The following is a 61571-nucleotide window of genomic DNA, read 5'->3' on the forward strand; positions in this document are numbered from 1 at the left end:
GCTCCCTAATCCACGGACTCTTACGCAGACCGCGTGTTTTGCGAGGAATCCGGATCCCACTTCTACACGAAAGTGCTGTATAACTACGTCCATTCTGATTTCATCGTCGCAGGCGTAAACCTTTCCAACCTGGCCTCCCACTTCGGGGTGGAGTGCACCGCTTGCCGAAATTACGCGATCTAAGCGAGCGCAGCTTCGCGCTCCTCAGAGCGAGGCACCCTCTTAGGCAGCGTCCGGGGTGCGCGTTGAGCGCAGCGCCTCCCTGGCTCCCGACTGGTCCACCGCGGGGCGGGGAAGGAACGCGGGCCCGGCCGAGCTTGTTCCGGACGTGGGACCTCCCCGTAGCGGCTCCCGCTGGCCAAATAGGGAAGCGGAGCTGCCAGCAATCGCCGAGCTTCGCTCCTCGGAGGGCCCACCCTGGATCTCTCAGCCATATTTTGGGGGGGGGTCGGAGGATGGCTGCTGCGACGGAACGTGGGGGCTTTTGAGTGCTTTGGTCCGATTCCCCCCTACAAGGAAGCGAACGACTTCTGCCAAGCAGGATGAATCCCAGCGAAGGTGTGGCGCCGCTGGAGAAATACAAGCTCGTGGTGGTCGGGGGAGGCGGCGTGGGCAAGAGCGCCCTAACTATTCAGTTCATCCAGGTAACTCGGAAAAGGCGCGGCAGGGCAGGGCTCGGCTGGGTTAGGCGGATGGGTCAGGGCTGAACAAACTTTGTCGGTATGTTTTCGTGCTGGGTGGATATCCCTGGACTTTGTCCATTAGTGTAAGTGTGTGTATAAGTTCTGCTGAAACGACTGGAACGTTTCCAACTTAAATGTGCATAGATTTATAGCCTCATTTGAGCAACTTTGGCTGCCAACACAGCCTACTTAGGAATAATGCCCCAGGGAAACATGACATGAGTGCAAACATTTTTTAAGCTAACTGCCTTCAGCCTGGTGCTCTTCAGATGCCTGGAGCAACCATTCCCATCATTCTGAGGCACTGTGAGAGTGATGCAATTTCTCAGCCAGCAGATATGGAGGACAGCAGGTTGGGAATGTGGCAGCAGGTCACCACTGTTCTGCTGTTTCTTCTTATCCTCAAAAGACAACTGCATTTGGAGAAAGAAAGAGATTATTAGTGAAAAGCAAGGGTCATAAAAGGAGTCTTCTTGAATCAGCTCGGTGGTGTTTGTATTCTGACATTCAGCATGGCAGAGAAGCAAATTAGGTGTATTTGGAGGTACATAAGATGGGTGAAGGCAGTATACCCCTTCCACTATTGCTTTCTGGCATTTAAGTACCCTAATAAACACTTGGCTGAATTTGGATGGCTCATTGGGGTCAGATCTGGTTAGAATTTGGGTGAGAGACCACTAGGAAACCCCAGGACTATAGGCTGGACTGAGAAATGGAAAAAATATCCTAGACGGTGATAATGGCAAACTGCTTGCATATTGCTGCCAAGAAAAGAGAACTGCCCTTTGAATTCAATTCAAAGAGGACTTTACTTTCTTCTGCCACCTGGTAGCTATTGATAACCCTCTGTTATCATTATCATTATTATATTTTTATCTTGCCTTTATATTTGGTTAACTCAAGGCAGCGAACATACCTAATACTCCTGCCTCCTATTTTCCCCACAGCAACCCTGTGAGGTGGGTTGGGCTGAGAGAGAGGGACTGGCCCAAAATCACCCAGCCGGCTTTCATGCCTGAGGCAGGACTAGAACTCTCAGTCTCCTGGTTTCTAGGCCAGCACCTTAACCACTAGACCAGACTGGCTTTCCGTCTAAAGCAGTGGCTTTCAAACATGGCCACTTTAAGATGTGTGGACTTCAATTTCCAGAATTCTTGGAGTTGAAGTCTACACATCTTAAAGTTGACAAGGTTGAAAGACAGTAGCGCAGGAGCATGCATGAAGCTGGTGGCAGAAGTTTGAGTGAATGCTTGTGCCAGAGACTTTAATTTTTCATGAGCAAAATTGGAAAATGAATTTCCAGTTATTTCTGTCATCCTTAAAATCCTTTCCTCTCATCCTTCTCTTCCTCCGCTTTGTTTCAGTCTTACTTTGTTTCTGACTATGATCCCACAATTGAGGACTCCTACACAAAAATCTGCACTATTGATGGTACTTCAACCCGGCTGGACAGTGAGTATCAGTGGGCTCCCATTTCACTGAGATACTGTGGATGCTGTGTGCAAAGGAATGTGTGTGTGGGCAGGGGTGAGGTAGAAATTTGGCTCAGAGGGGTCTTTACATGCTGTGGTGTGTTTCATCCTTAGGTACCACTTGAGGGCTCCTTCGTGACTACAGCTCTCAATTTTTAATCTTTCCTTATTAGCACTGCTCAATGCCATGAAGGAAAATAAGGCAGGAATGAGGAAAGGGAGGCTGGCAGTGTGGGCTCCTGGAATAACTGGGAGAGAAAGATTCATTGCATCCATCAGCCTTTTCCAATCTGTACCTTCTAGATCTGCTGGACTACAATTTCCATTATTCCCAGCCAGCAATGGTTTGTTGGCCATGTTGGTTGGTTATTTGTCCAACACGTTTGAAGGGTACCAGTTTGGAGAAGACTGAGGTAAACAAATGGATCTGGAACTAGGTGCTGTGAAACCAAGCCTGTTATTAAAATCAGGCCTGTTTGCAGACTTCCTACTGCTACAAACTTACAACAAACTCTCCATTCTTGAATTTGCCATCCAACTGAAAGTAAGCTTAATCTATGTTAACACATCGATGGGGGGACTTCTTGGTTGTAGGAGACCATAAACTGAATGTGAAAGCCATATGTTATCAAGGGGCATGGAAGGTCTATATTTGAGTTCGTGAGGATGGTTGCTGTTTGGAGGACACAGTGGATATAGCCTGGTCATATTTTCTTGTTTAAAACCAACAATAAAAACTGCCTGTTGGAAGTGGGAGGAATGCAGCCCCTTTTAGCTACTGGAGGCTGAGCTGGATCTGTTGCTGAAACCAACTGACTTGAGGCACTTCCCACCCCAACAAAATATTTTCCTTACAGGTGACAGGCACCTGTCTGTCAGGGAGTTGCTATTTTAATGTGCTGAGATCCACTGTATGTACCACCATTCCAAAAGCATCAAAGGAAATTTAAATGGCAGTTCTTGACACCTCAGGGCTTCTGCCACCTTGCCAGATTTTGCCACCCTGAGGAGTAGAGGGCCATGAAATGCCACCAAAGGAAGTGATTCAGCATTTTGCTGAAGTATCCCATCGCATCTGGAACTGGCTGTGTCATTGCTACTAAGATGGAAACAGGCAACTTGGTGTTCTGTGTCCATATAAGAGCTAGTTTGGTCTAGTAGTTAAGGTGCTGGGCTAGAAACCAGGAGACAGAGTTCTAGTCCTGCCTTAGGCATGAAAGCTGGCTGGGTGACCTTGGGCCAGTTCCTCTCTCTCAGCCCAACTCACCTCACAGGGTTGTTGCTGTGGGGGAAAGAGGAGGAGGAAGGAGTATTAGGTATGTTCCCTGCCTTGAGTTATTTATAAAAATAATAAAGGCGGGACAGAAAATAAATAAATAAATAAATAACTCTCATGGCTGTGTTGTCTTGTGTCTTGGGGAGTTGTAGCTCAGAACAGCTGGAGGGCATGTGGTAGCTTACCAGTGCATTAAACTCTCCCCTCTCCTTTCCTACATGCTTCATCCTCAGATTGATTGGGATCTAATGCATTTTCTTTCCCTCCGCATTTTCACTTGTCAGTTCTGGACACTGCTGGTCAGGAAGAGTTTGGAGCCATGCGGGAACAATACATGCGAACAGGGGAAGGTTTCCTCCTTGTTTATGCTGTCAATGACCGGGGCAGGTGAGACCAAAGCTGAGGCATTCCTGCGGAATGGGAGCCTTTTCTTCATTAGGGTGAAGGTGTGCGTGCCACTGGCCGGTGGGGCTTTAATAGAAGATATTTGGGGTCATAATTTTCTCATTTTCTCTCCCTTTCCTCCTCACTCAGTGTTTTTACCAAAGGTGCAAAGAGATTGTTCACCTGTGGCCTATGGGCTGCAGATTGCTCAGCCTAATGGGCCAAGGAAATGCAGGCTGAGATGTGAAGGCTTCAGAAGTGTTTCCTGGCTTTGCCTGGGGTTTTTCTGGGAAAAAAAAAATCCTTGGCTGGTGGTTTAACTTGCAATTAGTCATGTTTATACTCCCTCAAGATGCTATTAAAGCTATTATTAAAACTTAGTGCTAAACACAATAAGCATTAAACTGACTGCCCAGTGCATGTGCTAAGCCATAATGAGGCCTCTTTGGCTTAGGATGATATTGTGTGAGTTCCATATATTCATGGCTTATACATAGTTAAAACAAACAATGGTTTAGAAAGCCATTGTTGTTAAATAACTACACAAATGATATGATATGAATTTTAAAACGGCCAGGATGCTCAAACAGACCTTTTATGAGGAAAGCACTTTGTATTTGTTATAATTTTCCCCAGATAAGTCTCCTGAAGTGTAGGAAAAACTTATAGTAGTCTTGGTATTGGCATAGTGATTTTTCCCTTCTTTTAGAAGCAACAGGAGGGAATTCTTCATCAATTTTCTTTTTAAAAAGGGCTGGGTGGGGGGAAAAACCACCTTCTTTAGTTGTTGCCAGTGCAAGTCTGTTAGAACTTGGGAAATTTTTCTACTCCAAATGCTGCTGGTTCTGACTGGAGCCTTTCTCAGCTGGGACCACATTTGTGTATTCATGTGATGACTGCCTTACTCAGCTTGCCATTAAATTTGATTCATACGTGGTTAAGTAGAAACCTCTTTAATGGAGTGTAGTATGCAGTACGGTGAAAAAGTTGCAAACAGAAGTTCCCGTGCTTTCTCTCAGTTGAACAGCCCAATGAACTCAACCCCCTCCCCCTTCTTCGGTATGCAGCCCCCCTTCCTCGTGCCAGTCCGTTCAGTTCTGGGCAGATGTCTCCCAACAGCTCGGCAGCTTGACCTTGGATGCCAGAGGTAGCCCAAACAAGATGCTTTCACATTCCTGGCATGTCCCCCTCCTGCTTCGACCAACTCGCAAGTCTCCACATGTGTTGACTTCATTGATGCGTGCGAGTCTGATCAGATGTTCTGGGAACGTTTGACCTGGGAGCATGACAATTCATTTCTTTTATTTGATTTATAAGGCTGCCTAATTGCAAGCAACCCAAGGATGCAATCAATAGGTTTAAAAACATCGTAAAAATAGAACAGTACAGTAACCAGTAAAATAACAGCAGATCTGGGAAAAGCACATTGAGGGAAAATTCTTCTTTATCTTATTCCCATTTCTTTGTCATTATAGTTTCAATGAAATCCACAAATTCCACACTCAGATACTTCGAGTGAAAGACCGTGACGAGTTCCCCATGATCCTTGTTGGCAATAAGACTGATCTGGACCTTTATCGGCAGGTGAGCCCAAAGGGTTCACGGGGTATTGTGATTTTAATCTCCACATAGTGGGGTTTTGTGGTGAGTTATACAGCTTAATGTTTTCAGTCTATCTAGCAAGCCCATCTTCAGCAAAACACCACTGTCCCTTAGATTAAGTATGATTCATGAAGTTTGGGGGTATAGCCCTGTAGCCTTCCAAGTGTTGCTGAACTACAATTCCCAACAATTCTGGATAACGAGAGAATTAAAGAAGAGATGCTTATTAAAGAAGAGATGCTTGGAGATGTAGATAAACACACTGGAGAGCTGCAGGTTCCCCTACCTTAGCTAAATATTTACTGTTTTCTTACAGCAGCACCAGGGCATCCCTCCCTCCCACCCACTGGTACACTCTAGATGCAAGGCCAGAAAAAGTTTGACATCAATTCCAGTGGAAGGAAATATTTTCTTTCTCATTTCTTGGTCCAAAGAAGGTCAAGCTAACTCAACTTTCTCTAGAGCAGAGAGCGCTCAAGTAGAGTATAAACAAAATATTTTGTTTTTTGTTGAAATCAATATAAGTTACAATTAAACTATTGATATTAAAATATAGAAAGGGCACAAACAAACTTGCCAAGGCTGCTGGTGGAATCTAGTCAGGACAGTGCCCAGTTCTCAGCTGGTAGTGTGATGGCCACTGTTGCTCTTAGGAGGCAACTGTGAATGAAGAGCTGGAATGTAGACTCCAAATCAGTTCTAATATTGGGTTCATTCAAAGGGGGAAAACTATTCCAAAGTCCTGAGCAAAATCAAGGACAAAAAGAAAGCCCTGCCTCAAGAAAAGTATGAAGGCAAGGGCAGCAGAACATTAGGTTACACCTCTCATTCCTTTCATCCCCATCACGCAAAGCAGATTCTGGGATCATAAGGGACACAAGTCATCCTGAGCGGGACAAAACCCCCAAAACAAATCACACTAGCCTCAGCTTTAGTCTAGAAGAAATGCTATTCCATATCAATGTAAGAGAGACAACACATTACAATGACTGTCTCAGCTGCCAGGTAGATGGGAGGCTAATGGAATTCCTCCACCTGTGGATCCATGTAACATCAGATGCATGGGTCCTTAAGATAATATCGCACAATCACATAATTTATTTCACAAGACCCCCTGAGGTTGTTTTACCCCATCCCTTAGGGCATGCAGAAGACAAAACTTCAGTTAGTCCTGAAGGCTTTCAATCACCTTATAGGGAATAAGTTGATCCCACCTGGCCACTGATTCTCAGGCTCATAAGGCATATTAGTCATCATTCCCAAGAATAAGGAATGGTGCACCATCCCTCACCTCATGGAAGTGAACCACCACATTAGATAATTTCAGGTTTCAGTATCCAGTTGGCCTTGAACTTACAGTAGGTTTACCTACATATTCCAATCCATCCTCCCCACAAAGAAGTTCCTGAGATGTGAATACCATGGCACTCAGTATCAATTTAAGGCCATTGAGCTTGTCATTAATTTCCAAAGTATTGTGACTATCATAGCCCATCTCAGATTGCAGCAAATACACATGTACTTCTATCTGATCCTCTTTAATTAAGCAGGGATTGATGGCCGGACCTTGATGCAGACCTTGGAGAACCTGGGCTTACTAATCAATGAAAATAAGAGCACCCTTCAACTAGTGCACTGTCAAAGCACACTGGCATCATTCTAGAACTGAAAGAGGCCTTATTTTCCTGCCAAAGGAGAGATAAGAGACCATCCAGGCACTAGTTGCCTCAGTTGTTCAGACCAGGCACCCAGGCCTCGTGAGTCTCACCCATCTCCAGGCCAGATGATTGCCAGGGTAATATTAATACGATGGGCATGGATTCACTGCGGAGTCCTCCAATAGAAGCGTCTCCTCACTTTCAAGAACATAATAGCTCCATCTCCAGAACACCTGGCACTCCTAGCAAAGGTGAGGAGCTCCCTCAAGTGGAGGCTCCTGGAAGCTCTATCCAAAGGCAGAGAGGGATATATGGCCCTCTCGCCAGGTCCAACTTATCACATACGCCAGCCTCAAGGAATGAGGGACATACTGCTAAGGCTGAGTAGCCTACAGGGAAGAAATTCAAGGCAGCGTATATCTCTTGGACCTATGAGCAACATGACTAGCTCCACTTCCAGACTATTCTAAAAGGCCAGCACATCCTCCTCCTAATCGAGCAGAACCACCAAAGCCTGCTGTGCATCAGGAGAGAGAGAGGAGCTGGATCAAGATAGCTGACGAAGAAGGCAAACAAAGTCCTACGTAGGACCAAGGAAAGGACAATGTACCATCTCTGTGGCATTCAGAACATGGCAACATATTGGCTCAGCCGTGAAGATCTGAACCCTGGTGAATGCAGTTTCGGACCCAGGGTATTCAAGCACCCTCCATGATCTTCAGGAGGGCAGCAGTGGAGCTCCTCACAATCTCTGAGGTTGACTTGGGTCATTGCATGACAAAAATTCATACTAAATATTTCTCATTTTCCTTCCTCATGCTGCTATATCCTCATGTATTTCTGTATTAAGACCTTTCCTTACTTAGCTATGTGTTGGCAGGTGCCTGAAGAGGAGGCCCTTCACTTTGCTCGGGAGAACCGAATCCCCTACATGGAAGCCTCTGCAAAGATCCGATTCAATGTGGACGAGTCTTTCCATGAGCTGGTCCGAGCCATCAGGTAAGAGGGAGGCGCTTGTGGCTGAACCAGGTGCTGTGAAAGAACTGAAACTCCCCCAAGCTGAAGAAAATCCTTTTCTATGACAACATCCCTCAGCATGAAAGGCTTTTTCCGATTAGATATTGGCTGGTTTCTTTCTTGCTTTAGGAAGTTTATATTCTGTCGTTCCATTCATACTATTCTCAAGGTAGTTTACAGCAATTAAAAATAAAAACATTAAAACAGAAGTATAAAAACAATGCAATTAAAATCAAGCCAAAATTGAAATTGGTAGTGTTAAAACAAAATCAGTTTATCAGTTAAAATAGGTGGATTTTCAATATTTCCCTAAATACTGGGCGAGCAAGGGCCAAGTGCACTCCTTGGGAAATGCATTCCATAGCCTGGGGGCTATGAAGAAGAAGGCCTTTCTTTCTCCCTTTATCTAACAATTCTCTTCTCTGACTCTTCCTGTGCCTCTCACTCTCCATTTAGCAGCCAGAGAGAGATTGATTGGATCAGAAACCTGGCTGGCTTGCTTGTTTGCTTATAAGGGCTTTTGAAATTTCAGGTTGAGGACCACATGAAATTAATCTCAAGGCCATTAAGTAGCCTGAGGGATGTAGATTGCCCACCCAATATTAGTTATCCCATATGTTTTTATAGAAAAGGGTGGTGGTGATTGTGATGATGATGCCATCAACTTTCTTGTGTGATGCAGCTTCCTCTCTGAAAATTTGTATTTTAGACTGTGGCTACATTTCAGCTGCAGCTAACCAGCTGTGTCGAATATCCCACTTTGGGCCTAGGAAGCTGTTTTGGCTACTCAGTAAAGATTCCAGAGCTAGGAGAAAGGGTGGAGCTGGAAGGCCAAAGCACTGACTTTAGTGGACCACTCATTTTGCAGACCTCACCATGTGTTTCTCAACCTTGGCAACTTTAAGACGGGTGGACTTCAACTCCCAGAATTCCCCAGCCAGCCATGCTGGGAGTCCACCCGTCTTAAAGTTGCCAAGGTTGAGAAACACTGCCATAGAGATTTCTGCTATGAAAGGTGAAAGCATGTTGTTTCCTGCTTTCTTTTTAGAGTTGCGTTCAGTGTGTGTTGTTGAGGAGTCTTGCCCACCACCTCTGGAGATGAACTCTAGCTCACAAGCTGAAGATGTGGACTTTTTCACTAGTCTGTAATAAAGGGCCATCCAGCATAGTGGGTGGGATGAGAGTAGTCTTGGTTGCCCTCCGGCCAGCACTTTCCTGGAACCTCACAGGCTGCAGCACCAAGGAATGGTCATCATCTGCTGGATGCCCAAAGCATTATTAGTACACTCCTTCCAACGATACAGCCTCCTGGGCAGTAGCAATTGGCCCCTTCCAGGGATATAAGTAATGGTTTTGCAAGTGGTGCTCATCTCATGCAAGAACGTTTCCCAAAAGTAATGTGATACGGCATGCACTCTTTAATGTCTTGTTTCCTTTGCTCACTCCAGTTTTCTTTTTCTTTTTTTGGCAGGAGGTTTCATGAGCTGGAATCTCCCCCTGCCCCAGCCGTTCACCCCCAAAAAAAAGAGCGCAAAAGCTGTCCTTGTTCCATTCTGTAAATGGCCATCCCACATGAAGCGTTGCAGCCTGGAAGAGGAAGAAGGGCTGCTCAGATTCCCCCCAACAAAGAGGACAGAGCAGGATTTCTCCTAGTTCCATCTCTCCTACTACAACTAGGGCTGGCACTGTGTATTTTCTAGTTATACCAAAATGCTACAGTTTTTATGTTGTTGCAGAGGAGTCTGCAAACTGGGAATGAGAAAGGACCTAGACAAGTCCTACTTCTCCAGCATGTCCTGAACCTACGAGACATGCGTGCAATTTTGTTGGCCGTACTCTGCCGCTTTGCCCTCCTCTATTCTTCCAAGGAAATTGCATAAAAGGTGCCCCTTTTTTGCAAGGCGGCAAAAAGCTTATTCATTTTAAGTAAAAGAGGTACAGGGTTGTAAATTTCACTGGCAGTCCAGTGATATATTGAGTTAAAGAATAGAAATCAACAGCCGAGCAACATATATCTCACTGCAGCTAAGGGCAAGCTTTTGCACATACATGGATATACCTACATGTTCAAAGACATATAGGACAAATGCATTTTAAAAGGTACTCTAATTTTTCTATTCCTTTTTGAAAAAATAATAGCTCATACACTTAAGCCATACATGGGCCAAGCAGCAAGGAAAGCAGCAGCGGCAACAGACACAATTATACTTTCATTCTTCCAAATTGCTGGTACTTTTTTTTTTTCCTAGAGCAGGGTATAAAGAAGCACACTTTACAGCAGTGTTTTTCAAACTTGGCAGCTTTAAGATGTGTAGACTTCAATTAGTGGCTGGGGAATTTTTGCTGGGGAATTCCGGGAGTTGAAATCCACACATTCTGGGAGTTGAAGTCTATACATCTTAAAGTTGCCAAGTTTGAAAAACACTGCTTTACAGTGAGGGAGTTTGCAAAATTGGGGGGCTAGCAAGATCGTGATATTTTAACAGAAGGTTGTGATGGCTCTCACAATATGGTTGCCATACTGTATTGTGAGAGTCACCTATACACAAAACAATTACTATAAGTGTGGCCAGTTACAAAATACAGTGTGTCTCCTCATTTAGCAACCACAATTCATTCCAGCGAAGTGGTTACTGAGCAAAACGATCGCTAAGTGAACCACATGACACAGAGAGACGCAGCGAAGATCACTGGTTGCTACCATCTCATTCAGATAAAGTTCTCTCGTACAGCACCACCAGTGTTACTCTCATTCTGGCATGCATTGTCGTCAGGTGCAGAAATATGGCCATAAGTGCACACATTGGTTGGAAAATTATTTTTTTAATACTGTCATATTCATGAGTGGTCACTGAGGTAGTCACTAAACAAGGACTGGCTGTATCCTTAAGGCAAATAAGTGGTGATGCTTCCTGCAGAACCACTTAGCAGCTCCTCGATGTTCTACCATCCCAGCTTACTGTTTTAAGATGGTGAATGTTTGAAACAGTGAATGCTTAATTACTAGAATCAAATTTCAGTTCCAAACTTTTTTAAAAAATTGTTTTGTTCAGGAACAGAATTACTGTATACTTTGAAGACATGACCAGCTTTTGTTAAATTCATCCTTTGTTCCCCACTTTTGTAATGTGCTCATAAGGGTAAACAAAGTGACGACAAGGAACCTTGTTTTTTTAATTAGCCACTCTTTGCGTTAGTAAATTTTCCTCTTAGCAGGGTTTCCCAACATTTTTAGAGGTACTATCATGTTGAAGTATCAGTATTGCAGTTGCATGCATTTTTACTTGGATTATTTTTATCAGTAGATCCTTACACTGATTTTCCAGAGCTTGCGTGCCATTCAACAGTTCCATCATCTAAGATAACCTTCCCTAGACTTCAGATGTGTTAAGATTACAATTCTCAGATTATATTAGCGTGGAGTAGTGATTAACATGTTCAATCTGGATCTCTTTGATCATGGTTATAGAAGCTTGCTGGGCCAGTCACTATCTCCCAGTCCAACTTACCCTACCTGGTTGATATGGGAAAAATGAAAGGGAAGAACATACAAGATATAGATAAAATTCTCAGGCATGCAGCCATGTGCATAATTGGGGAAGGCTATCCTGCTGGAACTATCATAAATGCCCCCAGTACTTATGTTCTAAAGATGGGCAGTCGATAAAGCAAATGGATGTATTGCACGTGCAAGCTTGAACTGTCACAGATAATGTGTGCGATTGGGGTCCCTTGCTTATTATCCTTCTACCATGCTGCAAAGGCTTGCATTCCAGCTGTAAATGCCAAACAGTCTCTAATGCAAAGTTTATAAAGCCTTGGGGTTTCCCCTTAAATGCAAACTGATCGTGGCATAAGCCTTCATAGACTAGAACCTCTTTATTAATTGTACAAGGCCATGGTTACTAAACTGCAATGCAGCACCAAAGCAAACTCACAAGGGCACCATGGATATTTTAAATTTCCAAAGGAAGCAGCAATACTCAAAATCTGTCAGACACTGCATGAACCAGTAGCCTAGTACCGTATGACTTTGTTTCCCTCAGAAAGTTAAAATATCCTGTGATATCCCTGTGAGTTCAGTTTCTGAAGCCCACGGTTCTGAAATGGCACCATGAACCAAGAAACCTCTGGTGCAAGGTGTTATTCTAAGGCTAAAAGGAGCATGCATATGTGTATATGCACACAGAGGCACAAAGACACAACATTGAACAAAACCTATTAAATGTTAAAGTGGTCATAGGCTGTGAATGTGACCTAATCGTGATTTTAATAAAAGGGAAACATTCCCATTACCAGTGTGTAACTTTACTGTTACTGTGTAACAAGCAGATATAAAGGCTGGCTTTGCTCAGTACATTAGGCCCTTGTTTCTCAACCTTAGCAACATTAAGGTGTGTGGACCAACTCCCAGAATTCCCCAGCCAGCATACTGGCTAGGGAATTCTGGGAGTAGAAATCCACACATCTTAAAGTTGCTAAGGTTGAGAAATACTGCATTGGGCTAAGGAAGTTGACATACTAAGCCACAATATGATTTATTTGCTTGGCCATAGCATATTCTGTGAAAAAAAGGGTGTGAACTCAGCCACTCTTGTAGTATTAACCCCCAAAAGTCAGCAAACTTTTCTAACGAGTTTCCTAAAAAAAGGGGGGGGAGGGGGCTGCCAAATTTGTGCTATGACCCTGTCCCTTTTGCATCACTGTTCCTTGGTACAACTCCCCAGTGAGGTTTATGGCCAATGAAAGGCTGCCATTCCTGATACAGATCAGCTTTTATGTGATACTTTGACAAATTCTCTTTAATAGAACAAATTTCCCCATCTATTCATAAAAATGGGGTGGCGTGCCTTTTTCTTTTTAATGCATACTTCTGTATCACATGCTACATATATGTGTGTGTGTTTGAGCATGTGGAGAATGCTATAATTTTTATAACTGAATTGCCTGCTAATGAGAAATTTAATGTGTCCATGCATGAACTGAAAAATAGTATACATTTTTGTATACAGTAAGCTGGGGTGGAAAATTACCAGTACAGTGTATTAAAAAATATAGTGGATAAGCATATGTAATAACTCAGTTTGAATTGACATAGAGAATTAAATGTGTCCTTTACTAATCAGTCTAGGAGTTCAGTAGTAAGTCTTAGTTTTCAGTGATTTATGATAGCCTTGGAGAAATAATCATAAAAACAGTGCAATTTCTCCCAGATATAAAATGCTTCCTCCAACCTGAAACAAGTTTCTAAATTCTGCATCCTCTTTACAAATCTATAGGAATAGCAGTATTTGTTTTTCTCAGTACGAGCTATATGCAATCAGCATCTTACTACTAAAGTTGTGCAAAAATTACATATACCAAACAGCAACGAAGCCACCACTGGAAATAGAATTTTGTAATAGGTGACGGGTAAAGAGGGGTGCCTTTGAAGGTGACCAATAGAAAATACACAGAACAGAACAGAACAGAAAATACATAGAAGTTGACCAACAGAAAATACTTTATGATGTCTAGTTGACATTACTTGATTGTCTCCACTCCACATACGGGCTTTCCTAGTTTGCAACTAAAACGGTGCTGCTATTCTGCCTGGGAAGAGCATGTACTAATGCGGTGATGTAGATAATTTTCCAGCTGATAGGAAAGCATAATAAAAAGTGGGACCAGGATTAGCGTTTCTAGTGCCCAATGGCCTTCAAGAATTGCACAGAAGGAAAATGTTGAGCAAGGGATTATGTAAACTTCAGAATATGGATCAGACCACCAAGATGTTGAGACCAAGAGGCAGAGCATCATGCTTCAATGGGAGAAATGGATCTAGGCAGGTTTGGTGGGGTTCCCCTCCCCCTCCCATTACCATTACCCAGCCCACTTCTGCCCCGGCCACCCCAGTCTCAACAAAATGAACAAAGCTGTGCTTCAGGCATTTGATTTTTGCAAAGAAAAGTGTTTTTTGTCATTTTGTTGTGTACACAGTATACAATGTGAGTTTTACATATTGAGAGAAAAAAACGTCTCAGACACTAATAATAAACAATAAAAATATATAGGAACATCCAATAATACAGAACACAAATCCCATATCTCAGAACAATACCCTTGAGGCGCGAACAAGATACACAGAAATACACGTCGTAAAAAACGGGGCCTTTCAAGATCCAAATATAAGGGTGGGTGGCAGAGGAGGAAAGTCTTTTTTTGTCACCAGAAATTGGGCTGTACACATGTGTGTGTGTGTTGCACTTGTCCTTGATCAACTCAGAGCTGGGCCTGTCCAATTCTGGGTGCTCAAGTTTGGCTGCTCTGCCCCTCCAACCAGGAGCAATGGTTTAGCAAGGTTCAGCATGGTACAGATGGTGCAAGTCTATTGTCTCAAGAAGTGCCAAGGCTCTCTAGGTCCCTCTAAAATTAACCCTGTACTATGAAAGATTTCCCCCAACTCCATTCTCTCATTTTCCCAAACCCATGTTCAGCTAACCCCACTTCCACACACAGCTATCTGTCACAATCCATCACTTCTAAGGCCGAACAGCTATCAGTAACCTGGTTTATCAGGGAAAGCTGTTTTTAAAAAATCTAAATTGCAAGCTTTAAAATACTCGAAGCCAGGCCACTCTCTTTCCCTTTAAAACCATTCTCTTTGATTAGGGCTCATTCACCAAATTCCATCTCCCCCTCCACCATGCACACTCACATACACACTTGCCAACCTCTATTCATCCACAATAAATAAGGAGGGGAGAGGGGGAGAAAATGAGATCCAGCAGAATCTGTGTGCATATATTAGGGACACTGACCTAAGTAACCAAATGGGTCTTAACACATTTCTGTGCCCTTCAGAGATCTGTTTGAAGTAGTTCTTTATGATGAGACCACCGATTCTAAGGTGGGATTTATTTCCCCAACGTCCCTGAAGTACCTTTTCACACCTCCCTCCCCACTACCCAAAATCTGAAATGTATATTGGGGCAACTCCCATAAGTCCTGTTTATTTGGGCAGCTGGAAAGAAGTCAGGAGTTTTGGAAAGACCAAAGTTCTTCTAAGAGCAGAAGGAAAATTAAAATGGAGGAATGCTTAGTGAGGAAGGAGGAACAAGGCTCTAGAGGAGAAGGGCCAGGAATAAAGGATGACTTGATGGAACAAAATCAGATGGATGTGGAGGAGGGAGAAATAGCAATGGAGGAAGAATGAGGTAGACTTTGGCAAGGAGATGGGAATCTGACATAGGAAGATCTACATTCAAGTAAGGGATTGATTTGGGGGGTCAGTAGAAGATCTGGGGTGCGGGTGGTGAAAGCTAACCGTTGGCCAAGGTGTGTGTTTGATGTAATTAGGAAGATCGGGGGGGGGGGACACAAGATAATGGATGGCTGGGTGAGGAGTGGGAAGCCCACCTGTGAATTGAAGAAAGGGTAACTAAGACAAGGTCTTCATCTTCTAGCTCATCAGTTTATTTTATCATTTCAGTTTAGGGTTGGAGAGGGAGCTTTGCTTAGGAGGCAGGATGGGGTAGGGGACACAAAATCTCCCTTCCCCCTCAATAACAACAACAATGATAAAAAAAATTAACAACCTCCTAATGAAAGTTTCAGTCGAAACCAAAGAACGTCACAGCTACAGGTGAGAGGAGAGAGAGAGAGAGAGAGAAACTCCTGCGCATCGTTAAGTTCAAGTTAGTCAAATACAATATGATACATAGACTTTTTATCCTATACAGTATATACAGCTGCAGGGAGGGGGGAGCAGAATCCTGCCTTGTCAGACACCATAATTTGGGAAGAATGGGGAAAAATAAAGAATGATCCCTCCCTCATAGAAGTGCAGATCTACCACCGGGGAAGGGACATATCTAAAGCCCTCTATACATTCCTCCCATGATCCAAGGGGGGCCAACTGTGAAATCTGGGGGAGGGGACAGAAACTTCAGGAAGTCTTGCTACAGTCTTGGCAGGTTGCTATAGATGTCACCAGGCTCTCCCCTGCCCATTTACTGCTATCTATTCAGAAAGGAGACTGGGAAGAACAGGGAAATGTTCCACATGTCCAAATGAGCTAGAATCCCCAGGTCAATGGCAAAAAAGTGGATCCTCCAGCAGCAATTGCCTCATGAAAACACAAGGGGGAGGGGAAAGGGGGTTTCTCCAGAAAGAGAGAAAATCTGTGCTGCCAGTTATGATTGGGAACAAGGAGCTTGGCAATAAATATTCCTGTTGGAAGCAAAAATAGAAGTGATCGCCATTAGTGTATGGATGGATGGCTTCCCTTCACTCCAAACAACAGTTATTTGGCAGAGATGGGATTAGAGTTGTTGGAGAACAGGGGTCATATTTCCTGATCAGACTATGGATAAAAGGAGCTAGACACTGTATAAAGGGTGGCCAATGCACCATCCCCCCATGCTCAATTCTCAACTCTCCCTAAGGAGAAGTAAAGGTTCTTGATGGAAGAGATGCAGGCTAGAACCCAGGAAATCCTGGTCCTTCTATTTCACCAGTCTCACTAATGTCAACTCACTCCACTGAGAGAAACTGAGAAGCCTTTCGGCTCTAAATCACACACCGCCATTCCTCTGACCTTCCAATGGGTTCCCCTATTCTCAACCCCCACCTGAGCAGGGGGCAAGGCTGTTTAATTAGATATTTATACATTTATATATATAAATAATATTTCTCTGTACAGCCAGGGCAAAAGGGAAAGGGGTGTTCCAACCATCCAATTATTTGATGAGAACCCTCCTCAACATGTCCTGTCTGCCATTGCAAACCTCCACCCTCCACCACCGTAACAGGAGGCTTGTCCCATGTCCTGTTTAAGGAAAAAGAGAAACCCCCACGGAGAAGGGGTGGTGGTGGTGGTGATGGTGGTGAGCTGAGTCTGAACTCGTTGCCTGTAATGGTACCCCTCGACTTTCCTCTCCCCACTTCCTGCTCTGGCTCTGCAGAGGGGCAGGCGTTAGGCGGCCCCTCCCGGGGCGTGGCTCTGATGGTGGTGTCACGCGCATTTGCTTTGCGCCTGAGTCAGCAACTCGCTGAAGGAGTCAAACAGTTTCTCCAGCCATGGCTGGTTGCGCATGCACTGCTGCACCACCTCCTCCTGGCCCAAGTCTTCGTCTTGACCCTCAATTGCCGTCGTCTGGAAAAGAGAAATAAAAAGGTTAAAATACTAGCTGTGAAGCCCATCACACAAGCGGCTATTTCAAGAAAGCCACAGGTAGCTAGAACTGATTGGTCTGTACTTGGGGCCAAGGCTCAAAAAAACAACACTGAGTCCTGAGACTTTTTAAATATAACACCATATTCTATATTGTAATGACCTTCACAAACTGCAGCTTATACTTATATGTTGTTTATTCATTCAGTCGCTTCCGACTCTTCATGACTTCATGTACCAGCCCACGCCAGAGCTTCCTGTTGGCCATCAACACCCCCAGCTCCCCCAGGGACGAGTCCGTCACCTCTAGAATATCATCCATCCACCTTGTCCTTGGTCGGCCCCTCTTCCTTTTGCCCTCCACTCTCCCTAGCATCAGCATCTTCTCCAGGGTGTCCTGTCTTCTCATTATGTGGCCAAAGTATTTCAGTTTTGCCTTTAATATCATTCCCTCAAGTGAGCAGTCTGGCTTTATTTCCTGGAGGATGGTTTGATCTTCTGGCAGTCCAAGGCACTCTCAGAATTTTCCTCCAACACCACAGTTCCAAAATCTCAGCCTTATATACTTCTACTTATATACTCATATATTTCTACATGTTAGTGATGGAGGTATAGAGGAAAATTTCTTCATTTAAGAGAACCCATATTGTGGTTATTTTACAGTTATTTTTGTACTTGTTTTAGTCTCTCTTTTTTTTGTACTGTATTTTATTGCTGTGAGCCACGCAGGGTCAATTGGAGTCAGTGGCATCCAAACATCATCATCATCATCATAATGGCAGAATTGATGCCCCATCTCTTTGTATCAGCAAATTTTAATTCAGCTCATTCTCTAATAACAAAGAATATTTGTTAGAAAGTATCACTGCTATTGATACCAGAACACAATTTCCTTGAGGAGAATCAACCGACATGTTCTGCTAATGCTCACAATTGGACTAGATGCTACACTGGAATGATGCTTCAGTAGGCCGGTAAATAAGCTACCTGATATCGATCCACTAAAACTATTTGCTCTCGAAAAGAACTTCCGGTTATATTCATTCCACATAAAATGCAAATTGTCAACTTTGTTGCAGGAGGCAAGCAATCACCTAACTTCTGGGACAAACGTATAAGGGGCAGGACTATGATGCCAAGCAATTTGATTAGGTTTGGTTTAACCCTACATTTTGGTCTCCTCCTTCTCCAGCAAAACAATACACCAGCATTTCTAAGAAGCGAAGCATTTACTAATTCTTTTGGGGGGGGCAGTGGGAGGAGGTAATCTCATCATCTCAGTGAACTGTAGCCTGCTAAGACTGCAGTCTCTCAGAAAATGGAGTGCCTTTCTTCACAGCCATGTGACTTCCATTTGCGCACTGAAGCCAAGTTCCATAACACTGAACACATGAAGTTGACAATGACGACTCTATTTTCCATGCAGATAAACTACTTTATGCACCCTGGACTCCACCTGCAACGTGTCCACTCAACTGGTGTAGTTAACAGCGTGTGAGTGACTATTCATGTGTTTGTGTGAAAGAGAGGGACAAAGAGAAGCAGGGAAAGGTATCAGAGCATATATGAATTTGGGACAGGCTGGGTGGTTTATACAATGCGTCAGGCTATAACATGGTTTGTTTGCTTTTGTCTTAGTGTGATATGTGAACCAGGCCACTCTGCTTTTTCAGCAACTCTATGAGTTACATGGAGTGAACCCAGCCTATGACTAATGTGACTGCAGTGATACAAAAAAGAAATGAAGCAGTTAAGATGTTGGACTAGGACTGGGGAGATTTAGGTTCAAGTCCACCCTCTGCCATGGATGACTTTTGATCATTTACTCTCCCTCAGCAAAACCTACCTCCCAGAGTGGTGGAAAAAAATGGGACGAAGCATCCTATGCATGCAGTCTTGAGCTCCTGAATGAAAGACAGGATATAAATCTAACATACAACCCACAAACCCAAATGGGATTTACTCAGGGCCTTTACTTACCTCATCCTTACAACGCAGAAAGGTGTGGTATTTGTAGTGGTGAAGGGAATGGTAGAGAGTGTAGAAAAAGGACTTCTCCACTTCCACATTGAATTCCTGCCAGCAATAAGGAAAAAGAGATGAAGGGAAATCACTGCATGTTACATTTCTCTGCAACTTTACAACAGCCATGAACTTCTAAAGTCTCATATTCAATATTCCCTCTAAATGATTAATTTTAAAAAATCTAGGAAGTTTTCACCTGCCCTCATCTCCTTTCAACCTTTGTTAAACTGCTCTTCCGTTCCTGTTACCATGGACCCATCTCCACCTCAATACTTGGAACTTCGATAAGGCAACCAGTAGACCTGATCTACCCATACAGGAGAATGAGGGGGAGGAATGAAGCCCCAGAATCAGGTGTTTGATGGACAATGCTGTTTCAGAATGCCAGAAATAGAGGTGGGGATGAAAGATGCCATTGTAAAGCCAATTTTATAATTCACAAAAGAGAGAGCTTTTCTCCAAGCGAAAAGAGATAACATAAATGAGTGTGCATGCAGTGGAATGGAGTATTCAGAAATATGATATGAAAAGGTAGGTCTTCCTACCCCCTCACTTTCATGTCCATCACTAAGCTTCCACTCCTAACTCACCTTCCTTTACTCCCCTTTCTTGCCAAAATCTACCACACAGCTTTCCAAAACTGATTCCCTCCAGAAGGGATAGGCTTGAACTTCTATAACTGCTAGATCTATTACTATCATTCATCCTTCCATCCAAGATAATTTACTTCACAAGTCCTGCATTACTTAAGCCTTTCATGTCCACAGCTGTTGATGGCAACAGAGACATTTCTCTCTTTTCCTCTCTTCTGCCTATTTTTCTTAAGGCAATGTGCATTTCAAGCCAGGGTCTTGAAAAGCAGGGGAAAAAAAATTCCAGAAATTTTGCTGATGGATAGAAGTTTGTAAACCCCAATGGTTTCTTAAAGTAGAGTAACAAGATCTGAGTATTTTCTTCTCTTAAAGACATACAGGAAGTCCTTGCTTAGCAACCACTGGTTCAGCAACCATTTGAAGTTACAACAGTGCTGAACGAATGGTAGTAATGGCTGGTCCTCAAAGTTATGGTCATTGCAGCGCCCCCGCAGTCATGTGATAAAAATTAGGTGCTTGGCAGCCTGCCCACATTTACGACCACAGCATGTGCTTCAACTCCCCCCACCTGCCTATCTCCCCTCTGGCCGCCCTGCACTCTGCCACACCTAGCCCCTGCTGCCCTCACCACCCCAGCTGCCCTTCACCATCTTCTTCCTCCCGCTGCTGACAAGACATACCCAGAGGCCTCATGGTGTCACAGAGGCCTTGCGAAGGGCCAGCAGCAGCCTCAGCGGGGCGCACCTCATCAGCAGTGGGCAGAAGAAGACAGTGAAGCTCAGCTGGGGCCAGCGGGGGGAAGCGGGGGTAGGCCGCGGTGGCAGAGTGTAGGGCAGCCAAAAGGGCAGAGATGGGGGGGAAATATGTAGGCGGGGGGAGCTGAAGCAGTGGCAAGTGCAGCAAGGCAGGAGAAGTGTGAGGTCCTCACCTAATGATGCAGTGGTCCTCACTTAACGACCACAACTGAGACTACCAGAACTGCCATCACTAAGTGGTGTGGTCACATGATGTTTCACCTAATGACCACTTTGCTTAGTGATGGAAATTCCAGTCCCAATTAAGGTCATTAAGCGAGGACTACCTCTATTAAATTTTCAAAATTGAAAATATAAAATACTTGCTGAAGTTATAGTTCTAATGCTGGAGGTTTTAAATTTCCAGTATCATATATTTGTACAGTATATTTTATATACTCAGAATTCCTAAGGAAAAATATTAAAAATGGCATATTTAAGGTATTCCCATTTGTAATATCTCAAATAGTTTAAAGCAGTGTTTTTCAAACTTGGCAACTTTACAATGCTGGCTAGGGAATTCTGGGAGTTGAAGTCCACATATCTCAAAGTTGCCATGTTTGAAAAACACTAATGAATTTTTTAAAATTCCAATTACCCTAGATATTTGGGCATGCATGCACCCACACACGCGCGCGCACACACACACACACCCTTCTCATCCACATCCCCAAAAGTGCCCTCTGTACAGATTAAAAACCTCTTTATAAGTATTTCTAGAGCTACTAAAAAGTTGCTTAACAATTTTTAAACCTTAACTGTTAAGGAGACTTAACATAGTGTACAAACTATCGTACAATATCCTTAATTTCATATGCTAGCAAAATAATGCTTAGGATCATCCAACACAGATTAGAGCCCTACATGAAAAAAGAGATGCCAGATGTTCAAGCTGCCTTTAGAAAAGGCTGAGGAACACAAGACATTATTGGTGATACATGCTGGATATTGGGAAAGCCAAAGAACACCAAAAAGAAGTCAGTATGTGCTTCACTGATTATAGAAAAGCCTTTGTGTCAATCATGTCAAGTTGTGGAAAGTGCTCAGAAAAATGGGAATTCCAGAATACCTAATTGTCCTCCTAAGAAACCTATATACAGGTCAGGAAGCCATAGTACAGACAGAACTTGGCAAAACAGACTAGTTCCAGGTCAGCAAAGGAGTGTGTCAAGGATGCATACTCTCCCCTTATTTATTCAACCTACATGCTGAATATATATTAAGGGAAGCTGGATTGAAAGAAGATGAGTGTGTTTTTAAAACTGGAGGAAAAAACATCATGTGCTATGCTAATGACACTATCCTGAAAGCTGAAAATGCAAAGGATCTGCAAGCCCTAGTACTAAAAGTCAAAGAGCACAGTGAAAAAATGGGACTGAAATTAAATATAAATAAGACCAAACTAATGACACCAGGTAGAACAACCAACCTTAGAATTGACAATGAAGATATCAAAATGGTGCGTAGCTTCTGCCTTTTAGGATCAACCATCAACAATAAAGGAACAAGCAGTCAAGAAATATGCCGCAGACTAACAATCAGAACAGCCATGAAGGCCTTGGAAAAGATATTCAAATGCCATGATGTGTCTATACCTACAAAGCTCAGAATCATGCAAGCCGTGGTATTCCCTGTGACATCTATGGAAGTGGAAGTTGGACTTTGAAGAAGCAAGATAGGAAGAGTATTGATGCCTTTGAACTTTGCTGTTGGAGAAGACTCCTGAGAATACCATGGACAGCCAAGAAAACAATCCGATGGATCACTGAACAAATCAACCCAGAGTTCTCATTCAAGGCACAAATGACCAGGCTCAAATTACCCTACTCCAGACACATTATGCAAAGACCCAGCTCTCTGGAAAAGGCTCTAATGCTGGGAAAGGTGGAAGGAAAGAGAAGAGGACGACCAGCAGCAAGGTGGATGGACTCAGTTACAGTGGTGATGAGTGCACTGTTGGGAGACATGAAAGAACAGGTTAGAGATAGGTCGTCATGAAGATGATCTATCTATGTGGCTGCTAGGAGTTGAAAATGACTTGATGGCACATAATCAATCAATCAATCAATCAATCAATCAATCAAAAAGTTGCTAAAATATGTCCAACAGTTAGTAAAATGACTCTCTTCTCTCATTTCACTAGTCTCTAGTTTCAATCAGGTTTTCAGTTAGGATACAGAAGTGAGATCCTTGTGGTCATCTAGGGGGATGATTTACCCTAGGAACTAGGAAGTGGGGGCAGTTAATTTCTATTTACTCTCTTGATGGCTTTTCATATCATGGATCATCGGATAAGGATGGGCCTTGAGCAGATTGTTTTACAATAGTTCCAGACTTTCATCATAGGTCAAGTCCAGAAAAGAGTGCTAGGATTAGTGATCAGCACTTAGACCACTGTGATGTGATAGAGTTTCATTTTTTCCACAAACTGCTAGGAGAGGTAACCTATTTTTAGAATGAAGCACTTTCAGCATACTTTCTTGTTTCTTGCTATTCAAGCACCAGAAAAATAGTTGATTGCCTAAATTCAGCCATAGGCTGAGGGCAGGTAAATAAGCTGATGTCAAATCCAGATAATGCAGCGTTAATGTTGGTTATTAGAAAGCGAAAGGTTAAGCCTGCTCTGGATGATGTTGCACTCCTGAAAAGTGCAGGAAATCCAGGACATGAATACAACACACTCTGGCAAGCCAAATGGCCAAACAAATTAAGATAGTTTATAGAAAATGGACAGCCCGGGGGGTGGGATCTAATTTTGTTTTTTTTTTTTTAAAAAAATCTGCCCACATCTTTTACTTCTTAAGTAGTTAGACAGTTAAATAGCCACATTATTACAAATAAGAACTTTTTTTGAAATGCACCTTGGGGGTGGACAAATGCACACCAACTCCAGCAGTAAGGGCATACTTGGGTATACCCAATAGTATTCTACTATTGGCTGAAGACTTTATTTATGGACCCAGGTAGATTACCCAAGCTGTGTTTCGAAGAGCAGACACTTAATATGCCTCCTTGCACTTTGGCTGCCCAACTTTCAAATGCCATTTCACAATATGGATTCTCCGTCCAATTCCCAGGGCAATCAGATCTGAAGGCCAAGAAAAGCTTCAAACAAAGGGTCTTGGACGTGGCTGCCTAAGATGATCTTGCATCCCTTGAAATGGTTGGCTCAATATAAATCAGGCTTCCAGATAGAAAAGTATTTAACAACTTATATGCCTCAACATCTTAGAAAAGCTTTCTGTAGAGCATGTTTTGAACAACTAGATTCTATGGTAAGATATGAGAAGTTCCATGGAGTTCCATTTGAAGAAAGACTATCTGTGGTGCACCAGCTGTTGAAGACACTGCACATATTCTGTTTGACTGCAAACTATATTCTGCAGGAAGTTTACTTAGATCCTTATTTAAAAACTAAAAAATATTGGGACACCCAGGAGAAATTCTCTTTCTTCTTGCAGGGAACCAACCTGCGTATCACTAGCAAGGCTGCTATTTTTATATCAAAGGCTATTTCAAAGAGGACAGACCACCTGGAGCAGATTGGGGTTAACTGTAGGGGTGATGATTTGTTATGAATATGTCCTATTGTTTTCTCTTTATCGGTTTTATAGTTTTTTGAAATGGTCAGACGACTAATCAAGTTTCTTGTTGTCATTGTACAAATAAGAAAAGCTGATATACTTGGTTCATTTGAGTCGCACAGTAGGTTTGCTAGGTGAGATTTAACTCAAGAATCCCTGTTTGTTCCCTTTGGACGATCATTCTACATGAGATCTATCACCTGCTGGCAATACACGAGATGGGCCAGTCCACGTCCTGGTGCGCCCAGGTTATTGTCTTAGCTAAGCATGTCCATGTCCATTTCAATGACCACAAACTAATTTCAAGGAGAGGGGAACCCACAGCTAAGCACCTGTGGCTCAAAACTGCATCAGCAGGTATCACGGATACGGATAGTTTCATGATTTTTGTTTTCCACTACTCAGTCAACTCACTTGTCTCAAGAAACACCTCCTCTGAGTGCTGTGCTTCATAACAGCTCTATAACTTGTAAAGCTGGTGTGGCAGACTGAGCACTATTCAGCTAGGGAACTTCTTGAAGAGATCCCTTATCTCTTTTTTGACCAAATGAGAAAGGAACACTAACATTAAATTATTGTTTTATTCAGTGATGGAAGCATAGGTTATACTATTATGCTCAAATGGAGATTTCCTTCACCCTCAATTCCAATTAAAGCCTCGTGGGATTGCCCTTTTGAACTGACTTTCTGATTCTTTCCATGTTGCATAACCCATTGCTATTTTTTTAAAGTTTTGTGACCTTGTTAATACAGGAAGACAGCATAAACGCTGCCAAATTTTCCTTACAGCACTGGAAATGTACTCTTTGTAAGTATACTCAAATTCCCTACTAAAGCTTCTTCTCTGTATCTTATCAAACATCTATTTTAATCTAATTATCTTATCTCTTATCTATCTATCTATCTATCTATCTATTTATAAATAAATACATAAATCTTATCTATCTTACCTAATATCCCCAGGATTCAACAGGAGAGGCCAAATAGCGCCACTATTCTCATTTTTTAAAAAGAATAGATTGGATTGGAAATTTAAAATTACATTTCAAGTGGAGCCCCCATGAAAAACTGCATGACACTTTACAAAAGAAAAAATGTTTCAGAGTGAATGTAATCTGTATGAAAAAAGAGTGCTCCTAACCTGCATAAATTTATAGTCAGGGCTGACTGCTGCAGAAGAGTAGGCAGATCTGCTAGAAATGGGAATCTAGAGTAATGTGTTATATTAGGGGTGAAGGGGAGGATGAATTAATATTAATCATCTATGTGCAATTAAGTATGTAATTAGTGGCTGCCATAACAATATGCATGCTTTTTTACAGGCAGAGGCTGCACTTTCCAATCTACGTCTGTCTTTGTTTGGTCTCTGAGGATGCACTGGTGATATGGTGAGAGTCCAGAGGGTTTTTTTTTTCTCCACATTTTTTGAGAGCTTAGAATCTTTGAAGGTACAAATTAGGTGCACTGAGAACTGCAGTTTAGATAAAACATGGAAAATCACAATGTATTGCATGTGGCCCACAGGCTATAGATGGTCAATTCCTGATTACCAACAAGCTGTGGGGAGCCACCATAATACAAACCCAGAGCAGCCTTCCCCAAGTCAATGCTCTCCAAATATGCTGGACTTCCAGAATTCCCAGAAGCAGCCAAAACATCTGGAGGTACCAGGTAGGGAAAAGCTGGGGTTAGTGTGTCAAAGTAGGAAAAGGTAACTGTAATGGTATGTGGGAATGACCTTGGGAGACAGGAGGAAAAGCTGCAGACTAGGCAACGGTCAGACAAGCGGCAGCTGAGTCCACAGAAGGAATGGGGGTATGGCAAATGTCTCAGAAGGGACCCTCCCTAGTTTCTTGGACTGTAAAAGCGAGGAGGGAAAGATTACTTTCAGTCTTGCAAGATTCTGTTAATGTAATCTTACAATAAAGTTAGAGCTAGGACTTCTGGGTGTGCTTCTTGTCTGGACTACCTCATAAGACTGACAATAGCTCAAATCACTTCTTGGTCATGAAACTCTCATTAATGGCCTATGGATCTATTGTTCACTCTTGCAATTTGTGAATATAAAACAGAAGATGAGTAGAAGCACAACTATACTTACCTTGAGCTCTCTGGTGGAAAAGAGAGATAAGAGTAATCAGTGTAAATGAGTAAGTTTACCACAGATCCTGGGCACCACCTTCATCCACAACACTTACCTGCGGTTTGGATACATTCTTCTTGAGTTTGTTGAGTGTCTTGCGGTTGTAAGGTTCACCACCTGGGCGCAACTTAACTGTGGTATCACATGTCTCGGCATGGAGTTGGGGGAACATGTGAAGTGCCTCCTGGATGGGAAGAAAGTAAATGTGTGAGAAGAAGCAGCTTCTTTACAACCTCTGGCTGTCAGGTCAATTGATTCTACTTTCTGTTGTTACAAAGAGCCTAAGATCTTGGGGACCGGACAAATCAGATATTTAAATATATATATAGAAATGGGGGCATCCTCAAATAGTAGAGTTGGGTACAGCCACTGAAAAGACTCCAGAGACAACAGATTAGAGGTAGGTGGTGGTCCAGGGAAAGGGAGATCTCTCTATATAAGTAGGACCAGGAGACGTCTTTCCTTGAAACAGGCAAGAGCATCACTACTAAACAGGATGCTCGTTGACTAGAAAAATTGAACTACAGCCTATTCAAGCAGATACCAATAGCACAAGGTCCTGAAAATCAGGTGATCCTAAAGAACCAATTCCATGCCCTTGGTACAACATGCACTGCACATCCAGAGCCTGGGCAACATGACACCAAAGAAACCTCAGTTTTTCCCCTGTATTTGAAGATTTTATTTTTTCTTGTTTCACAAACTGCATTTAAGCAGGATGGGGAGAAATGGCTTTCCTTAGCCTGCTCAGGGCAGGATGCCTGCTGTTAAAATACAAAAAAAATGGGTGTTTAGTCTGACTTGTCTAATCATTCCAACAAGGCATACAGGTAGTCCTTGTTTAGCGACCACAATTGGGACCAGCAACTTGGCCGTTAAGTGAAGTGATTGCTAAGTGAAACCTTGACTGTGCTTATGATATTACTTCAGCTGTCCCTTGCTTTACAGACTTGTGAAGGTCATAAAGTCACTTTTTCATCACCATCATAACTGTGAACAGTAGCTAAATGTAGCTGTTGCTAAACAAGGACTACTTGTATGAATCCCCCTTCCAATAAGACACATGCAAAGTTAAAGCCGACTTTCACAGAAGATTGCCAACGCAGGGGAAAAAAACGGAATAATCAAGCTCTCCTGTTTATGCAGTAGGAGCCCTTCACTCTGTGGTGAAGATTTTGCAAAATTCTCTGGGGTTAAGAGTACAGTATAAGGAGAAAATATTAAAGAAGAAGCCAGCAAAGTAGTACTTGAGATACTTCTAAACACCACCCATAGGTTGTCAAAATAAAATTTAAAAAAACCTAAACATGGCTAAAATTCATGAGATAGATTACAGCATTCTTGACTTTTGTGATGCCTCAGGGATAGGGTCAACCTTGTGCAATGCAGGGATCAAGTGAGATTTCACACACACACACTTTTTTAAAATGCTGATTTAAATTCTTGGCATTCCTGCAACCATATATAATCAAGTAATATCAACCCCACCTGAAAAAGCTGCCAACTCATGAATTGAAGGGTGACACTGCGGAGCTGTTTGCTAGCAAGATACATGGATAGAGGAACTGAAACATACAAGGCAGCGTGGAGTCTCATCTTAAGTGTGCTTTTCGTATTTATATATAGGACAGGATTTAAAGGTCCATCTGGGCTGCTAGTAAAAGGCTTGGATTCTTCACCTACCTAAACTATGGTTGTGTTACAAACCTTTTGGTCTTCTGGCCATCTCCCTGATCCCCCATTGTTGTTGTGAAGGTGAATGAGAAGGAAACACTTGAGCCAAATCTGGCAACAAAGCAAAGTCTACACCCAGAATAAATACCCTTTTCCAAAAATCAGTCCCTGGGGGAATAGCAGATTCTACTTGCCCGCTTTCCGTACCTGTAGCGACGGATTCAGGGACACTCTCTTCAGCACCTTTTTCTTATGATCGTTCAAAATCCCATCAATTTTCCTCATGGGCGGGAGATACAGTTCATCTGGGATAGGATTGTCAAAACAGATGGCAAAGGTCACCAAAAAAAAGCATCCAGGATGGGCAGGGACAGGAAACCTGCAATGCAGGACATGGGCAGCTGCTGTCCTGCACTAAGGAAACCCGGCTGCAGTGGACAAGCAAGTGAAAGGAACATAACAAGGTTTCAAATGCCACATTTCTTTTCTGAAGAGGCTGGAATTCTTAGGCAGGGCCAGATTTTTCAAAATGCTACATGTTATGAACACATACTTGCTAAGGACCACTCTACCCCAGGGGTTCTCAAACCGTGGGTTCCCTATGGAAACAATTTAGAGGAGGACACTTTTTTGCGGTGGCGGGGTAGTTCATCAGGCTTGGGCAGGTAAAGCTGAAGCCCTGTCAAAGCTCAAGTCTGCTTTGCCCGGGGACGCCTGCAGCAGGTTTGCATATGTAAAGGAACGAAACCCAGAGAGCATTTTGAACAATGGTTAAACCCATGGGTCTTGACATCTGTCAAAAACATCTGCTGATTACAATTACAGTTTTATTTATCATTTAGTTTTTATTTGGTTTTATGCACAATTTCATTTATCATTTTAAAGGGCCATGGGACTGCAAAGTTTGAGAACCCCTCCTCTGTCCAGCCCTTCATATTTTTGTCTAATACAGTGTTTCTCAACCTAGGCGGCTTTAAGATGTGTGGACTTCAACTTCCAGAATTCCCCAGCCAGCAATGCTCGCTGGGGAATTCTGGGAGTTGAAGTCCACACTTCTTAAAGCCACCTAGGTTGAGAAACACTGGTCTAATACAAATCAGTGCTACAAAGGAGTATATTGAAACATTCAGTGATGTTCTCTAGTCACAAGAGGTCAAAGCTGTGGGATTTGTACTGCATTTTGCAAAATCAGGCATCTTATAAAGAATGCAGAGATGTTTATACTTCTTCTTTTTTTAAACAGCATATTTATAGTTCTTACTATGGCAACATAGAACAAGACAATATATATTCAGTCCATTCTGGCCCCAGGAATTTCCTAAGCAAGGGAGCAAAAGGCTTTTGCATCTCCAGAGGCCAACCACAATCAAGCCAAGATGAGTGATTGGTGCAAAGCAGAAAGCAAAAAGGATGAGGGCTACATGGTTCTCCAGAAACAGCCTATGGAAACAAAAGCCTGTGGCTTTTCAAACTGGCCCATGAGCCCAGCTAAGAACCTCTACCCAAGAATGCGCACCGTTTGTATCCTCAAGAGCTTGGATCATGTCTGGGTCAAGGGCAGTGCTGACCAGCATTTCCACATAACTGCGGTACATCTCCTTCATGGCTCGTGTATTGAGAATGCGGCCTGTGGGCACACGCTCTAAATGGGAAATGAAGCATTCTTTTATTAAGGAAGACAGCTGTAGCCCTATTTTTCAAAAAGGTTAACAAACGAACAAATGCAAAACACAGTAAGATTATACCAGTGTTTCTCAAACATGGCAACTTTAAGATGTGTGGACTTCAACTCCCAGAATTCCCCAGCCAGCAGCTGGCTGGGGAATTCTGGGAATTGAAGTCCACACATCTTAAAGCTGTCAAGGCTGAGAAACTCTGGATTCCATACATAGAACCAAAAATTAGAGGGAGGGGGAGAGAGGGAGAGACTAGTCTCGCTCTCCCCTTGACTCATGTGGAGGTTCTTCTAATCCTACACTTAAGCAACCCTTAACCAACTCCTTTCTATTCCTTATTGTCAGTCTTCCATAATTTCTCTATCTAACCCTTATGGTTAATGATAAGATCTGTTCAGAGAACCCGCGGCCTTTCCAAAGTGGCTGGATCACAACTCCCAGGATTCTTTTCTTTTCTTCTTGTGGGCTGGAACTGCTGGGAGTTCTAATTCAGATCACGTGGAGGGCTCCAGATTCCCAACCTGTGTAAATTCAGTTTCTCCTTGATCTAGTTGACACATATGGCAGTTGGTCACAGTATGCTTAACCATGATCTGTTAAATAAACCCCAATGGCTAGGTTCATACAACACACCAAACTACCAGCAAGCAAACAACAGTGTAACACAGGATTTCTCAACCTTGGCAACTTTAAGATGTGTGGACTTCAACTCCCAGAATTGCCCAGCCAGCAGCGGCTAGGGAATTCTGGGAGTTGAAGTCCACACATCTTAAAGTTGTCAAGGCTGAAAAGCTCTGGTGTAATGTGTGATGCCTGCCCTTGGATCAGTAGCTCTGCCACATTTCTTCCCAAGACTACAGAGGTTCTTGGCGACATTTCTAAACTGTTTATCTGATGCCCACCAACCGGGATGGAGCTTCTTCCTGCCTCTACTCACCCTCCTCACTCTGCTGGTCAGGGCTGGAATCTGAGTCTGAAGAAGACGCTGCTTCCTTGAGCCATTTTTTCCTCTTCTTGGGGGGCGGCTCAGCTTTCACCTTGGCTGGCTTCGGCTTGGGTTTAGAAGCTCCACTGCCTGGGGCAGCTTTTGGGAGCACGGGCGCAGGGGGGTCCACTTTTTCCACCCTAGGGGGCTTCTCTGCCTTGGCCAGTTTCTCTGCCTTGGGGGGCTTTTCAGACTTCTCCACCTTGGGGGCCTTTTCTGGCTTAGGTCCTTTCTCAGCTTTGGGAGGCTTCTCGGTTTTGTCCGTTTTTTCAGCCTTGGGGAGCTTCTCAGCCTTAATAGGCTTGTCAGGTTTCTCAGCCCTCTCTGGGACTTCCAGCTTCTCAGGTTTCTCAACTTTGGGCATCACTGGAACCTTGGGAGTAGAAGCCTTGGGCTGGCTTTGCCTCCTGTAGCAGAAAAACAGAGCACTGAGAGCCAGGGCCACGGGCCTTGGGCCATGAAAGGAGGTAGCCAACTTGAGAGGGCAGATTTACCACGGCAGGAGAGTTTGAGCGCAAAGAAAGCCGTAATGGAAAAATCAAGGGAAAAGGGAGGCCCTGGGAATCCTTGTATCCTGACTGCCAGCAAGCACAACAAAAGTTCAGGCAGCCTGCAATCTAATTCACAGTTCAAGATGAATCAGAGGCGGTGATGGGCAGCCCAAGGGAAAGGATGCCCAGAAAAGCACAAGCTGGTGAGGGAAGCCAAGATGCCCAGCCCACCCCCTTCACCTCAGAAGCTGCTAACCATTAAGCAGAACACAAATAAGAGGCTGAGCCCTGCACCCCTTCAGCTGGAAGAGGGGAAAGGCAGTGACAGGAGCCATCACCCCCATGCATGAGGTAACGTAACCAAGAATGGAAAAACAGAAGGCAAAGAGCAGCCACTAAGGGGAACTTTAAAAAATGACAAAAACGTTCTTGTATGGAAGTCACCTGGCCAATTTTAATTCAGCCTGAATTGGAGGGATAGGGGGATGAAAGAAATATCTGTGTGCCCCAAGGCAGCTCTGAAGAAAACGGCAATTTAAAAACAGCTACCCTGGAATGAAATCTGCATAAGTCAGCAATTGCCCAGAGGTATTACTGTTTCTCAACCAGAACTGGCCTCTCTCACATGTGCCCAATTTCCTACTCCTTTACCTGACAGCTTGCAGAGGCCGATGCCAAGGTTTCTTGGAACAGACACGGACATAATCTTTCTTGTTGATATTCTCCAAGAATTTAACATAGAGTCGTTGGTACCGGTTCTTGGCATCACCAAAATAGCCTAGATACTGAGGGGTGAAGCAGGAAAAGAAAGAATTAAATACAGAAAAAAAGGGGAGGGGGAGACCATCCCGCTCATAACTTTTCTTCTTCCAGAAGTAACGAGGGAACGCGTGGAACTGAAATTGCAATCCTTTGCCCAACACAATAACGGATCAAGCTAATTGCTCAACTGGATTATTCCAAGCACAAAAGTGTATGTGTGTGTGTGGGGGGGGGGGGAGAGGAACAGTCATTCTTTTATCAACAGGCCAACAACAACAAAAAAAGAAGTATTTCAGTACTTGGCCTGACCCTGTGCTATCATCATGGCAGAAGCATACTGAGAGAGGGGGAAAAAAGCAAAAGGAGGAATGGGAACAGCGCTTAATACTTGAATTTAATTTACTGATTTCACATCTATCACGTTGGCGAGATCCCTCATCTCTGAAGCTCCGGCCTCCCTGGGAGCATGATGCTACTTAAGCAGGTGGTGTGGACACTCACATTGCTGGTTGCACAGAACTGACGCTGCCCATCCTTGATTTCTGGTGTAAACTTCTGAAGCAAAGCTTTCTGCACTCGCCAGATTGGAGGTGGCTCCCGCCCAGTCTGAAGGGCAAGCTAGAGAAGGACAAAGGGTTAGTTACAGGGATGCCAAGTGTTAGGCAGCAGCTAATAAGCAAAACGACTATCCTCCAACCACGATTGTAGCAGAAGACAATTGCATGGTATGACAACAAAGATCTCCCAGATATACTGCAGTTCTCCACAATTGGTCCTTCTGTATGAGGCTATTAGTGATGAGCCAGCCTGATTCTTCAAATGCCCATAAGTATTTGTAAAGAAGACATAATAGATTGTCAATAACCAACTAATACAATTTTAAAAGGGAAGGGAAGGGATTATACTTCACTGGTGGTTATTTTTTTTATCCTGATCTCAATGGGATCTAAGTGCAATTAAATTCAATTTGGACCCTAAAGCCTATCATTTACAACTGCACCATTTTAATTACCCAATCCCTCCTCCCTCAAATATTTTCTGCAGTTTTCTTTAAAGTTTAGAATGTCAATGTTTAACTGCTGAGAAATCCTGAAATCAATTTTTTGAGTTGTAACACTAAACTTAGTGTCTGAGAACATAAAGAGTTTCCTCTTTGAAAAAAGCTCAAGTAGTGTGCACCAGGGATTCCAAATTACAATTCCCACAATCCTTTTCACTGGCTGCAGCTAGCAACAGAGGAAGTAAAAAACACGCAGAGGGCATCAAGTCACCTAGTTCTGCTCTAAGAGCATTTGAACAATACCTTTCCATTTTAATATTTAAAGTGTGTCTTTAATGTGCACACCCATGTCAATGCTCAAGACTCATCAAATACCTTGAGCGCCTGAACATCCTCAACACGTATGACAAACTCATCCCGCTCTCGGAAGATCCCCTCCCCACCGCTTTCCACCTCCTCTTCATCTGTCTCTCCACAAATGGCCGCCGTCTCCTGTTTCTTAGCAAGATGAAGAGGCCGTGTGTCCTCAGGGTCTTCAGGCTCAGGAGATGCTTGTGGTGGTGGCTCTTCGAGCACTAGGGGAGGCTCCTTGAGTGAAGGAGCTGGGGAGATGGGTGGGGGCGGTTGGTCTTGCTGGGCATCTGTCTCCACCGAAGGAGCGGGGCTGGGGGCCTTCACCTCCACCGGTGGCACATCTGCAGGAGGGAAAAAAGTAGAGAATGGGAAGGAGGGATTATCCAACAGGAATTCATTCTTTGGATCTGGAACCTTTTTGGATTTAAGGATATTTCCTTCTGATTATCAGTACTCCCTATTTACCAATACATACTGCAGAGGGCAACCATATGCTGCTTGCAACGCAGGAACCAATTTCTTACTCATATCACATATTTATATTAGCATACCGTCAACTTTTCAAACATTCACACCTGCATTTAATTTGTTTAATTTTTAGTCTGTTCAGTTATTTAGTTAGATTTTAACTTACCTTTGATAGAGTTAAGGTTCGGATTGCAGCCTTGCATGATATATTTAATTCTGATTTTTCAAAAGTTGCAAGAAAATCAACAGCAACCCCAGAACACACAAAAGACATAGATGCAGAGTGTACTGTGAGGTGCAATTAAATACAAGGGGCTCTCACACATAACAGTAAGCTAGGAGTCCTCACCTAATAAATCATAAACGTAAATAAACTGCAAATTAGAGCACTCAGTTTATTTGCTCCAGTTCTGTTCCTCACTTTGAGCTAGTGGATAAACAAATTATAAGATGACAGTTTTATGTGACATGTACCTTGGATAAATTCAAATAAGCCATAATTTAGAAACCAACAGCAAACTCTACTACAAAATGGGCTTATGAATCCCAGCTTATTTGGGAGCATTTAAACATAACCTCGAGCTGACCTTCATGCAAATGAGTCCTGCTCATATTTACTTGTTTGTTTGTGTAATGAGAGGGCTAAACAGGAGCGAACAAGCTGAATGCATTAGCAGGACATCCAGTTCGGATTCGTTAAATTAGAAATCCAGGTTTATCATTATCTACTATATGCGCGCATGCAAGTGTATGTGTATTTGGCATGGATAATCACTGGAAAACCAGATCATTATACCATGAGAGTTATTAAAACATAGTAGTTCTCATGGTATAATGACCTGGTTTTTAATGAATCATACTATATTCAGTATGCTATTGATTTAATGAGAAAAACAATGCTTTTAAAAATATTTTCCACAAGTAAAAATATAATGAAAAGATTTCCAAAAAGTGTTAACTAGTTGTGAGTAAGCAAGCATATTTCTCTGAATGGAGAAAAGAGGACAGCTTTTGGTAACTTTATTATCAGGACTACAAAGCCTTTAAATATGTCAGGGACTGCATTCAGCCCTTGAGTGATATGGAGGGATCACACTACAAAAAGTGAGAATGCCAAAGACAACTAAAATTGGCAATCAAAATCAGTAAAATAGGATAATTATTTCCATTACAGGTAGTCAATTGCTTAATGACCATTCGTTTAGTGATGGTTTGGACTTTCGATGGTACTGGAAAAACCCGACTTATGACCAGTCCTCACACTTACGACTGTTGCAGCGTCTCCATGGTCACAAGATCACGATTTGGGTGCTTGGCAACTGGTTCACATTTATGACTGTCGCAGCACACTAGTTTTGACCTTCCCAGCCGGCTTCTGGCAAGCAAAATCAATGGTGGAACCACATGATTCGCTTAATGACCATGTGCTTTGCTTAACTTCCATGGTGATTTACTTAATGACTGCCACAAAAAGGTTGTAAAATTGGGTCGGATTCACTTAATGACTGCTTTGTTTAGCAACTGAAATTCCAGTCCCAACTGTGGTCATTAAGCAAGGACTACCTGTACTTTCATCATTTTCTTCTGTGAAATTAATAGTTGCAATCTGTCAGCAACTTTGCAGGGACTCTGAGGACATCACTCAAGTCTTGGGGAGCTGGACACAGTGTTGTAAATGATCTAAAATCTAAAATGAATGCTGGGTGGAAAAGGGTAAGAAAGTTGACAGGAAACAGTGTACACCCAGATCTAACTAGGTAAACTATAGTCTTAAGGCAATCTATTTGGAAAACAGGGGAGCTCTTAAGCGCTACAGAAAGACATTCACTATTTTATATTAAGAATGCAAAAAGTATTACAAGTAGGAAAACAGCAGTAGCAGAACTGTGAACTCCAAATTAAATCCAAAACAATTTTTTTTGAAAGGCTGAACACTCCTAAGACTGCCATTCACCGGAGGGGCGGGGAGGTACCTTTATTTTTAACTATGTTTTATGGATTGTTGTGACCCGCCTAGAGTCACTGTATGAGATAGGCAGCCGTGTAAGCCCTGTAAATAAATAAAATAAAAATGATGTCATGGTGATTGTACCATGTTGGCCAAACGCTAGAAACGCTGCTGACCTATTGTTCGAAGGAAACATTACACCATAAACACTGTCATGTTTATGATAGTCACAAAAATCAAGGGACACCGTGATCAGGACAGGTGGCACTGGCACTCACCACTGGGCTCTCCATCCTTACGGTCAGTGGGGTCATAGAGCGCCGAGATGGCTGAGGAGATGCTCTTCTGCAAGTCCTGGTTCTTGCTGACAGAGTCTTCCTCGTCGGACGAGAATGAGGGCAACGTCTCCAAGTTACGCTTCAGCTCCTCATCAAGCCGTTTGCAGGGGCTGGTGCAGCTCATGACGAGCCCAGCCGGATCTCCTTCTGGCCCATCCAAACCACCAGGTAGCATTGGGGGGGCCACGCTAAAGTGGGGCGGGGGCTGGGAGGAGGAGGAGGATGCGGCCGAGGGGGGGCGAGGAGTCTTGGATGGGCTGCCTGCAGAAGACACCACGGGAGCGGCTGTGCTGGAGGCCCCAACCGTGGCTGCCGAGGAGGTGGAGGAGGAAGGCAGTGTCTGACGCTTGCCTGACTTCAGGAAGTCTAGGAAGGAGGCCATGAACCCTGACTTCATCTCAGGCTGCTTCTCTTCCACCTCCTTGATCTTCTGTTTGATCTTCTCTCTGGTCTGGTTGCTATCCAAGCTGCTCTCTTGGGTGGGCTGGTGAGATGGGGTGGGAGGCTCCAGCTGAGATCCCTCCAAACCTTTGGGGACTGGCAGTTTGATCTGGGAAAAAAGAAGGGACAGGAATTGGGGGAAGGGAGGAGATGGAGAGCAATTTCCCGGCCTGCTGCTCCCCTGTGCGGTCTGATGATCTTGGCTTAAGGGCCCTCCTTTCTTTAAGATTTTTTTTCCGCTATCCACCAGCTTTCCTGTGGACCTTCAATCAAATTCAGGTATATGCAAATGAAGTGCATTGTACACGTATCTTTGTTACTTATTCTGCTTTCAAAATTATAAGCCTTTTGAAGAATCTGGGTATTTATTTTTCCCATCCCCAAGCAACTGGGTGGCAGGTGAAAAGAGCGTAATAGCAGGATAACCTTGCTTGTGTATTAAGGGAATAAACCACAACAATAGAGCCCTGTGGGGCATTACCAAGAACCCGTATTTAACTAGGAATCCTGCTTGGTTCAACTTCACTTTTGCCCTTCCTCTAGGCACAGACTCATTTTCTCCACTACCTTGAGGACTAGAAACATTTCTAATAAAAAAAAAATCAAAATGCTGAAGATACTGAATTGTGCACCAGTGATACAATTTTGTGAAACCTGCGATATACACCGCAAAGGTCTAGTGACTGGTAAACCCAACCCATTCATTTACTGTCCTCAAGTAGTCACATTCTTAAAGTTACTCACATACACAAGGATCACACAGTGCATTACTCCATCATCTCCCGATTCTGCCAGGCCTGATACCAAAAAAACCAAACTCTGTGCTAAGGGGAAAAAAAAAAACAGCTAATGCTAAAAATATGCAAACACTAAACTTTGCACATCTTACTTTTGCTCTCTGCTTAAGATTTCTTTTTGAACTGCCTGATTAAACACTGTTTTAGAACAGCGGTTTTCAAAGTGTGGTCTTGGGACCCCATTCAGGGCATTTGCAAAGGCAAATAAATAAATGTTTTTAAATTTCTCAGTTTTAATTTCTAATACAGTAAATATTGATAGATATAACCCACATAAACCAAAGCTCTTTGGGGTCCTCTATCATTTTTAAGAAAGTAAAAGGATCCTAGGACCAAAATGTTTGAGAATCACTGGTTTAAAACTTGTTTGAAAGAGGATACACGGAAAGGGCTTGAATCTTGTCTCCAACACAATGTAATCTTGATGTGAAAATCACGGGATGTGGCTGCATTCAAGAGCTATCAGGAACCCAGTGACACCATTTGATTTTCTCACCCTCCCACTGGAGAGACAAAAATGAGAAAGAAAATTGGGCCTGAACTAATTTCTGTTGTCTTGTGCGGGAGTGGAAAGGGGTAGGCAAACAGAAGCATAATCCAGGAAAGACAGAAGCACTGTCGATTAGCACTTTTGCGCTCTAGAATGAGATCTATCACACACCCCTTAAAATGAAATACGAAGCTTGGGAGGAACAAATGCTGCTCCTGAATTTCCATATGTCCATGTGGTGTACAATGAAAGAAGTGCTTTCAGCAGCTTCTGCAGTTGCATCAGCTGGATCCTTTCTTGAAGAATCATACTTAAAAATGGTCAAACAAGCCTTAATTGCATAACAAGCAACCTTATAGTAAGTCAGACCACCTGACCTTTCTGGTCAATACTAATCAATATACTGATTGCTGATAAGGTTGATTAGCAGCAGCTCTCCGGGTGTTACATAGGAATGTCTCTATCCCTTTCTGTTGATGACAAGAACTAAACCTGGGACTTTGTGCCTTAACAAATGTGCTCTACCACCAAGTTACAGCCCTTCTTTATGCCCTGTATGGATTATTGTAGAGCCCAGTAAAGTTTCAACAGCCAAACTGCTGCCTCATGTAAGCTATTTCGGTGTTATTGTATCAGTCAACCAGTCTCTTTCAGAGACCATTTCAAAGTAGAGATTTTAATCTTTAAGGCCCTCAAACAAACTTGGGGCCCTGAGAGCCCCTCCAAAATTTTCAACTTAATGGGACAAAAAGGGAAAAACAGTTCAATGCATATGGAGTAAACACATTAACAATATTTGATTTTTTTAAACTGAATTTGATCTTAATTTAATATAAATGAACATCAGGGACAATGGTAAAGGTGCAACCCAGAGAGCTACCCTTGTGAACAGAGCCAAAATTTGCATTTTTTTGTGTGTGGCGTATTTGGGTGCCAAAGCACATGCCTTAAGCCTTGCAGACTTACAATACACACTTCACCTCTGAAACCTCTCTGCAAAAATCCTGACCAAACTAGTCTAGTTCTTCAACTTGCTATGCAAGGTCTACTTGGCTGACCAAACATGTATACTTTTCATGTAAATTAAATTAAAATGAATTTAGCTTTTGTTCTGGTCCTATCCGTTCTATAAAGTAGGTTCCCAGCATACCATTCAAAGGCCAAAAACAGCCTTTAGCCTAAAAAGTTTGCACATCCATGTCCTAAACCAGTGTTTTTTAAACTTGGCAACTTTAAGATGTGTGGACTTCAACTCCCAGAACTCCCCAGCCAGCATGCTGCCTGGGGTATTCTGGGAGTTGAAGTCCACTCATCTTAAAGTTGCCAAGTTTGAAAAATACTGTCCTAAACCCTCTGAGACCAGGCTACCCTTAGCACTGCTTCATTCTGTATGTACTACTCATACACTTGGTTCAACAGCCAACCACTGTCTCCCTACTGTTTCTGAACCATGGCAGATGGATACATGATAAAGGGCCTTTTCAGCCACAGCATTCAGAGTGTGGGATGTCCTTTTCAATACTCTTTTCAGTAAGTGGCCCCAAACCTGATTACTCGCCTCTCCTGTCAGTTGTTTATTAGGTACTGAGGTTGGTTTTGCTTTTGATTATTTCCAGTCTTGCAACCTGCTTTATGGTTTGTTCATGGAAAAGCAGGGGATAAATGTTTTAATAAATAAAACATGAACCCCATTACAATCATGATTTTACAGAGAAGCCACAGGCAGCTCAGATACAGTTCTTTTTTGCATTAAAGCACAGATAGGGAACTCAGACATTCAACAGTCCAAATAAGCCACTAATTTGTTTGCCATATATATCTCCAAATCTGCATACTGTTGGCAAATTTTCATCTCATCTCTCACAGAGCAACAGCAATGTGATGGCAGGAAGAAAAGGTACCAATCAGGAAACTGTGGCAAGATCCAAACAGCCCAGTTGGGTGAGAACACACAAAATCCTAGCCCACCTACTGGAAGCCGAGTGCCCTCACACAATGTACTGCTGGCATCTATCTTGCCTCCCACTACCCCAGTGAATCACAGCAAGCCTCTAGCAGGTGTTCTAGGATTTCCATTATAATATAACCTCAATATAGTGTTACTCCATGGCACTGATTAAACATCAGTCTATCACAAGGGTCTGCCTGGTGCTCACTGAAGCATTGTTGCTCCCAATATTAGGCAAAACTGTTGGGTGGGGTGGAGCGAAACCTGTGTCAGATCAGAGCAGAAGTTGGCAAAAGTTATGCTTAGCTCTCATTAAAAATCCCCCAATTCTTGTGAGACTGGGGCAGTCTTCCTCATGATGCTAATATCCTTAACTCACGCCAACCTATCTTTACAACAATAAAGAGCAGGATGGAAATAAATGAACTCAGATAATATTGAACAAACAAATGAATTTTTAGCAGTGCAAGCCTGTATCAGCAAAAGGACTATAAACCCTGGATATATTCTCAGCTTAAGCACAGAACCTGAATTCTGACAACATGACTGTTGCCCCCCTTACCCAAAAACCAGCTTTTGCAGCGATGGTATTAGAAATACAAGCATCAGTACAATATCCCTATGAAAGCTATCTGTACAAATCCGGTTCCTGGGGAAACAAAGTCCTGAGCCATTATTATACCACCACGGTCGTGTGTGAACCTCCCTCCAACTTCACTGGTACATCACCGGTGCAATAACCTCAGGAGCCTAAAACATCCACCCTTTTTGACAGGTGTAGTTCAGCAGCAGAGCGCAAGCTTTGCAAACCAAGGGTTAGATTATATCCCTATTATCTCCAGTGACAAAGGCTCAGGTACAAGTAATGGGAGAGACTCGTACTCGAGACCCATCAATACAGCGTTGGTCAGAGAGTGCAGCAGGGGCTTAGAGGGATACATGTGATCTGCTCCAAGAGAGCTTCCTTTGTCCCCCCCCCTTGCACTCTCCATTTAAATCACTTTGCTAAGCCAGTCTTCTATTTCTGTTCATTCTATCCTATGCTCTTCCCAAAACTTCCTTTCTTACACCTAGGCGTTGCTACTTCACAAGCACATCTCACCTCCTTGCGTCCCCAGCTTACCTTGAGTGGTTTGAGGGATTCCAAGCCTGCGCCTGGCTCGACCCCCTCCTCCCCGGCTTTCTTGCCCCTCCCTCTTCCCCGGCCGCGGGGCTTCTTGGTGCCATCATGAGCCACACCGTGGGGCGGTTCAGTCAGGGGCCGGATGCGGGGCCTCCCACGGGGGCGGGGTGGGCCCTCCCGTTTAGGCTTGGTGGGCTTGCGGCCTCGCCGCTTGGGCCCCTCCATGAGGCCACTGTTTGGTGGGCAGAAGTCTATGTCGCCCATGGGGCTAAGGCTGGTCCGGTTTGTCCGGCAGCTGGAAATGAGGTCAGGCAGCAGGTCAGGCAGGCGGCGGCTATTGAGGCGGATGTCAGCTGGGACATCCTCCTTGTCCTCGTCGTCTTCGAATTCATACTCCTGGGCATAGTTCTTTTTGGGAGGCTGGAAAGGTGGTTCCCTTTTTTTCAGCAAATGGAAGGAGGAAGTCTTCAGCAGCTTCTTGGGCTTGGAAGAGCAGAAGATTGGTGAAGTCAGGCCTGACTTGGATTCTGAAACTGGAGCTGTCCCGTGTTGGCCAGACTGAATCAGTCCCAGTTGTTCTGTGTTGACTGTAGAAGGCAACTCATGTTTCACTGACACTGTGTCTAACCCCAAGTGCTGCCCGTCCCCACTTTCTGACTGACAGTAGCTCTGGTAGCCTTGTCCACCAGGCATCATATCGTAGCCTCCCCCTTTCATTCCTTCACCCCTCTCCATGCCCTGCGTGCCATCGTCTGGCTTAGGGAACTCATCCCCGGCACAGGGAGGGGGGCCAAACATGTCCTCCATGCCAGGGAAGAAGCTACGGTCTTCATCTTGTAGCAAAGAGTCTGGGAAGCAGATGGAGGTAAGGGGAACAAACCGCTGCTTGGCTCCTTGAGGGCTGGGGCTCTCAAACTGGTCCTTGCCCTCAAGCTGGCCTTGAGGAACTTGCTGAGAGGAGTCAGGGTCCAAACTGGAATCAGGAAGGAGATGCTGTTGACTCTGCACTGCCCCACTCTGTCCCAGGTGGGATTCCAAGCTCAGCTCGGGCTCTAAGAAGTCCTGGATCTCTTGGGACTGGGAAAGGCTGCCTTGAGGCATCACCTCCATGCCCTCAGACTGCATCCTTTCTGGCTGCAGCTGGCCTTGGAGCTGAGGGGACTGCTGTGGTTCAAGAAGTTGAGCTTCCATGCTCTGGGAACGAACATGGGCCTGGTGGAGGTGGGCTTCCAATGCCTGCATCTGAAGCTGCGGCGAGGGCGCTTCAGCCTGATGCATGCGCTGAGGCTCCATAAGATGGACATCCAGTGGGGTGCGAACCTTCCCACGAGAGTGCATCTGGCTTTGGGTGTGAGTGAGCACTGACTGGAGCAGCTGGGACTGCTGCTGTTGCTGCTGCTGCTGCTGGGAAAGGGAAAGAGGGGGCAAATCAGGAGGGGAGTCCAACATCAGGGTAGCACCCTGCTGACCAGCCATCAATCCATGGGACTCCATGGGATGAGGCTGGGAGGCATGCTCAGGAGTCTTCTGCAAATAAGAATGGGCCTGAGATATTTCCTTGCCACCTGCGTCCATGTGGCTGCTCTGGAGGTGCTGCTCCACTGACTTCTTTATGTCTTGCCCATAAGAATCTATAGAGCCAGCTTGATGGCTGTAATGGACCACAGAGGTGGCCAAAGACTCTGGAGTTGAGCGTGTGTGTGGGTACTCTTTGGACCTCTCTCCTTTCTTCTTATCCTTTAAGCTCTGCAAGGACATCTCCAGGCCTTGGTTGTCCAGATTAGAGTTGGTCCGAATCACACTCTGCAAATGGTAACGTTCTTCAGTCTTGCTCAACTCATAGCCCATCCCTTTCCCTGCCCTCTCCTCACACTCTACCATGCCTTCTGTGGGCACCCTTGGTGGGCTCTGCGACTGCAGCAAGTGCTGGATCAAGAACTCTTCATCTTCAGTCCGCTCAGATGACAGCAGGTCCGAGTCAGCCTTGGCTTTACTGTAAGATGATGCTCTCTCTAACCCACCCTGGGAACCCTGGTAGCTTTGTGTGTGAGCCGTCTGCATGAATGAAGGAGACAGTACAGAAGTGAGATACTTCTGGGACTGGCCAGGTGATGCCACACTCTGGGGCCGATTAGTGGTAGGTGACTGGAGGGGCCGGATGATCTGGGAAGGACTCGAATCTGGAAGGTTCTGCCCATGGGAGTAGCCGATGGACTGGCTGTGCCCCGGCATGGCTGGAGAGTGGCCAGTGCTGTAACTCAACGATGGGCTAGCCGTGGGCATCCCTTGAGAATGAGCCGGTACGTAGCTTGGTGTCTGGCTGACGGAGACATGGGGCTCAGCCTGAACACTGTACCCAACAGATGACAAGCCTTGCAGCTGCTCGGGAGAGTAAGTCTGATTTTGACAAGTCTGCAGTCCTTGTCCTCCCTGCCCAGCTTGGCCCTGCTGAGTCTGCCCACTGGTCGAATAACTCTGAGCTTTGCTGACACTTGTGAGGTCCTGGGCCTGGTTGCTGCTGAAGCCTTGGGAGGCCTGGCTAACTGAAGAGAGGTTTTGTGGCTGGCTGACGGAGTAACTCTGTGTTTGGCTCATGGAAAGGAGACTCTGAGGCTGGCCGGGTGAATAGGCCTGGGACTGGCTTGCGATGACCGAGCTGGGCTTGGGCGTGGATGAACTGTAGTTGCTTTGGCACTTGGGCGTGGCTGTAGAACGGGGTGGTTGGCGGGAGGCCGAGTAACTCTTGGATTTTGAAGAGGAGGTAGTACCGGAATAGCCAGGAGACTGAATAATGGGACGGTAGCTTTGAGAGGGCTCCTGCCGAGTGGCCTGGGGGGTCTTCTGCTGCTGAGAGCCTTCGCTGCTGGCGGGGGACTGCTCTCCCAAGGGACTGCATGAAAGGCTGGAGCGGTGGGTCATCTGCTGGTAGCTGCCCCCACAGCTCAGATAATGCTGGAGAGAATGTGGCTGGGCACTGGAAGGTCTCTGGTAATGTTTGATCACGCTGTCTTGCCGGGGGATGGCCCGCTCAATGGAGGAGGCAGGGGAACTGGAGAAGACCGAGGTGTTGTAGAGCTGGGACGTCTGGTCAGATGGCCCCAGCGAGGATGACAAAAGGTTGAACTGGGAGGGGAGATGACGGGAAGCTGATTCTTGAGCGCTACGATAAGCTGAGCTCTGAGAGGGCAAGCCCGTACCCAGTACCGCACTGCCCAGCCGGTCAAAGCTGAGGGATGAGGGAACGCTGGGCTGAGAGGATTTGATGTGAAGCAGAGGATCATGGGGGGACAGCAGGCCATTGGACGTTGGGCTGAAAGTGGCATCCTGGAGGGTCAAGGATGAAGTGACCGGGAAGCTGCGCCCGCTGAAAGAGGCTGGATGCTGGTAAGCAGAGAGCGCCGATGAGGAAGGGAAGGTGCCGGAGCCTGGGAGGGCCCCCGAGATGAAAAGCTCAGCAGGCGCTGGAGTGTGCATGGCTGCAAAGAAAAACAGAACACCTGTTTAGGGGCTCCAGTACAAAGCACCAAATTAAAAGCTCATCCACAAAGGTGATCTCTAACTTCTTAAATTACTTAGGCTGGACAGCAATGAGGAAGCACAACACACTTAACCTAACCACAGGTTAACAAAATAAACTGCTGTTTCGTACTACATGTCACAATCAAACAAATAAATCTTATTATGGATTAATGTAATGATCAGGTTTATACAACATAGGAAGACAGTGGCTGAATTCCCACAACATGCTGAATCACAAGTTACCTAATCCCATTTTAGCCTTGCCTAGCATTTTGCAGAGTCCATCCACTGTGTGCCAAAAAGTCGATAAAGCATATTTCCTAATGTCATGTCACTATAAAACAGGTTCCCCCATCCCCAAGCCTAATGTCTAGCCAGGACAACTATGATCAGGGTTCAGAGTTGTGATCCTCATCCTGGTGACAAAGCATACATGCAGAAAATTCTAGATTTAATTCTGAGCAATGTCCATTAAATAAGTAGCAAAGGAGGCTTGCCTGAGACCTTGGAAAGCTGCAGCCAGTTAAAGTACACTAAATAGGGCTACTTTAGGAACAGGAATCAGGCACCTTCCAGTTGCTTTGGACTGTAAGTCCCATAAAGCTTGTCATTGGCTATACTGCCCAGGAATGAGAACACCCAAAACATAAAGAGGGCAACAGATTGCCTTTCCAAGTTAGGTGGATCAAGGGTCTGACTTAATGCCTGCATTTGCACAACACATTTAAGTAAGTGAATTAAAGACCTAGCAGTTGAATTTGCACGCATGCTAATGTTGGTTAGCTTTAATCTTAGAATTTTAGCATGTTATGTGACCCAGTCAATTTGATTAGTTTATGATTCAATGCATTATACAAATGGTTTAATTCAATAATGCATTTAATTCATTTATTTATTATGAACTTTGCTTCAATCACAGCAGACAGTAAGCGATGCATAAAGTAACTTCACAGAAGTATCAAGAAAGTGCCATTTCCCAGGAGAACAGGCTACTCCCACCCAAACACATTACATATATATATATATATAGGATCTCTGCTGTAATGATTTAGAATATCCTTCCTATAAGGTTGCCCAACCCTACCACCGAGTGAAAGAGTTCCACCTTTCCTACCTGTTTGCCAGGATGGGGTGCGGAACTGGGAGAGCAGGGAGGAAGCAGAAGGGCCTGGTTGTGGCGCCCGCGACTCCAGGGCCGAGATGAGGTTCATGACGGAGGCGTCGGGGGTGGCACTGCTGGCATGATGGAGCCCAGTCTCGAATAAGCCAGAAAGACCTAAAGAAGGAAATGAAAAAGAAGAAATAAAGGATGTGAAGTGCTGAGAATCAGTGAGAAGGAGATGATAGATATATCAAAAGAAAACAGGAAGAGGCTCATCACAGGGAACAGGCAAGGGAGCCTACAGGCAGACAAGCATTATGCCTGTCAGAGGAACCACAGAGAGACAAGACAAACGTTGGACATCAAAAGACACACCAACCATAGAATACTTGTTCTGGTGCAGAAGGGAAGGTTACAATCAGTCAAAGGCCAGGCACGTGCAGATAGAGGGGAAGAAACAAGATGTCTGGTAAAGGAGTGGGAAGAGTCAGACAAGCCAGAAACGAAGAACATATGAAGAACCGGGACAAGCCTGGGGCTGTGTCACAGAAAAACCCAGTCTGGCTCTTCAGAGGCTGAACAACGGAGGACCAAAGGATCCTCTATCTCAGCAGTACGTCTCTTTTCACATCTCAAACATCAGGTACAGTTTTGGTTAACCAATACCAGCTGCCAGAGCAGTCTGAGTCTGGGCATTTCATTCAGAGACCTGCCAGTTAAAAAGAGAACAACATGGCAGAAAATAGAAATGCCAAGAGTAAACAGTGGCTCTAGGTGGGGAACAGACAAATTAAAGCATAAAAGAAGGGGTTAACCTTCCTCAATTTCCCCCATGCCACTGTTCTGGTCGACTTTGTTCTAGTTAAGAAAGGGTATGTTAAGCATATTTTAAAAAAATTAACGTATCTTGGTAACACAGAGATTAGTCTTGGAATAAAAGAGGGACAGAGAAGGCAAAGTAAGTAAAATAAAGCTGAAACTAAAGCAAAATAACATCAGCATATCCGGATCTGCACAGAGGGAACCTATGAAAAAGTGAGCAGGAGAGGGAAGGAAGAGAAGGCATGGTTAGAAACATTTCTCTATGCAGGCTTCAAGGAGAATGGCAAGACAGCCACCGTACCTGCTGGGTGGTGGTTTGTGGCATAGCCCTGCAGAGGATGAGGAGTGGCATACGCTTGGCGGTGTAAAATATCTGTGTCTGGATGCGAGCTCCGGGATCCGCCATACACCAAGCTGAAGGAGAGAGAAACAAGGCTTCAGACGTGGCAAGAGAGCTGAGACCTTATAACGTGTGCCACATTCACTATCTCTGTGGAATACACCAAAAGAGTTCCTTCAAAGACCATCAAGAGCAGGCTTGATCTGTAAACTGAACCAAGAGCAGGGGAATAAGGAGAGGCAATTATTTGGGAAGTATTGATTTTGAGTGCAAAGGAGCATCTAGTACTGGTATACTTCTAAAGTTCAGATCCTCTGTCCATCTACGTCCTCTCTAGACCTTGGGCAATTGTAAGCATCACTCCATAACTGTAACATGGGCTTATCAATACCTTTTGTTTTCAAGATGAACAAAATCATGATTTTGACTGAGACAGACTGCAGGCTGAAGAGTATTATGGGAATGAAATCAGAAGCACACAGGAGCAACTTTCTTTCCCTGTTTTTGATGTTCAGAGAAATAACTTCCCTTGGACAGACTTCTCTGCTTTGCCCCAAGAGGAATCCACATACTCAGGAAAGAAGAGTGGAATGTGCAATCACCAATGACACAGGATGGGAAATGTGGTTCCCAGGCCTTGGTTTCCCAAAGCCTCGGTATCTGACTTGTATCACTCCTCCCCCTTCTCCCCTGGAACAGGAAGACCCGGCTGCCTAGCCCAGCAGCCGAACGCAGCTCACGGAAGAACGTCCTCAGAGCTTCATCTGCTTCCTGAGCCACAGGCACCACTGAAATCTTCCTGTCTTTAACTGCAATTCAATCAGCTCAGACCTGCTCTGACTTCTGTACACGACCTGCCATTCTTCTCAACCCTCTACCGGTCAAATATTCCCCTGGGTAAACTCTACAACTATTTCCCCCCATTTTGTGTTATTAAAACAAAAAGACACAAACTTAATTCCTAGATCAATTATGCAACCACTGGCAGAGAAAAGTACACCCAGGAGGCCTTGTGTTCTCTTCCCCAGATACAAATACCTGCTTTTCAGGCCCTATGGTTTCTAAGAAGTTCCATGCCCTTATCCTCAGCACCCTAGCACCACCTTCTCCCCTTATGAAAACACATACATACATGTCCTAAAATCCATGGTGCAATCTGATAAGTACCAATAGAAGAGAAGATCTGTAGCCCAGGGCTGAACTGTGGAGTCCTTGGTGCCCTCTGAGCTTGGTTGTTTGCTTGCAGATGTTTCATTGCCTGACTAGACAACATCTTCAGTGCAACTTCATGTTGCCCAGTCAGGCAACGAAATGTCTGCAAGCAAACAACCAAGCTCAGAGGGCACCAAGGATTCCATAATCTGATAAATCTACTCAAATATGCCCCACTGAGTTCAGTGGACCTCTGTCCCACATACAGTTTGTATGTATCAGCCTTCTCCAACCTGGTGCCCTCTAGATGGGCTGAGATATAACTCCCAGAATTTCCAGCTATAATTCCTTCCTCAAGTCAGGGAAGGCGGGAATAGAGGACTGCAGCCTCAATCAAGCTGACAGTTACCCATTTGGACAGCAATTTCTTTACAACAAGATCAGGTGATTTTAGGGTCTCTCTCTCTTTTCTTTTTTTTAAATTCTCTAAAACAGGACATCATTTTCCCTGGTTCTTAAAAAAAAACCACACGCAGAAGGTTTTGATCCTACACAACAGGCTACGCTCTTTTCTTCTAGACTGCCTTTGGGAACTTTCCGTGTATATAATTATATGCAGTGCCACCACTCCCATCCTTCCAGCACCAAACCAACCAGACACCGTTACTTATTCTCTGACTGTGTGTTGAGGCATGTGCCACAATTATGCATGGGCCATGCAGGAAATGCAGGAAGAGCCCTGGGACAAGAGAAGTAGCAAGGGGTGGTGCACCTCTTGGTAAAGAGGAACAGAGGCAGGCATGACTTGCAGATGACTGGCTGAAAGCAAGCGCGCCTGTCTCTGGAATGCAATTACCTACAGGAAAAATAAAAAATAATAATAATTTAAAAAAACCGAAAGCTTGCACAGAGGAGCGGAAGTTATAAAAGCTGAATGAGGTGCAGGGCTGACAGAGGCGCCGCACTTGCTACCATGGCAAGCCACTCTCTGAACCCAGGGTGCTGCCTGTAACAGGGGTGGGAGGGTAGACTGCAAAACAGTAAGCTTGAGAGGGCCATTCTGCAAAGGGTTACAGTAAACAGGAAATAAAGAGATACTTTCATTCATATAGTGAGATCTCAGTTCCTCACTTGCTACAGCGCACTGGATCGATGATGGAATGTAAGGCAGAACGAGAAAGAAATGGAGCAAGAGGTGGTCACATCAATGTTGTTGGTACACACTGGAAAACTTTCCTGTTCCCACTATTTCTCAGAAAGAAAAACCTTCTAAGTTAATGCAGATGACAAAGCAAGCATCTGAACATTTGGTAGCAGACAGCAAACAATTCAGATGCTTGTTTCAGTACGCGACATTTTGTTACAAAATACTGTAGTGTATTCTGTACTGTACTGTATCCTGGTGTTTACAGAAGGAAAAACAGGTGTTTATTTCCATTTCTTTGTATTGCAATTTTTAATATGCTAAGTGGTTCTGCAATTGTTGTTATATCCACCTCCACAGTCATCTTTTATTGTTTCTCATCTGAAGAATGGGAAAAAATTCTGAAAACTTTTTTTCAACTTCACCACTGTAACCCAGACTCCGGCAACCAAGTCTCTTCCTGTTGTACCTTGGCTACAACTCCTGCCATCTTTCGTACCTTTTATACCTATGGTCCCCACTAGCTGGGGATAATGGGAGCTGTAATCCAACACATTTGTAGAACACCAGATTGAAACATTTTGCTCTAAGCCCTGATCCCACCCACAGAGAGAGAACAGATTCACATATAACCCTGAACTGTAGTGTTTTTTAACCAAAATCTGGTTCACACATAATGTTAAGCTATAAGACATGGACTGCAGACCACAAACCACAGAATCACACAACACAAATAACCATACTGTTAAAACCAAACAACTACGTTCTGGCTTACATGTAACGTGTGAGCTCCGCCTCTTCTCCAACACGCACAAGTGCAAGTACATTCTGAGTAACACTGACTTTTAACTCTCAGTGTAACTTGGAGATGAAAAATGACAGGCACACCTTACTACCAAGGCGGAAAGGGCCATAAATCTGAACACCATCGTATTAAACATACCTAAGCACTATGTCCCCAAAACGGCACTACAGGATTCCAAACTAAGAAACTATTAATGTACTTGAGCGTCTCTCCTATGCTGACTCAAGAGCAGATTGAGAAGGAAAAGTGAACAGAGTAGTAAGTACTTTAAAGAGAATTACATATTCTAATTCCTGCATAATTTCTTTCTTTCTTTTTTTTAAAGGCCACCTGAGTATACCTTTTCCTACTTCTTCCTAGGGTACCTTGGCCTAAAACAATCAACTGACTTCTTCCACTCTTGAAAGAAATCTTTCCGTTGTGCTTGCTTCCAACATATAAGTGAAGTGGTGACCCCTGAACGTTTACAAGATGTGGGTGTTCAAGCAACAGAGTCAGGGTAGTCTCTGAAGGTATGTAGACAGTTGCCTGCAGAATTGTGCATCTGCAAAGATTAGCGGCAATATGTAAATAATATAAAACAAAAAAGTTTGACATGTTTTGCAATTTTCTCCAAATTCTGGAATTAGAAGAAGGGTCAAGAAATAAAACGGGGAAGCAAGAATGGAGGAAGAAAGGTACCATGGAAACATTCCGGGAGTCTGGCAAAGTACTTTATCTGAGCCCCACTCAAATAATCTCTGATGCCATGAGGACTAGGAACAAATGCACATTCACTTCTGAAAGAACTATGTCTTCTGTACTCTGTTGTCCATGGACAGCCATACTATTTCCCTTGATGCAACAGTCTGCATAAATGAATGCATCAAGTTATAACAGTTGCTCATAGAGTAAAGCCTATGCCAAACTATATAGCATTCAAAGTGCTACCAATAAGCAGCTCACAGATGCAAGAAGCAGATGGAGTAAGAACTGACTGCAAGCTATAGAGGGATGGGTGAGTGCAAAAAAAGATGCATGCAGCATTGCAAAGTACAACTGCTGTACGAAGAACCTTTCTGCCATACAAGGCCGCCAACCAACCAGATTTCCAGCCTTTCAACATGCAAAGTTATGAGCTAGTAGTGCTTAGGCTTTATTCCAGTCACTTGGGCTGCCAGACAAACAAGATATTTCATAATGGATGCAGAACCCAGCATCATCTGGTCCTTACTGATGTGAAGACAGGCATCAGTTCCTAGCAAAGTTTCAGCAGCTAGATGACAAATGACTTGAGAATCCAAGTTTGGGATGCAGTTGTATGACTTGTCTAGCTCACTGTCCCTTCTCTCCATTCTTTGAAATGATACACAGTATGGAAAATATGCAAAATACATGCAAATCTGCATTATTTATACTAGCCATAGAACTTTTTTTTTTGAGACAATATTTGAGTAGTCTCAATGTTCATTAAAAAAAAAAAAAGGTACCGATTGCAAAAATCCCAGCAACAGACCAACCAGTACAATCTTAGATGGAATATACATCTCACTAGAGCATACTGTCAGAAAGTTCTAATTGTATTCTGTATGCATATGTGAAACAGTAACTATACTATGATTTATAAGGGAAGAAATATTCACTCTGGAGGGTCCAGCATCTACACATGATATACACCACAGGCAAACATGCATGCTGACAGCAACAGCTCTACCCCCTAGCGGTGTTTCTCAACCATGGCAACTTCAAGCTCTGTGGACTTCAACTCCCAGAATTCCCCAGCCAGCCATTCTGGGAGTTGAACTCCACACAGCTTGAAGTTGCCAAGGTTGAGAAACACTTCCCTAAGGGAACCCCAACTTCCCAGTAAATCTGGGAAGGAGAACATGAGATTTGACCCTTAAAGGCCAAGCAAAAGATGGAAAAAACAGAAGACATGAATGAGAGCCAATCTAGACTGAGGAGGCCAAGTTAATTCAGAAAAAAAAACAATGGACTTTATATCATGGCCTTTTCAACTTCAATGAGCCTCATGTGGCACAGAGTGCTAGGTGGCAGCATTGCAACTGAAACTCTCCCCACGACCCGAGTTCGATCCCAGAGGAAGCTGGATTCTTGGGTAGCCGGCTCAGGTCAACTCAGCTTTCTATCCTTCCGAGGTCGGTAAAATGAGTACCCAGCTTTCTGGGGAAGGTGATGACTGGGGAAGGCAATGGCAAACCACCCTGCTATAGTCTGCCAAGAAAGTCCCCCCAAAGGGTCAGACATGACTTGGTGCTTGCACAGGGGACCTTTTCACCTTTTCACCTTCTCAACTTCAAAGAGAGGACATGCAAAACTAGCCCATCCCATAGTCTTCTCCTACCAGCTCATTCTGTGACTTTTCAAATTAAACTTGCTAATGGCTGTTCCACCGTTAACTCTGATGCTTAAGAATTACCTTTAGGTGCCCCTACCAGAAAGCCTTCACAAACTGAAGGGGAGGGAAGCTCTCTTCTTTTCTCTAAGGCTGTTGGTATTTAAATTATTAAATATTAGTGCATGTGGGTGAACACAAATGCTGTGGACTACTGAGACTTATTTCCAAGGCTACCTCAAAGCCATTTGTTGACCCATTCATAGAACCAACTCACTTTTTACTCAGAAATAAAGACAAAAAGATAAGTCCTCAAGCCTCCCTGAAAACCAGGTCCTTCGACCTAATGGCCAACCTTAATGAAGTCTTGCTATATATGGAAGTAGAGGGAGAGCAAAGAGTCAAAATATATATTCTGCACATGGTGTGATGTACCTTTTTACATAAAACTTGTAATATAGGCAATAACTCTTTGCAGAGTGCACTGCACCCAACTTATATCTGTATTTTCAAAAGGAAAAAGGGCATCTCAGTCAACTTCAAGAATATCACCCCACCCCACCCCCTTTTGAATGGAGCCAGCAAAGAGAAGGATACACACAGAGCTAAAAGCTAGGCAATGAACGTGTGTGTTCTAATAATCCACTAGGCCCCAAAGCCTCAAACTTTTGCTATGCCTTCCCTAAATTGCAAATGCAATTGTTAAAAACTCTACAAATGTAACTGAACTGACTGTGAAAAGATTGGATTACTACTGGGCAGCCTTGTCCCAGAAGCAGGGAAAAAAGGAGGAAGAGGATGTTTTAGGAAGACCAGCCAAGGAACCAAATGCTTGCAAACAGGGAGGACTGCTCCTCTGGGGAAGAACTGCAACAATCACAGAGGTACAGACCAAGATTTGCTTTGCATATGCATGTATGCTTATGCATATGGAAGAGCACTGTATTTAGATGGTCTTGCTCCAATTCTTGTTTCAGATAGATGTACATTTTAAATTCATGGCCAATATAAAGATCAGTGTGGCTGAACTCTGCTTGTAAGCCCAGGGTGATACTAGCTCATCTGCAATCTGAGACCTCACTTCTCAACATATTTTGACCCTAGCTTCAGTTCCCAGAAAAACTTTTAAGAGTCTGATCCTCACAACTCTATAAGCTCAGCCGCTGGACCTCACATTGTTTCTATCAGTACTAGGTTCTGGCTTTCCCTTTCCTAAAATACCAGTTATTTCAAAAGAAATCCACTATGCCAGACTTCTTCATTATGGTACCTTCCAGATACAGAGGAACCACAACACCTAGAATTCCCAACCTATTCATCTGTTGGCCAAGCTGGCTAGGAATTCTGGGTGTTCTGGTCTAACACATCTGAAGGGAGGTATGTGATGAATGTTGCACTATGCATTCCACAGGCACCACAAACTCATTTAAATGTGCATGTGCAAACCCACCTGTGTTAGCCAACCAATACTACTAGTACTCTAGTGCTCTCACCCATGCCACAAATTGTTGCCATCAGAGTGCTGCATACATGGATGCTAAAGTAACAATAAGATGCCCGGCAGATGCCTGATATAGTCATGTGTCCCTGTGGCTAGTGTCATATTTAAATCAAAACTTGTTACTCCTTTCTTACCAAAAATAACACAACATCAACCAAATGCATGCAGCTTTGGGGGAAAGGATCAGATTGTTTTTACATGAATGCAATTGTATTTAGGGTAGCCGTCCCTGACCTGGCACCCTCCAGATGTATTGGATGGCAACTACCATATCTCCATTTGTGGTCCAACACACCTGAAGGAAAGTCTGAGCACCATGGCAGGGAAGACTGACCTAGAGGAGAGAACAAGATATATTCATGATAACCTCTCTCACTCACACAACACAGATTCATATAACGTGGTATCACTATATTCCTCACCCATGAAGACTGGGGTAAAGATGCAAATTGGCCTACGTGTCAAAATACTAAATGATAGATATTGCAGAAACAGATAAGCTTTGGACCTTAAGGAACATCTTATTCTCATGGATATTTAAAACATGGTACTGACGACTTAGGACTTTGCTCATTCAGCAAGGGAACCAGAAATAATAGGATCCAAATTCTTGGGCCATCCAGGATAGAAGCAAGGATGAGCATATCAAAGCAGAGATCCAGATGAGTATATGGCTCCAGAGAGTTATTCAAGAGGGGAAAATAGCTACTAAGCTAAGGAGTTGCTCTTTGGAGAAACAACAGCTGTGTCTAGCAAACAAGAAAATAAGAAAAAAATCGTGTCTGGTCAAAACAGCTTTTGATCTGTCACATTTCTTTATTAATGGGGAGATCAGATCTGTATCTAGTGGAACCCTTATAAAGTATCTCATTTCATATTAGTGAAAGAAGTTTAGAATGTTACATCAAAGTCTCCACCCCTCCCTTCTTAAGCCTATAGGATTCTTGGGACCAACTCTCACCTTCTGCTGCTCTCCTCTGCAAAAGATGTCTTTACAGGCATAAACCACACAAACCACTGTGAACAAGTGCCCCAGTTTACAAGAACAACATAGAGAGTTACAGGGCCTGTAACCACCCATCTGCATCTTATTTGACACACACATAAGGAATGGGAATACCCAGGGTTCCCAAAGTCAAGAATTTCCTTTTCACATTTAGCAAGAAAGACTTTCCTGTCACCATCACCATCAGCAAGAGCTGAGCTTATACTCATCAATTTTAAGACCCCATCTGTTTACCAAAAAACTGAGCAACAGTATCCTACTCCTGTGTACTGGGAGACATAACATGCATGTTGGAATAAACAGAAAGATACATATGGATAAAGAAGAAGCCTCCGATCGTTTCAAAATCCAACCCCAACTTGCAAGCTAGAGAAAGAGAGAGAGAGACCCTTCCTCCAGACAGTTTTCATGGTGCCATGAGGTATCTATCACTACATGAATGCTGAAATGTGGGAAACATTCCCCAAATGCACAGTCTCCTTAAGGAAAGGACATTCGTTCTGCTTATCCCTCCAAGTATGTAAAGGGGGGAAAAAATCTTCCAAAATAATGATTTTTTCCCCCTTCCCAGAATAATGTTCCTTGCCCCAAAACATGGAGGCCAAAGCTTATTGCTTTGTCTCATATAGTGATAGGACATGCAAGGAAACATCCTTCATGCCATAAACAGGGCAGGAGAGGTGTCCTCCATGGGGCATCTCACTAATGAATGCCCCATTAGGGGTAGAAAAAGGGAAACCGCAAAGGCAACCACTGTGACTCCACTCACCCTTCACCTGCACGGATTCAAAGCACTTTCTCCCTGCAGGGCTTACGGGGCTGCTGCGCTGTGGTGAGGAGAACTGAGCATCAGCCACCTTTTCTTCCTCCTCTGCCCTTTGTACACACATTTCTGTCCCGCGTCGCTACCCCCCTCCCCTCCATCGGCGCCCAAGGGGCCGCGCACCTCAGTCGGGTCCCCCATCCCACCACAGGCCCCGGAGCTCTCGCACAGGCCGCCTCCTCTCCCATCCTCCCCTCTGCAAAAGACGACCCTTCCAGCGCAGGGACGGTCCCGAGGCTGCACCCCAAGCCCATGCCGTTGGCGAAGGAGCCAGGAGCAGGTCCCCTCGGGCATTCCTTTCCCCAAGGGGCCGCTCGGGTTCGGTCCCCCACGCTCCCCCCTCAACCCCACTTCCAGGCCCAGAGGAGGAGGCCTGTGCAGAAGCCAAGGAGGGGCTGGAAGGGGAGGTGGTGCCGCGCTTGATCCCCGCCAAGACCGGTCTCTCCGGCGCTGCCCGGGAAGGGGGGCAGAGCCCCCTTCCCCCCCCTCAGCCACCCCCGGCGGCCTGACCTGGCCTTGGCCGAGCGCTCGTAGCTCCATCCCGGGCCGGCGCCCAGCGGATCCCCGAAGCCGGCGCTGGGGTAGTTCCTATCCATGGGGAGGGGGCGCCGGGGAGCGGGCGCCTGGGGCCGGCCGCGGTCCGTCGGTCCGTTCCTCCGCTCAGTCGGGGGGCCCCTGCGCCTCCCCCCGCGGCGACGGTCGAGGGGGGGCGACCGGGGAGGAGATCGCGGACGGGTGTCCCTCCTCCTCCTCCTCCCCCCCTCGGCCGCTGCGCTCCCCCACTCGGCCTCGGCTCAAGCCGCGGGCTGGCGCTAGCGCTCGGGCGGCTGGAGGAGGAGGAGGCAGCGGCGGCGGTGGCGAGCCTCTGGGAGGCGGCTCATGGTGCAGCCATGTTCGCTGGGCGTCTGTCTGCGCTCCGCTCCGCTTCCTCCCACAATCCCGTGCTGGGGAGAGGAGGAGGAGGAGGAGGAGGGAGCGAGCGACGGAGGGATGGAGGGATGGTGGACAGACGGAGGGATGGCTGGAGGAAGGAGGGAAGGAAGGAAGGAAGGAAGGGCCAGCAAAGTAGAAAGAAGGACAGAGTGGTACAGAAAGATGCAGGAAATGGAGCAGGGAGGAGAAGGGAAGGAGGCGAGCAAGGGGAGGGAAAGCGACGGATGGATGATGGATGGATGGATGGATGGATGGATGGAGTGGGCAAGAAGAGGGGAAAAGGACAAAGGCGCGCGCGGAGAGATAGGGTGGCAGGAATGAGGCCAAGTCGACCCGACAGGACAGAGGAAAAAGGGTGGCTGGGTGGGAAGAAAAGGGACAGAGAGAGAGAGAGGGAGAGGAAGAACGAGGTGGAAGAAGCGGGAAGAGAGGGATGGAGAGGAGCCAGGGCAGGAACAGTAAAGGAGAGGGCGATGGAGGAAAGGGTACAGAAGGGGGAGAAGGGGGGGGGGAGAAGCTGGTGGGAACTTTTGCTGAGCAGCGATGAGTGAGGTCCTTGTGCCTTGATTTCCACGTGTAATGGGCGAACTAATTCAGAGGTGGACAGAAACGGTGTTACTGAGGATCGTTGGCGGGATGTCTCTGTTCTGGAAGCTATTTTGCGGTTCCATACTGTGGAATAAACATCACGGTTTTCTAAGGGTATTCCCGAGCCTAAAAATGTTGGCAAACTCATGATGGCTAAGGGAGGAGTCTGTGTATTTTAATATTTAGAATACCCTTGCTGCAGAAGAGACGGCCGCATCCCCAACCGAGAGCATTTGCCTTGGCATAACCAAGTCAAGTGGTCTTTAGCATAACTTTACTGATTACTTGTCCTGCACAGGTGTTCAAAGGTGCCGGAAAATATTACACCGGCATGTGCTTGGGTTGACCAGGTCTGCATTTGTTCAGGAGGCAGTGGATGATTTCACAGGCTGTAATGTTTAAAAGGTAGCATCTCTGTAGGCAGCTTGAATTATATGTACACACTAAAAATGCATCCTATTTTGTTTAGAAGGTATTTTGCTAACAGTGTACTGTGTATACGTGCTCACACTGAAGTATATTAAATGTCTGTGAGTTGGACTCAGACATACATTACTTATGGGGCATCACATTAAACCATAAATTATGGTTTATAAGCCACAATTGCTAAGGTTGCACAATACAGCAAGCCACAAACAAAGTGCATTTAGGCTTAGCATAGCCATAATATAACTACAACATCCATGTGCTATGGCTTTTTGATGCAATCCTGGCTTCTGGATGCAACCATAATGACAATCTACATTTTATTTCTAAATTTACAAAGTGAATGCAGAATCAGGCATGAGACTCTTAATATACACAGAGCAAATTACATGAATCCGCTTCCTTTTGAAGGAGAATTGGTTTTAAGGCCCAGGGACTAAAAAGCGATAGGCTACAGCTTTGGTCCAGAGAGGTCATTTATAAGATTTTAGCCTGGGATAAAACAACCCTAAATTCACCAGAGCTACTTTTTAGCAGAGACGTTAAGTAGCTTGTACTTTTTTTTGACTGGGACGCAACAAACTGATTGCTCTTTTAATTCAGGTGAAAGTGCTCAAGAAAGAAACACTCCAAGTCTTGTTAACTGGATACAATGTGATACCCTTCCAGCAAAAAGGATATTCTGGATCACTTATACTGTAACTACAAAGAAGTGGTCTCATCCATGCTTCTACACTAATTAGACAGAATTATACAATTAGTAGAGAAGCATAGTATATGGTTCTATAATCATCCACAGCTTGCACCTCATGGTCTATATAGGTTATTCTATTGTACTAGCTCAAATTGTGATTGTTTAGAGCCCCCTTCAGGAAGGAATTAGCATTGTACAATATCAGGTCCTTTGATTGGCAGGCAATATGAAGACTCTGGATTGGCCGGGCCTCATATAAATACTCATCTAGGGCTGGGTTCCCACCAGATGCCAAGAGCATGATGTACAGAATGGTTGTGCATGGACATTTCATTAGTTAAGCTTTTTAGCATAGGGGTTGGGAGATGTGGTTTAGGAGTCTGTCTCTCTGCCAATGTTGTGGCATTATCTGTACGTCTTACTCTACTTGCTAATATCAAGCAGGGAATGTACCTTCTCGAACCAAATTCATGTACTTTCCCTTCTTCTCAGTCCATCAATATGAAATGTGTTTTTTAGACCACAGTGGTGCACTGTTGCCCTCAGTGGAATGTCAAGGGATTCAGCATTTCTACATTCAGTTCTTTATCTGAAACTTGAAAACCTTATTATGTCAGCACAAGCTAGAAAAAGGATTCCTTTAAATTCCCTACTCACTAAGGACACCACTGATCCTCTTCTGAAAAAGGTCTGGGAGATAGTATCCCCCCCTTCCATTACAACATTGCTTATGTTTTAGGAACATTAACTGATGCCCATTCAGAGTAAAATGAACTATAGGAAATTATTTCCCTTAATCACCCAGGAAACTAGCATGGCTGAAGTTGATCACTTTCTGGAGAAGGGTTTTTTCCCCTATATCTTGGCTTCACACATTGAGATAAGCCACAAGCAAGCCACATTGTGGCCTAGCACAATGTGTGAATGCTGTCATTGTATCCTCCCCCCAGTATGTAAGAACAAAGCAAAGAGAAACACAGAGGACCTAGATTATTTGGCATTCTAATAATAAGTGTGAAATAGATTTACAAACTGCCAGAAGAAATTATCTGAATGAAGTAAAAACTGAAGTGTGGGATTGGGATATATTAATACAAACCATGCTAATAAATGAAATGGTGTGGTTTTGCATATTTCCAATTTCTAATGAATATGCCCCACTCCCAGAAATCTGAGTCTAAGGGCTCTTCTTCATGTCCCCCCAGCTGTGACATCAACATGCCCCAGTAACTGTTCTTATGCCATTACCTTTGTCTCATCTTCAGCCCACAGCTCAGATCAGCTTTATGTCACATTTAGGTATTCCAGTTTTAGAGCAGTGTTATCCCTCTTCTCCCAAAATAATAATTCTTGTGGGCACAATTTAGTGAACACAAAAATGTTTCACTTTTGTGGTTGATGATGGCTCAGGGGTTAAGATCTACCAAGCTCTTATTGGATACTTAAGCTGCTTTAAGCCCTCAGCCTCCCCTCTGAGCACTACCCACTGTGGTTGTTTTACTTGGCTTCTGCAGGGGCATCTGTTGGTATATTGCCTGAAAAGCACTTACTAAAGCCCTTGTCAGAAGTTTTGCAGGCTCCTCATATACACAGGTTTAATGCTCCTTTGAACGATCTCTAGACCTGTGTTTAAAAAACAGGACTAGCAGTCTTAAGACAGCACTAATCCTGGGCTTCACAGATCAGTTTAAACCGGAAAAGAGAGCTGGTTTCCACCAGCTGTACTGGGTACAATACAGGTTTTCCACTGTTTCTCCAACAAGGGGTATGGCATAGCAATACTTCTTACTGTTTTTATTAATTTGGTGAGGGAAGCATTGCCACTTTGCTAACTCTATGGGCTACTTACAGATGCTGCTGGTCAATGGCCACTCACTGCCAGCGCTGCCATATCCTTGAGATGCTAGCCATACACAGACCTCGTTATCAATCACTCCTTCCCGCTTCACTTTCCACCCTCTTCCATGCCTGTGACCTGTCAGTCAGGCTATTTTTGGACATGAATTTAGCATTCTTTCAGAAAAGCACTAGATCTCTGTTCAGAAGTAGCCCGAGTGATAGGTGGTAAACAGATGCATAGCACTTCTGCCAGGGGATCTGTGAATTGGGCAACTTGACATGTGACTAAGCTAGCCATTCTAGGCACCTGCCTGTGTTCTCCATTCACCACACACTGAGGAGAGCAATGGGTGGTGGTTTTTCCTGCTGGCAGGTGATGCTTGGAGGGAGGGGAAACTCAGCCAGAGAAATTGACCAATCTCTTGGAAAGAACTGCACCATTCACAGGCTTCATTGCTCAGGGAGAATAGCAATCAGCCATTGCAGTAGGGCAATTTATGCCGGCATACTTATCTGCCAGTTCGGACTTAAGAAAAATACTTTAACACAACCATCTGGCTGTGCCCTGAAAGATGTAACAGAACTCCAGCACCCCCAGTGGTCTCTTCTATGTTTAACTTGGCTTGCTTTTGCTGGAACCTTTATATTTATGATGAAGTAGATCTATTTTTATGCTCTTTGTCTGATTGGTACTAACCACTGAATTTTGAACTATGTGCTGAAGGACCTTAACCTTTTGAGAATACAAGGAGCCAACTACTTCTAACAGATTCTTGCAGAAGGTGTCCAACAGTCATATTGCCTGGAAACACCTTGAAATATAGTTCCAGCATATCTAGAAGGCACCAATCTGGGGAAGGCGCCTGTACAGAAAGGTACTTGGGACACATTCAGGAAGATAGTGAAATGCATGGAGTTCTTCCTAGTAAATTAGAGCTCTCAAATTTGGCCTGTCATACAAGACATTCGAGTTACCAGAATAATTGAAAATGGGGTATTGGTTTCAATACAACCAAACCATCCATACAGCTGAAATGATACACAGTTACCAAAACAAAACAAAACAAAACAAAAAACCAAAACCTCTGTGTTGGACAAAACTGGAGGACTTACTTTCTCAGAGGTATGGATTCCAGCACAAAGCTAAGTGATGTGCCCATGAGATCAAATGTGGATATGTAGAAAATTCCTGTTTCTTTATATATGGATATTGGGAAGAAGGGAATTTCAGTTGCAACAAAGAGCATATATTTATGTGCCAAACACACTTAATTACAAGTGCCTTATTGATGTGAAGATTCAGTTATTAGGATGTTGCACAAGAAGTAAAATGTTTAAATTTGAGACAAGTGTAATACAATAAACTAGGATACCAGTAATACCTTACGGTAAGTTTATGCTTACCTCCATTCCTCAAAATGGAAGTACAGGAAAAATGCTTAAAAACAGTGTTTCTCAACCTCAGCAACTTTAAGATGTATGGACTTCAACTCCCAGAATTCCCCAGCCAGAGTGCTAGTATTTAGGTCCATACATCTTAAAAGTTGCTGAGATTGAGAAACACTGCTTAAAAAGATGAGTGGGTGGGGACTACTGCTCCACCAGTAAGCAAGCCAAAGCACAAATGTGACAAAATAATAAGCTGTGGGAGTTTCCTGTACA

The 61571-nt window shown here is 44.3% G+C and overlaps 2 protein-coding genes across 4 annotated transcripts; one reads left to right on the forward strand and one right to left on the reverse strand.

The window, feature by feature from the left end:
- The first annotated feature begins 227 nt into the window (after positions 1 to 227).
- On the forward strand, positions 228 to 12387 carry RRAS (RAS related). Of its 2 annotated transcripts, none has more exons than XM_063300885.1 (6): positions 228 to 644; positions 2048 to 2135; positions 3716 to 3818; positions 5291 to 5399; positions 7956 to 8074; positions 9564 to 12387. In XM_063300885.1, exons 1-6 carry the CDS (start codon positions 543 to 545, stop codon positions 9649 to 9651), a joined length of 609 nt encoding a protein of 202 aa, XP_063156955.1. In that variant the 5' UTR covers positions 228 to 542; the 3' UTR covers positions 9652 to 12387. The 2 variants fall into 2 exon arrangements, with proteins under 2 accessions (XP_063156955.1, XP_063156956.1); XM_063300886.1 differs by having other exon boundaries at positions 236 to 558.
- A 1634-nt stretch (positions 12388 to 14021) lies between these two features.
- On the reverse strand, positions 14022 to 56368 carry PRR12 (proline rich 12). 2 transcript variants are annotated; one of them, XM_063300887.1, is made up of 14 exons: positions 55940 to 56355; positions 46625 to 46737; positions 45514 to 45675; positions 40881 to 44356; positions 36022 to 36631; positions 33349 to 33668; positions 32475 to 32591; positions 31863 to 31996; positions 30673 to 31127; positions 29576 to 29701; positions 28267 to 28364; positions 26441 to 26569; positions 19227 to 19322; positions 14022 to 17228 (listed from the first exon to the last, which is right to left on the reverse strand). In XM_063300887.1, exons 1-14 carry the CDS (start codon positions 56023 to 56025, stop codon positions 17088 to 17090), a joined length of 6063 nt encoding a protein of 2020 aa, XP_063156957.1. In that variant the 5' UTR covers positions 56026 to 56355; the 3' UTR covers positions 14022 to 17087. The 2 variants fall into 2 exon arrangements, with proteins under 2 accessions (XP_063156957.1, XP_063156958.1); XM_063300888.1 differs by lacking the exons at positions 14022 to 17228; positions 19227 to 19322; positions 26441 to 26569; ... (1 more) ...; positions 29576 to 29701; positions 31863 to 31996 and having other exon boundaries at positions 30943 to 31127; positions 55940 to 56368.
- Between the last annotated feature and the right edge of the window lie 5203 nt (positions 56369 to 61571).

Source organism: Candoia aspera, chromosome 4 (assembly GCF_035149785.1).
Source record: "Candoia aspera isolate rCanAsp1 chromosome 4, rCanAsp1.hap2, whole genome shotgun sequence".
Lineage (NCBI taxonomy): Eukaryota > Metazoa > Chordata > Lepidosauria > Squamata > Boidae > Candoia > Candoia aspera.

Coding starts and splice junctions, on each gene's coding strand:
- PRR12 (XM_063300887.1), bottom strand. CDS start 56,025: ATGGATAGGAACTACCCCAGCGCCGGCTTCGGGGATCCGCTGGGCGCC. Junction 46,738..55,939: donor GAGCGCTCGGCCAAGGCCAG/GTCAGGCCGCCG, acceptor TCTCTCCTTCAG/CTTGGTGTATGGCGGATCCC. Junction 28,365..29,575: donor AGCTCTTGAGGATACAAACG/GTGCGCATTCTT, acceptor ATCCTATCCCAG/ATGAACTGTATCTCCCGCCC.
- RRAS (XM_063300885.1), top strand. CDS start 543: ATGAATCCCAGCGAAGGTGTGGCGCCGCTGGAGAAATACAAGCTCGTG. Junction 3,819..5,290: donor GCTGTCAATGACCGGGGCAG/GTGAGACCAAAG, acceptor TTGTCATTATAG/TTTCAATGAAATCCACAAAT. Junction 8,075..9,563: donor GAGCTGGTCCGAGCCATCAG/GTAAGAGGGAGG, acceptor TTTTTTTGGCAG/GAGGTTTCATGAGCTGGAAT.